This window comes from Papaver somniferum, unplaced genomic scaffold (assembly GCF_003573695.1).
Source record: "Papaver somniferum cultivar HN1 unplaced genomic scaffold, ASM357369v1 unplaced-scaffold_80, whole genome shotgun sequence".
NCBI lineage: Eukaryota > Viridiplantae > Streptophyta > Magnoliopsida > Ranunculales > Papaveraceae > Papaver > Papaver somniferum.
Window position 1 is genome coordinate 3,258,087 of NW_020650971.1, and position 72,089 is coordinate 3,330,175.

At 36.4% G+C, this 72,089-nt stretch overlaps 3 protein-coding genes and 1 pseudogene across 4 annotated transcripts in view; 2 read left to right on the forward strand and 2 right to left on the reverse strand.

Moving 5' to 3' along the window:
- Positions 1–6,133: 6,133 nt before the first annotated feature.
- Positions 6,134–6,772, reverse strand: LOC113345005. The gene has a single exon (XM_026588865.1). It carries the CDS (start codon positions 6,770–6,772, stop codon positions 6,134–6,136), a length of 639 nt encoding a protein of 212 aa, XP_026444650.1.
- A 2,436-nt stretch (positions 6,773–9,208) lies between these two features.
- On the reverse strand, positions 9,209–11,682 carry LOC113345006. The gene is made up of 3 exons (XM_026588866.1): positions 11,259–11,682; positions 10,444–10,986; positions 9,209–10,068 (listed from the first exon to the last, which is right to left on the reverse strand). The coding sequence occupies exons 1-3, from the start codon at positions 11,680–11,682 to the stop codon at positions 9,209–9,211; spliced, it is 1,827 nt and encodes a 608-aa protein (XP_026444651.1).
- Positions 11,683–18,918: 7,236 nt separating this feature from the next.
- LOC113345007 lies at positions 18,919–39,966 on the forward strand (annotated as a pseudogene).
- A 30,247-nt stretch (positions 39,967–70,213) lies between these two features.
- LOC113344958 overlaps positions 70,214–72,089 on the forward strand; it is a 4,446-nt gene continuing 2,570 nt past the window's right edge. Inside the window, exons 1-3 of one of the 2 annotated variants that reach the window (XM_026588829.1) lie at positions 70,214–70,344; positions 70,921–70,991; positions 71,103–72,089. The exon at positions 71,103–72,089 is cut by the window's right edge and continues 2,570 nt beyond it. In XM_026588829.1, coding sequence (XP_026444614.1) covers positions 71,212–72,089 — 878 coding nt within the window. In that variant the 5' untranslated portion in view covers positions 70,214–70,344; positions 70,921–70,991; positions 71,103–71,211. The remainder of the gene's footprint in view (positions 70,345–70,920; positions 70,992–71,102) is intronic. The other variant, XM_026588830.1, reaches the window with a different exon arrangement.

Below are 72,089 nucleotides of genomic sequence, written 5' to 3' on the forward strand. Positions count from 1 at the left end.
TTGAAATAAGAGTGTATATGAGATTCCAATGAAACATCACTCTATCTTTCATTACATTATCTTTGCTAATTATCCGATAATCTGTACAAGAGTTGTCTTAGATTTTGATACGTAGATCAAAACTAAGATGGATATCATTAATTAGCAAAAAATATTAGAATTAATCAATGATAAAACAAAGAAATCATAAGCAAATAAACTACATACAAAAATCAATTGAAAGCAATGTTTAACGTGGTTCGGTACTAATCCCTACGTCCACGGAGAGAATCCCCGAAGGATGAACTAGATTATTGATCTCCAGAGAGTTGATCATTCTGGAATGATTTTACATTAACATAGTGATTCATATTTATTGGAATGAAAAGATAAACAAGAAACAGTAAACCTTAGAACAAACTAAATGCGTGTGACTAGAAGAAGCTTCTAGAATATCTTCTAAATTTTATACTGACTTGGTCTTCTCATATCTTGTATGCACGAACTTGGATTGCACGTGCCATATATTCCAACAGCACCTCAAGTTGGACACTGGAAAAAATTATAGTGTGCAACTTGAACAACTATTTTGAGAAGATTCTTCTAAACTTTGTAGCTTGATCTTTGATTACCGAGCTGACTTGATACTCTAACTTCGGATCTTCGCACCTACTTCTTTCATATTTCATAAATAAGAAAAAGCAAGCAATTTTTTATTTTTTTTTAACTATCTTCTTCCGGAGTGGGTTATGAACACACTTGGCTTCAGTACTGGAACCAGAAATGCTACGAGAGATTGAAAATTTCAAATCCGTGAAAGAAAAGAAAAATCCACTGTATTAAGCATCCCTAAATGCAGGGAGAAAGAGCAGATGACTTGATAAAACGTTCAACGAATCGTCAAATTGAACTAAAACACTGTTAAATCAAATGAGATCAATTTGATTGATTAAGTGAAAGTGCCGAATGAACATGGCACAAAGATAACAAAGGAAGTGAAAGTGCCGAATGAACATGGCACAAAGATAACAAAAACAGTTTGCTGTATTTTTCCATGCTTTGAGTTTATACATGTATGGACTCTGTTTATGATGGGTTCACGATGATCGAATACAATCAAACAGTCAAGAGCTTAGATGAGCTAATTAAATGACTTGATAGGCTTGGGTTTATAATTGGCTACTGATATAGTAGTATTTAAAAAACCGATATACAGTAGTAAGAAAAACAAGCCAAAGAAAATAACGAGATTAATAAAAGCATCCAAAAAGATTCCGGGGACACGGAATAGTGGAAATGATTTTGTGAACAGATACCGGGTTACATCGTCGGTAGATGAAATAGAGGAAGATTTTCTTAGGATACGAAAATCACCGAAATAAGAACATTGATCATTAATTAGTGATTAAACAAATATACTGATAGCAAGATCATGTCAAATTGATAAATAATGACTTCATTTAGATGGAAAAATAAATAAATCTGATGTAGGTTTTGATCTTGTTTTGATTGATGAAGAACAAAACCATCATTATGATTGTTGATGTGAAATAGAACAATTATGCCCATGTTCGATACCCATAGTTCATAAGCTATGAGAAGAAACTCATGGTGTTTGACAGTTAGAACACCAAATTAGTTTTAGAAACAACACAGTGAGTTGTTGCTGTATGATTAAGTTCTATTACCATTAAGAATATACCTGGACAGGCATGCTTATACCACTTGCAAAGAATACATTTTCAATGCAAATACAGATTTATAGGAACTATTTGCCATGGACAACGGAAAATATAACATGATAGAATATCATGTTACTGTATTGACAAAGTTGCCAGAAACCAGTTAAGTGGTGAAGCAAACTATATGTATGTTTACATGAAGAACGATTTTAGATTTGGATGATCGACTAAAATCGAAAATAAACATATTGATCTCTGATGGGAAATGAAAAAAAAAGAATTTTTTTTTTCTTTGTAGTGTTTGGAAATCCACACAAAGTGACAAAAATAAAAAAAAAATGAAAAAGACTCCATCAAACAATACGGAAGCAGGAAGCGATTGGATCGAGAGCATTTGTGCTCTGATACCATCTTAGATTTTGACACGTAGATCAAAACTAATATGGATATTATTGATTAGCAAACAATATTAGGATTAATCAATGATAAAACAAAGAAATCATAAGCAAATAAACTACGTACCAAAATCAACTGAAAGCAATGTTTAACGTGGTTCGGTATTAACGCCTACGTCCACGGAGAGAAACCCCGAAAGGTGAATTAGATTATTGATCTCCAGAGAGTTGATTATTATGGGATGATTTTACATTAACATGGTGATTCCTCTTTATAATTTTACATTAATATAGTGATTCATATTCATAGGAATGAAAAGATAAACAAGAAACAGTAAACCTTAGAGCATCTCCAACAGAAGGTGCAAAAAATCCTATGTGGATTTTTAATTTAGTCCTTTTGTTTATGGGGTCTACACATAGAGTAAATATAGGACCTCATATCTAAAAAACCATCTCCAACAGTGAGAATTTTAACCCTTAAAATTAAAAAAAAAATAGTTAAAAACATGACGTGAAGGTGCAGCCGGAGGTGTAGATAACACTTTCTTGAACACCTTCATATTTAGTAATAGGTTCCTCCTAATTTGTAGGACCCTACTGTTGGAGATGGATTTATACTAAATGGAGGTAAATCCTACGTGTCACTAAAAAGAAATAAATTCACCATATGTTGGAGATGCTCTTAGAACAAACTAAATGCGTGTGACCAGGAGAAGCTTGTAGAATATCTTCTAGATTTTATACTGACTCGGTCTTCTCATATCTTGTATGCACGAACTTGGATTGCACGTGCCATATATTCCAACAAGTTGCAACTTTCAAGAAATCCAATACAGGCAAAGAAAATACTAATTTGCAATTTCAAGCCATATGAAGCAAGAAGAACAACTTTATCATTAACAGGACCACAGAAAACACCATCATTAGATTCCGTTGTTGCAAAACTTAGAATACTAATACGAGTGACACCCTTCGAATCTGCTTTGATTTTCCATCCAGAATCTAACCCCGTACCTGCTCCTTTCCTCTGTCTTGTAAAATTTTGAATTGACGATCCTGCTTGAAAACAGACAAGGTATACTCGGAACCTTTTTTCAGTCTAACTGATGTTTGTATCCCACTTGATTTTCCTGCAACAAGCACGAGTGAAGCCTTTCCTTCTGGAGCTTGATAGTGGTGGTTGGTAGTTATGTATTTCACTCTACCTAAAAGTTTCCATTTTTTTTAATGGTGATTGAGTTGGATCTGATTGTGCATCAATCAGAATGGCACCGATGGAATTGTTGGGAAAAGCTGGCCCGTATTCAATCCGCCATTTGGCAACATGTTGTTTTCTTCTGGGCTGTGTTGATTACATCAAAATATTAACCAAAGATACATAAAAGCAAAAACATATTGCAAACAAGGAGGTTTTTCGGGTACATACCAGAGCTATTGATAGGACTCGGAATGTTATTGAGAATGAACCAATCTTCCAAACGCACACCACAGTCCGTAAAAGCGGTGACGGTGTTACTGTTTTCAACTTCAAGACTTAGATTAAACATCTCTCGATTTCCGTGAATGCCTGCAGAATTTGTCATGTGGAAAATGGCTGCAGAGTCGGATAGCAAATGGACGTTGTGACTGTTAGATGGGACTTGAAGTGAGTTGTTAGCCAGGGTTTAGGTTCATTGGGTTTTGAATACCTGAATGAACAGTTGTAGGCAGAATGGACAGTTTTCTTACATATTTGACAAAGACAATTGGTGTAATCATGTTTGACATAAGATGCAGATGAACCCAGTTTGTATAGTCAGGTTTCACATAGGATGCAGATGAACCATATTTGGTATCGTTGAAGGTTTTCTTTGTGGAAATGCGGAAGAAGTGATATTATCAAAAGCCATAGAAGTTTCAGTGAATCATTGTTAATCAACTGTGCATGGTTGATAAGGTGAGATTTTGACTCATTAAAAGATAGATCTAGCAACAAATAAACTGATTCGAAAAGGTTTTAACAAGATATTTTCATACCTCAAGAGAAGTAGTTTGACCCAAAATATATTTCGAAACAGAGGCGGTAAAGGTTGCATTTATTTAAGCAATTAATGACAAGTCTATCCAATTTCCTCCAGCGCGCAAGATCTGGATTTGGTACAAGAATGCTTCCATCCATGAAACCATGCAGATCTAAAATGATAAGAATGGTTCCATCTGGAACTTCCGTACAAGATAATTTGTATCATCAAGTTAGAAATGTTTGGCAAGGTATTAATGAAGAAGGAAAGTTGTATAAGAAAACATACACCGAAAGTCAGTCCACTGGCTCGGAAAACATTGAACACGGTTAGTGAGGGGACTCGAACAACTATTCTGATATTCAGTCCACTGGGCACGTTAGATTCCTGGTAGGAACACAAATGGATTCCTAGGAGGAACCTGAAAAAGTCCAGACAATTAACTATTTATGTGTTAGTTAGGGTTTCTTAGAGCTCTCGATCAGAAAAACAAATTCTTAATTGGAGCTAATCATCATGTTATCACCACCTCCATCAACATCCTCATCAATTATCGCAAACAACGATGATATCTTAACACACCTTCTAGTTTGTCTTCCTAAAAAATCACTGCATAGATTCAGATGTGTATCGAAACAATGGTGCTCACTCATCTCAGGTAATTGTTTCATCCAAAAACGTCGTAGTCGTAAATACCGTCACCGTTCTATCAACGGACTCTTCTTGCACACACGGATTGATTTATTCAGCAGGGATAATACCTGGAAATTTAACTTTATCTCCATTGATTCCAACGTTAGGGAGAAAATTAAGTCCTCTACAACCTTAAGTTTTACTTATGATATTGGAGGTATACAAATCGAACAATCTTGTAATGGCCTTTTGTTATGCAGTACCTTCCGCTCATTATTCAACTCGAGCGCTCGAAACTACTACATATATAATCCAACCACTGAACAGAACACTATCCTACCTCAATTTGTCGATCGCAAATACAGTTATAGATCATATTTCAGTGTTAGTTTAGCTTTTAATCCGAGTAAATCACCATATTACAAAGTTGTTTGCATGTTGAAGAATGGGATAGACAATTATGAAATACGAATCTACTCTTCAGAAACATGTTCATGGAAGGTCATTAAACATTCCCATTCTTTGCCTAATATATGCGGTTCTGGTGTCTTTTGGAATGGATTTTTGAGGTGGCACAATGTAGGCAACTCTTTGGTTTATTTCAATGTCGAGAAAGAAATATTTTACGAAGAACCGATGCCAGGTTGTTCTCTTCCCAAATCAAGTAAGACTAGATTGTTCTTCGGTGAGTGCAAGGGTCATTTGTATTATTTTGAGCTTTCTGAACATCCGGTTTATTTAGATCCGGCCATCGTTATCTACGAGCGGCATTGAAGTACTGGATGGCATACAGTATACAGTTTCGATATCCGAAGATTAAGAATTTTATGTTTGAAGAAGATTGGGTATAATTTCTTAAAGAAAGATGTCAAAGTGTTACTTATCGATGGCGAAGAAGCAGAAGAAGAATATGACTCGCCGAAGTTGGTGTTACAGATACAGGATAAAGTTCTTTCTTTTGATCTTGGAGATTTGGAGAGCATTAATGAAATTTATGATACAGAACCGAAACTACTCGTTGTTCAAGGGTTTTCGCATCGTAAAGTCATTCATGCTTTCCAGTATATCCAGTCATTTGCTTCGGTCTGATGATCAAATTTAATGCTTTTGGTTGAAACTAGCTCATGTCAGTTGTATCAACTTGAGGCAGTACGTAAATTCTTTTCTTGTTTTTGATCTTTCTGGCTAGATGATTGTAAATTGATTGATATAAGAATGTACACGAGCAACTATAACAATAATCAAGCTTTGAAGGCTTATGAAGAACTAAACCATTATTTATCAACAGTGGCAACAAATTATGTCCAACACCACAGAAGTTAAGATTACAAAATGGAATTCAGCTCACAGATCATACTCGTAAATAATCAAACACCAACAACAACCACACTTAAATGTTATATAGTAAACAAACGAGTTGCTCTCACATAATAATACTCATTTACCCAATAAGTTGCATAAAACTTACGAGAATCGACGCAGGACAAACAAAAAGAACACTAGTTTGCAATTTCAAGCCATAGGAATAAGGAAGAAGAACAATTCTATCAGTAGCAGGGCCACAAAGAACACCATCTTTCGTTTTTGTTGTTGCTTCACTTTGAATACTAATAGAAGTAACACTTGAATCTACTGTGATGGTGTATACTTCGTTAATCCTCTGGTAATTTTCTGCCTTTCCTATTGGCCTATAAAATTCGTCTGATCCTGCTTTAATACGCACTGCGAGTTCTCCAATACACAATTCATTATAATGACCAACGAAAGTTTCCATGTCATACTTGGAACCTTTTTTGAGTGTAACCGTTGTCTGTATCCCACTTGATTTCCCCGAAACAAGCTCGATTGCAGCATCTCCTTGTGGAACTGTATAGTTATTGTTTATAACGTATTTCACTGTTCCTAGTATTTCCCATTGATATATTGGCGATTGGGTTAAATTTGATTCTGCATTAACTAGAATGCCACCAGTGGAATTGCTGGGAAATGCTGGCCCGTATTCGAATCCACCATTCAGCAACAGGTTATTTTTTGTGTTGCTTAAAAAAGGCTTAAATCCCAATCCACTATTCAGCGACATGTCATCCACTATGTTGATTAAATAAGAATGTTAACCAACGTTACATAGAAAAATAAACGCATTACAGAAAATATTAGACTCGTGGTGGTTTGGGTAGTTTACTACGATAAACAAGGTCTATGATCAGCTACAACCTACTACTTGGTCGAGCTTTTCAGGTTATGTCCTCTTATCAAAGTTGAAAATTCACGGTGGTAACCAGATGAGAAGAAAACAAAAAACAAAACAGGGTTTTAAGCAGCTCTATATTATGACCAAATACCAGACATGCAATGCAATGCCTCAGTGACATGAGACAACATAATGACGGACCATGTTTCGTCACTAAATATCAGACATGTTTAGGATCAATATTCTTACTTGTCACTAAACTCATTTGTTTCCGCAGTTATATGAAAAGATTAATTGAATCAAGAACGTTATTATTGGGTACATACCAGAACCGTCGATAGGATTGGAAATGTTCTTCAGAATTAATGTGTCTAAAAGCACATCACATTTAGTCATCACAGTGGTATTACTAGTTTGACGGTTTTCATGATTTTCAAGAGTCAGATTAATCAACTATCCATTTCCATGAATCCCCAAATAAACACCATGAGTTTGCCAACTACTTTGATTCCCTGCAAATTTCTTTTTAAAAGAGACAACAACTGATCTATCTGGAATAGATACGGTAACACCAGTAGAATTAGTACAATTAAAATGAGCTGGTTGAAGGTTAAATGTAAGTAAATAATGATTTGGTTCCTCATTTGCTTCAAATATTTGATTAATCTTTCCATTTTCTCCTAATATATTGCGTTTCCTCCCTGACTTCGACTTGATGAAATGACATATTTTACAGTGCCTTGGTATGACCATCCTGGTATGGAATTTATTGTTGAATTCAGTGCTAGAAAAGGGTTTGTTGAGTTGTTTGGTATGTTTGTTGGTGGTATTTCAAAGTCCGGGTTTTGGAGATCGGTAGAACAAAACAACAGATTGTTGGTTAAACTTGTAAGTCTAGTGAGAAGAATGAATTAGAGAAACACATAAATGATATTTTTTCCATTACCTGGAAATGCACTTGCTATTAGAAGTTGGAGGAGAAGCATTCCTGCAGCTCCTGCTTGCCATATCCCCATTTCTCTTGTCTGACAGAGAAAGAGAGAGATTGTCAAGTTCCGTACTTGTGCTGTACTTTGGTCCGTGTATTTAAAATGAGGCAAAATGGTCTGACTTTTAATGAGATATATACTAGTATGTCGACATTGTCTATTGTTGGAATTCCTCAATCAAGGAAGATTTTTTTTTGAACAGTTAGGAATTTTATTAAGAGGAGAAAGAGGAGTTACAACAATTCCACCAGGAGTGGAAGTTTAAACAAAAACTACACAAAGATGGAAAGCCAATTGTTGTGGATTGTGTTCGCAAAGTTTAAATGGGCACGTCTGCCTGCTGCTGCTGCCCAAGATAAAACCAAAGAACGCACTTCCAAACTCAAGTCATCATCTGTTTTAAACGTATGTTTCTGCTGAAAAATTCGATTGTTGCGCTCAGCCCATAAAGTTTGCACCACTGCCGCAGGGATTAGTTCCCAGATGAAGTTTCCTATAGCACTGAAGTGACCATGGCACCATTCTTGTGCCAGGGGATTGAAATTTCTTGGAATCACCCAAGACCAGCAGTCAGTTGGCATCACCATCGACCAGACAATGTGCGCAACTTTACAGTGCAGGAAAATATGCTCTTGCGATTCCATATCATCTCCACAGAGAGCACAAGAATTGTAAATATCAACCCCTTTCAACTACAGCATGTCTATGGTGTTCAACTTGTCATGCAACAGACACCAAAGGAGGAAATTGATCTTGGGCGGAATATATTTCTTCCAAATGAATTGACGAGGGAAATTATCAATACCTGAATTTTCAATAAGCTTAGCATATAGGGTTTTAACTGTGAATATTCCATCATTATGCAAAGACCAACGCCTAGTATCAGGAAGGTTGTCTAGAACTGGTGGAGTGCTTCCAATAACAGACAGCAGATCAGCAAACCTATCTGTTTCATAATTTGTAAGATTACGTTTGAAATTAAAACTCCAGTTTCCATCTACTGTGACCATATCTGCAACCTTCACGTTCTTATTATTGGTTAACTTGTACAGAGAATGGAATAAGGAGGCAAGAGAGGCATCTCCATTCCATATGTCATGCCAAAACGAAATTGCTCTTCCTGAATGAATAGTCAAGTAGGAATGAGTGTTGACCAACTGAGCTGTATTAGCTATTGTTTTCGAGCATGATACACCATGAGAATGCTTCACCTTACTTGGGATCCAATAGGAGAAGTTATACCCATGTTTATCTACCACAATTTTGTACCACAGTCTTGTTTTTTCTTGGCCGAATCTCCAACACCATTTCGCCAACAAACTCTGGTTCATCCTCTTCAGGTTACAAACTCCCAGACCCCCCCTTCCTTACCGGCACAGACGAGATCCCAATTAACCAAATGAGATATTCTAGAAGAACCACTATATTCCCATAGGAAGTTTCGCATCTTTCTTTCCAGGATTTTAATGACTGAGGCAGGCGCTTGAAATAACGAGAAGTAGTAGACTGGTAGAGCATTTAAAATGCATTTCAGTAGAGTTAGTTTCCCTCCTTTTGAAAGAGAAATTTGCCGCCAGTTTGAAAGTCTCTCTTCAAACTTTTCAATTATTGGATCCCATATGCTCTTAGATGTAGGATTTGCTCCTAATGGCATGCCCAAGTAAATGAAAGGAAAGACATCAGTGACACAACCAAGTTCCTTTGCCCAAACTGAGATATCTGGAACCTCCCCAATTGCTATCAGTCTTGTTTTTAGATTGTTTACCTTTAAACCAGCTATATACTCGAAGCACTTCATGGCAGAGAACAGATTATGTAATTCCTCCCTACTGTTATCAATGAAAAAGATAGTGTCGTCAGCATAGTGTAGGTGATTAACATTGATACTGTTAGGAGTCACAGAAAAACCACTGAACAGGTTCAGTGTTGAGGCTTTATCCATATATCTTGAAAATCCCTCAATGGCTATATTGAAAAGAAGTGGTGAAACTGGACATCCCTGCCTCACGCCTCGAGAACTAGAGAAGTGACCAAAAGATGAACCATTAATCAACACAGAAAAAGTAGAAGTTGAGTAACAGAATCTTAGCCACTTACAAATCTTTCTACCAAACCCCATTTTGTTTAGAACAAACTCCAAGTACTTCCAATTAATCATGTCGAAGGCCTTTTCTAAATCAATCTTGCAGATGATTCCTGCTTTGCCAGATCTCAGTCTAGAGTCAACTAACTCGTTAGAAATTAATGTACCATCTATAATTTGCCTACCCTCAATATATGCGCACTAAACTGGGGATATTATCTTGTCCATCACTAGCTTGAGTCTCGTTGCCAGCACTTTTGCGATGATTTTATAAACACTAGTGAGTAGACAGATTGGTCTGCAGTCCTTGATCGACTCCACATAATTTTTTTTTGGAACCAGAGTGATGAAGGTGGAGTTATGTTTAATGTCTATTTGTCCCGTGGAACAAAATTCATTGAATGTGCCCATTATGTATTGCTTTAGGAAACCCCAACAATTCTTGAAAAAAACAACTGGGAAGCCGTCTGGACCAGGTGTTTTATCACCTCCTAGCTCTTGGATGGCTTTCCAAACTTCATCTTCAGTAAATGTTGATTCTAAGATTACGTTTTCTTGGTCGTTTATCCTATCAAAGTCTATGCCTTCCAGCTCCGGCCTGATAACCTCCTCTTCAGTGAATAAGGTGCGATAAAAGTTAATGATATGTTGTTGTAACAAAGATCTATCGTCTACAAGTGCTCCATTTATGTATAATTGTTTGATCCTGTTACTTCTTCTTCTTGCCGTAGCTTTACTCATAAAAAACGCAGTATTCCTGTCACGCTCTTGTAGCCATTTAGTATTTGATTTAATCTTCCAAGATATTTCCTCCATTTGCGCCGTTTTCTCAAATTCAGACTTTAGGTAGATGATATTATGTTTGTCTTCTTCAGAAAGAACGCTATCCTCTGACATATTGTCTAATTCCTGGATTTCAGTCAAAATGTCATTGAGCCTAGTGTGTGTATGTTTGAAAACCTCCTTGTTCCAGACACGCAGTTTTTCTTTTAGGGCCTTTAGCTTTAGCCATAACACCGTACTTGGAGAACCTGTAAAGGAAAAAGACAACCACCAATTAATCTTTCAAAAGGGTTAGAAAATCACTCTCTAATAACCACATTGCCTCGAACCTAAAAAGGACTAGGTCCCAAACTGGGATCTGAAATGTCTAGAAGGATTGGGATATGGTCTGAAGTAGGTCGAGCTCTGGCTAGTTGGGAGATGAAGGGGAAATGGGTTTCAAAGCATGGGGTTATAAGAAATCTGTCAAGCCTACACATCAATGGATTGGCTTGTCCATTTGACCATGTAAAGCGCGCACCTTTCAAAGGAAGATCCACCAGATTATGCTGCTCAATGAAGTCATTGAATTGTGTCATGCTTCTGGAGATCTTGGTGCAGTTCTTCTTTTCATCACACTTTTTAACTGTGTTAAAATCTCCACCTATGCACCATGGTAAATTCCATAGTCTACATGCAGTATCCAATTCTTCCCAGAAGCTAATTCTCTCCACAGTATTGTTGGGTCCATACACACTGGTAAGCATCCAATTGAAATTGTCTGACTTAGTTGTGCACGAGAATGATAAAGTATATTCCCCAGTAAGTGCATCATTGACCTCCATAATGTTTTTGTCCCACAGGATAATCATACCTCCTGAACTACCAACAGACTGTTGAAAAGTCCATCCAACATTGTTGTATCCACAAATTTGACTGATATCTAGCTGAGTGCATTGCATCATTTTAGTTTCTTGAAGAATGATGATAGGTTCTTTATTCAACTGTATGATTTTTCGAACTACGGACCTTCTATTGGGGGATTTTAACCCTCTCACATTCCAACCGAGGATTGAAAGACTCATTGAGATAGGTGTTGTCCCCTTTTTTTAGCTGCTCGTTTGGGTGATGGGTAAATAGAATCCAATTCTGTGACGCCTAAACGCTTCCATTCTGACTTGAGTCTCTTTGGGACTACTTGGGAAGAATCTGAAATTATCATGACCTCTTGATCCCTCGATGATGCATCGTCTGATGTTTCATCTGATGTATCATGTGTTTCAAAACCAGGAGGCAAAGATGGAGTATTGCCAGAAGAAGTGTCTAGACCATTTTCATCATCAACGCTCTGCATGAAAGTGGCATCGTCAACAATCATCATGAAAGTGTCATCAAGACAGAGAAGAGGAATAGACTTTTGTTTTGGTTCATATATTGAGACTTCCTCCATATCTTCAACCCGGACCTTTAAGTGGACTCCATAGTCCTCTCTAGGAATGTTTTTGATAGGCAAAATTGGTATAGGTTTAATGATTGGTCCTTCTGAGTAAACTTTCGAACAAAGAAATCGTCTTGCGTGATTGGGCATTGAATTATAACTAATTCCCAGATGGACACCCAAACAAAATAACCTATTGACCTCAGTGAGAAGCCACTTGGGGATGATTGAACAGGGTATTTGATTCATATTGAATGTTCTAGGAGAGATTGTTATAACTGTCGTGGGTAAAGTGTTGAAGTTGCTTATCCTTGGGCTGGTAAATTTCTCTATGGATTGGGAGTTGAGGGTAATGTGCATTTGGAGGGATGTGGGTTCTGATACTTGTCGGGGTGAATCTGATACTTGTGAGGATGCCAGAGTTGAGGGTATTGTGCATTGAGAGGGATGTAGGTTGTGTGTCAAGGTTGTGGGTGGGGAAAATGGGGTGGTGCAGGCTGGATTATTAGGTTTAGAATGATTTTCAGATGGTTGATTGAATTCTGTCGACTCAATTGTCAACTTGAATGCTGGTGCATCGTGGCTAGATTCCACGTCTATTTCCATGTCAACTGACACATCAGATGGTTTTTCTTTTGGAGCAAGTTTCCTCCAAATTTGTTTTCTTTCTCTTCCATATCTTTTCTTGCGCCATTCTCTATTTATGTTGGAACCATGGTGACCATGTCTTCGATGACTGGTTCTAGAGTGATTGTTATTGATCTTACCCGTTATAAGATTTGAAGTGGCCTCCGAAGACATAACAGTGAATGATGCATGTTGACCCGTACTTTCATTATCACTAGTTGATTGTGTGAGATGAGGAAGAAATTTTCGTTTCTTCATTCTACTGGTTTCCAGAAGTTCTGCTGAATGTGCCGGACGTTTCTCTGATGACATTGACTGCGACAGCTTACTCGGTGACGGAATAATAACGACACTTTGAGGATTGCCTGATCTTGCCTGTGTTACTGCAACCTGTGCTGTGAACATATCCTTCCCAACAAATATCTTTATGACTCTAGGAATGGCATTGATCCCCTTGTTATTTCTGATTTTCATGCGGATTGCTCTTAAATCTTGTAGCTTTAATGTTGCAGGGTCAACAAGTAAGATTTCTCCACAAGTATTTCCCATAGCATGAATAATCTCTAGAGTCCAAAATTGAAAAGGGACACAGTGAAGCTCAATGTGGAAGTCATACTGATGAGTGAAGTGTGAGCTCCAAATGTCTGTCCTCCATCTAAATACCGAACAGATCATATTATTTGACGTGAACTTGAATTCCAGATTTGCCTTAGCAAGTAAAGAGTCCGCATAAAAAATTTCTTAAGTTGAATTGATAGGGTACAATGTGAATTGTGATCTAATCTGTAGAATGGAACAGAAATCAGCACCTATGTGTTCCCATGAATGTACCAATGATGGAGCGGAGATAATGAACGCATTTTCCCAGTTCCCTAGTTGTTGTTTTGATTCACGGACTTTTAGGTAAGCACCAAATTTGGAAGACTTCACAGAGAAATTGACATGAGCAGCAAGATCATCAAGGATGAATGGTGATTTACCCTGTAAATGTTTACCCACTATTCTTTTTGACCGGAGCTAACAAATTATTGGAAACAGTTTGATCATAAGTTTTTATGGGACTACTGATGGGATTAGGCTTGGTTTGGATTGGAGACAGCTGATGAACTGCAGAGACTTTTTGTGAGGCTGAGTAAGTAGTGATTGATTCTAAGGTTGTTGATATAGCGAACCAGCCCTCAAAATTGACACCAACAGGTATGAATATGGAAATAGGATCAGATTTAGGATTAGGGACAGCCAAAAGGATATGAATGTAATGACCTTTTTCATTAGATAATTTTGAAGCACAGAACCATTTTTTGTTATCCTCAAACTTCCATACATGTCGTCCACCATCTCCATTTTTTGCTGCTTCGAACATCATGTGTTGGAGATTCGAAGCTAATGAAAAGGTAAAGGTTGCACTGGTAGAACCATGACTATGGAATTCTGTAAGGGTGATCGGAGCAGAGGTAATGGATTTACTACAGGAGAACCTAAAGTATTTCCTATCTATTTGAACATATTGATTGTTCATGACTTTGAAAATCTTGGTTATAGGGTTTGTGGATTCTAAGGATTCTCCAATCAAGGAAGATCGTGGGTTAATTGACAAAATCAATGCAAAACAGGCATGGGTCATCTAAAACCAGTTGTCTCAATTGTACATAATTTTCCCTTTAAAGCATATTTGATTTTATATACTCAATAGTGAGAGACCGGAAAATGCAGAGTACAAACAAGTGGGGTGATTTGTGTAGGAGTGAAATATCGCACATCTAATAGTTATGCGAACTGATAAAGACATACTGTGTGCGATGATAATCGCACACATCCAAACCAAGATGACGTACCAAATGATATCAGCATAGTCATGACTAAAGCGTGAAGACCTGTGCGAAGCAAGTAGAGTTTGCGAATGTAACTAGTGCACGTGTGCGATTGTAACACACAGTTTTTCCGAAAATAGAGGACCACTTAGCTGTCATCCACCATGTAAGACCCTATATAAAGGGCAGTGTACCCATGTAATAGAGGGAGATTTTTTTTAGAATCCTTGGTCAAGAAATTAGGAGAGAGAAGTGTGCGTGTAAAGTAAGCTTAGGTTTTCATATTATCTTGTAGTTGATTTGTAATTGATCTTGAGATCTTGATAAATAAAGAGATAAATTCCACCATGATTACTTAGACTATTAGTAAATTTAGATACTTGTGTGGTTGTAGGATTTTCTGCAACTACATTTGGCGCTAGAAACAACTCGGAGTGATATACCTTGTTGGTGAGTTCATAGAAATTGTAGATCTGAGAATTTTGGTTCCAGAAGCGTAGTGTTCCAATATTCGAATCTTCAAATTGTGAAGATGGAAAAGATAAAAGAATAAGAATCTAAGGAGAAAATAACAATTAAGAAGATACAAGGAAAAGGAAGAAATATACAATGTAATTCCATAACAAAAACGACAATTTCTGATGAAGACTTTCAATCAAAAATAATGGGAAGATTACACAAACGAGATTACGAAGGTAAGAAAGTGGAAATAACAAATAAAGAATCTCCATTAAAGGAATGGGAAAAAAGAGAAATAACGTTTACAGCAGATGAAATTCCGGAAGAAAATTTAAGGCGAACAGATCCATTAGTAATCACATTAACAGCTGAACGAAGGAAAAATGATGTAAAAATGAAGAAATCAGAAGTTAGGGCAGTCAACTTTAAGTGACTACCTTCCTTTTGCGAGAGGAAGGATTGAGAAAAGACAAGGGTATTGTTCTTCATATTATTCAAAACCATATCAAAATCATCATCACTTAAACCTTTAAGACGGGATAGGATCTTCTTTTCATCAACAAAAAGCGAATGATACTTTTTCTTAAGAAGATCATGAGATTCTTTCAATTGGTTATAGTGTTCTTGAAGTTGATTCATCTTTGCAGTTAGGCTTATCTTGCTTTGAATAATATTTTGGTTCCGGGAACTTATTTCTTTAAGAGATGCTTCATTTTGAGCAGTTGACATGCGAAAAACTTGTTCTTGGTCATCGCAAGTTTTCCGAAGAATCGAATATTGGTGCGAAAACATTGCTTCCTTCGTCAAAAAAGAACGCTTCTCCTCAGAAATAAGGAGATTTTCTTCTGATAAAGTTTTCTGTATTAAATTAACATTAAACAACAAATTAGATAGGTGGGAGTTCTGCGAAATTAACGCTTCATTCTCTCGAGTTAGATGAACATTATCCTGAGTTAAGTTATCAATATGGTCAAGAGAATATGAATGCTGGCTATTTAACTGATTTATCTGAATCTGCAATTCTTCCTTTTTCGCACTGGTGTCTTCAGCAAGAAATTGAAAATGGAATCTCTCCGAAATTCGCTTCTGGTTTAAATCTTAGTAAAGGAATGAAGAAATTCTTAAGGTATGGATAATTAAAGAAGTACACTATTAAAGCGAGTCATAAAGAATAAAGAGAATAATACCTTTTAATTTTTTGATCTGATTATTAAGTTCCTCAGAATCAAAAGTAGCAACTTGAAGCTCTCCCCTAGTTTATGAATTTCCTTCTCTAAGGAAGCATTTTGATGCGAGAGTTCTAACTTAGAACAACTAGATTCAAAACGCCCTTCTGCGAGGATTAATCGACGGTGGGATTCCTAAAGAATAAAAAGGTCAAATATAAGTATGTGAGATATTGATATTAAGAAAGAATATGCGAAATATATTTACCAACACATCTAAAGCAATATGAATGTTTGGATCCATTTGGGAGTTAATCTCCTCTCTTGCAACTTTTTCAGACGGAAATTCGCACAGTAATCTGCCCAAAACGGAAAAAAATCTGAAGCTTCTAGGGATCATTGGTAGAAGAATGAGCACTGCTGAGAATTTCAGACAAATCTTGAGAAGCCAAGTTTACATTTTCCAACACTTTCTCATTAAGAGAGAGAGGTTTCAATAAGAAAGAAAACCAAAGAAGAAGAAGGAGCATTTGCAGAAGAATCAACATTATTTTTAGTAATGTCAACAGTCGCGAGCAAAGAAGTATTTGCGAGAGTTGAAAGGACAAGATTTGTGTCCGAAAATGTCGCAGAGGCAGGAGGAGAAAAATCACTTACATCCAGAGTACTAACAATATTATCTTTAGGATGATAAATTTCTTTGACAGGGATATGAGTATTAATGGGGGTTGTGACAGCGGAAGATGAGACAATAAGACTGATATTAGGTTGAATTGGTGATTCAGAAGAAACTGGAGGAATGGTTTTTGTATCCCCGAACTTAGGCAAGTTAATACTGGAGACAAGAGCTGTGGGCTTGCAAACTCTTCTTGTTTCATGATCGGAATCCTGCGAATAACAACGAAGATAAGAAATAGAGGCAACAATATTGTTTGATAAAAACAAGATATTTCTTACTTCTTTGTTCTGCGAAGTCTTCTTCTTGCGCGAATATTTATTTTTTGGGTCTGAAGAAGATCTGGGATTAATGACGGTTATCTTCAATGCACCAGTAGAAGAATTTGTTCTACAAACAGTATGGGAATTATGTTAGTAACAGTATAAAACATCATTAGAAAGAAAGAGGATGATTTTAGAAGAGTATACGTACTTTGGGTTGGAATCCATTAGAAGAATTGATTAGTTAAAACAGCAGCAGCAGCAACAGCAATGGCGGTAGCAGATGAAGATGATGATCAATTTAACGAGTAACAACAACAGTAGAGGCAATGGATAATGGTAAGATTAAAGATTTAGAAGAAGATAAAAGAAGACTGAGAAGGAAGAGTAATTTCGGAGAAGAAGAATAGAGTAAAAGAGATTATCTCTCCTCAAAGATTGATCAATAAATAGGTAGGGGAAGATGACCGGTTGAAAACATGATGAAACGGTAAAAGTAAAGCTGATATGTGTAAAAATAAACTAAAATTACGAAAAGATGTCGACAAGTTACAATTCGAAAAAAATGAACATTTGCAATAGTATTAGTTGGAAATTTCTCATTTCGCTCATTAAGAAGATAGAACGAAATGAGAAGAGGCAAATGTAGGAGTGAAATATCGCACATCTAATTGTTATGCGAACTGCTATCATCGCACACAGCCAAACCAAGATGACGTACCAGATGATATCAACATAGTCATGAGTAAAGCGTGAAGATCTGTGCGAAACAAGTAGAGTTTGCGAATGTAACTAGTGCACGTGTGCGATTGTAATGCACAGTAATTCCGAAAATAGGGATCACTTAGCTGTCATCCACTATGTAAGACCCTATATAAAGAACAGTGTACCCTTGTAATAGAGGGAGATCTTTTTTAGAATCTTTGGTCAAGAAATTAGGAGAGAGAAAGTGTGCGTGTAAAGTAAGCTTAGGTTTTCATATTATCTTGTAGTTGATTTGTAATTGATCTAGAGATCTTGATAAATAAAGAGATAATTTCCACCATGATTACTTAGACTGTTAGATTTAGATACTTGTGTGGTTGGAGGATTTCCTGCAACTACAATTTGGGTGAAGTAAACTCCAACCTACTGACCCTTTTCTCCAGTTTGGATCACCAATGTCGAAAGAGCGAAACTTGGTTGTACTCTCACATGATATTATTAATTGAGATGTATGACCGACTCTATGATTCAGACATGCAGGGAATGTCAACTAGAGCAGTGTTTTATATTTTTGTTCAAGCATTGAATGGGTACTCAATCCGATGACATTATAGCATTCGAGAAAGAGTGTTATGCACAATACTTGATTCATTGATTGTGTCCCTGATGAATCAGTCTTTAAATGTCCTTTCGTATGCTTGGCCATTTGTGCAACGGTTTCCGCAACATGCTAAAGTCATTCTTAAGTCATAAAAAATGTCAGTTTATGATTTAGGGTTTGAAACATAACTGCTTTGGCCTATATGTACGGAAATGGACCACCACTAGCAGGGATAGGTCAGTTGGGATGAAATAACAGTATTTTTAGAAATGTTCGTATAGGGAAGAGTTCAGTATTCCACATGGAGTGTTATGCACAACAATGTACCTTCTAGTTGAATAAAATGTTAAACATATGGACAATCATTGAAAAAACGCTAATTCTTCGTCTTCCTCCAGAACTAATCCAAAGTTCACCACCCACACAGACAGACAGAGAAGAAAAACTCCTGATCAATGGCAAGTGGGGTAGTAATGGAAAGGGAAACAATTTGGAAAGCTCATTCGACATTAGCAGTAGTCCAGATATTATATGGAGGTTATCATATCATATCAAGTGTTGCTCTCAGAGCTGGAATCAATCAAATTGTATTCTGTGTTTATCGTGATCTTGTTGCTCTCTCATTACTTGCACCCATTGCTTACTTTGGTGACAAAAGGATTCTTCTTCCTCCTATCAATTTTAGTTTCCTCATTTCTTTCTTCTTCCTTGGATTAACTGGGTATGTAATCAGTCCAATCATCAAATTTATGTTAAATTTCATTCATTTTTCATGACTTCATCAATTTTGTCAACAGGGTATTCGGGAATCAGCTGTTGTTTTTAATGGGGCTTGGCTACACAAATCCAACACATGCTGCTGCTGTTCAACCTGCAACCCCTGTGTTTACTTTTGTTTTTGCTGCTTTTATGGGTAAACTCAAATATTTACCCTAGCTCCTTTTTGTCCACTTCAGTTTTTTTTTTTTTTTAAATCGGCAAAGGTAAAAAATTATCATTAAAAGGGCTTACTTTAAGCAAGCCAAAAAAGAAACAAGAAAAAAAAAACAAATGCTTACAACAAGCCAAGCACTACCGGAGCCAAAACTCCCCCAAGACAAACTTTAAAAGGCACATCCCTAAGAATCGCGATATCTTTAAAGCACACCAAGGATTCTCCTAAAAAACGAAAGAACGAAAGAAAAATTAAACAGAAAAGAATGAGTCCCAGTTTACTTTAATTTGATCTAAATGCAACTGTCGCAAAGGATCTGTGTTCTTGCCCCAAAAGAAAACCTGATTTTTTATTTGATCAATTATGTGCTCAAAATCTTCCCTTCCATCATTAAATACTATGTCGTTTCTACAATTCCAAACATATTGCTGCCGGCAAATTAAAGATTCCATAAAGCTTGACCAGTTGAAGAGAAGTTTTTCATACGCCATCCTTCGATGATTAAGTCGATACAATTTGGCATGACCCAATCTCTTTTTGTGAAGGATAAGAAGTACTGCCATATTCTGGAAGCAAAAGGGCAGTGGAAGAGGAGACGTGAAGTCGACTCTCCATGTTTCCACTTCAGCCTTTAGCTTCTGCATTCTTCTATTTTCCTTGCATTTGGGTGATTGGGGACGTTGAATTTTTTGCAGTACAGAAAAAGTGAATTTGCTCAAAACTGAAGGTCAACTCAAGGTGGGTGGCACGTTGGTATGTGTTTCTGGAGCCATACTAATGGTTTTGTTTAAAGGGCCAGCTATATCCGGAAACAATGTTAGCGAGTTTGTTGGAAATTGGCCTTACCAAGTTTCACATTGGGGTGTTCTGCTTGATTGGGAATTGCTTTTGCGTGGCTGCTTATCTATCCTTACAGGTATTTTTGTATTTAGATGTTTCATAAATTAAAAAGATAGACAATGGTAATGCCTGATTTTTGAAATGTGAATAATTGTAATCGTAGATGTTGTTTACTAATTCCAGGCTCCGCTGCTACTTAAGTATCCGGCAAGCTTATCAGTGACTGCATACTCCTACTTCTTTGATACAATGTTAATGATTATTGCCGGAATATTTGGGACCGGTGGAAATACTGTTTGGACTTTGACGCAATCTGAGCTACTTGCAGTTCTATACGCTGTAAGTACTTTTTTAGAACCGTGCGATTTAGAGCATCTAATCAAAGTTAGTTCTAGCGGGGACTTCCTGGATTACCTAAAACTACTTTCTTTTTGTTCCTGCTAGGGAATTGTTGCATCTGCTTTTAATTATGGAGCCACGACATGGTCCAATAAGATTTTGGGACCGGCACTAGGTAGCTCTTTATATGCCACTTCAACCATTTGCATCTGCATTTTTGTCAAAGATTTTCCTCGGAAACGCCATTTATCTTGGAAGGTTCTGCTCAACTTTTTATATATGTCTATATTCTGATCAAATTATCCTAGTTAAAGCCACAAGTTCATTGTCCATTTACGTTTATATTTCTAAGGGTTGGTATTGAATTTTTTTTGTGCAGCCTGTTGGTTAGAGCAAGTACTTTGGGTGGGTAACCACTTCTTTCGGTTTTGCAAACAAATCTATGCATGTGCATGTGCAGCATTATAGGTGGATGCTTAATTATTGCTGGACTGTATATGGTTACTTGGGCATCTTACAGAGAGAGACAAGAGGTAATAGGGATAATCAGTCACGTGAATCGGGTCGTGGAACCTCTACTCCACAAAGATTTACCCCTGAACGAATAGGAGTCTGGATTTATTATTTCGCTAAACTGCAACAATGCTATAAACATTTTATCATAATAACTTACTGAATGCCCAAGTAACTGCCACTTCATCCCATCATGCCTTTCTCTGTCGTCATCCATAACTTCGGGATTTTGGGAATGTCGAACAGTGGGTCTAGTAGTTTTGTTGTGATGCGTGTTTGTATTTACAGTGTTACCAAAGTAGTAATCCTAAAACGCTATGATTTGGGACGGACTATATTTTATAGATTGGGGCAGTTATAAAAATAGTAATTTTTTTGGTTTGTATCCCAAAGCATTCCACCACGTTTTTTGTACATCCATCGTTGCTGGCTATTGCAAATCACGTTCACAACGTTCTTGTATCTAGAATACTAAGAAATCAGCGGTTTTACTATTATTTATGATCTGAATTTTTAGCCGCTAATCATTGATCTTATAATAGTAAATACACTGATAGTTTACATTGTAGATTTGTTGTATCCCAGGGTTAAGCAATCACCATCCACTCTTGCTAGCTCTTGCAAAAAGCACGTGTTGGGATCTTGCAACAATTAACAACACGTTAGATGTATCAAAATAATATGTAAAACTGAATTAAAACAACTTTATCGAAATGACTCGATGAAGGCAGAATCACAGGTTCAACAAGTTGTCCTTAACACATTAGTTCACGGGTATACTCGAGATGAGTAAAGCTAAACCCCTCACAGCGAAGATGTGTCCAGGATAAGACTGTCCGATATAGCTCGTGTTAGCACAACGCAAGCTACCCGAACTTGAACTTAGCAACAGGGATGGAAGTAAAAACGTATGGAGAAACCCTAGAGTGAAAGAAGAATTTTCGATGTGTTTAGAAAACAGGTTTTCGAGTTGTATTTAAAGGAGAAGATACTTGCAAATCAAGTTAGGTATTTGTTTTTTTCAAAAACAAGTTAAACACGTAAAAAGAATTTTTCCATAATTAAGAAAATATTTTTAGAATTAATTCCTTAAGAAAAACTTGCAAAAATAAATTCTATTAAGCACGCGACTTGGTGCATGGTTAACGCGCACATCGATGGGTCAAAAATTGAATATCTCGGCCCACCCGCTCCACCTACATTGTTTTACAACATATCCATGTGCACATGGTTATATGGTGGAGCTCCTTCTCTATAATACCCAACGTGGGACTAAAGAGAGATTTCACTCAAAGAAATGAGTGAGTATCCATAGAACCCTTAGGTCCTAAGATCAAACCACACCAAGCTCAAAACATTTTAAGTTAAAAACTCATTTTTCTCCGACAATCTCCCACATGAATGAAATCTCGGTAAAAAACGAAAAATCAGAGTACGGAAAAATACCATTTAGGCAAAGGTGTCCATGAGGTCTTGAACCCTTGCTTAGTGAGAAGTTACCGGAACTACTAGCTAGACAGTGAACTATGTCTTGAACTGCTAGCATTTGGTGTAATTTTAATAACATCCACGCATGATATCCTCTAAGTGTTGCTAAGTTCGTGTCGTTTTTTCCAATTTGGCCCCGGACATATCCTGTTTCTTAGAATGCTCTAGAGAATCGGCTCAATTCTCATAGGTAGCGGCCCCACTTCTACCTTCAGATAGGTGAGTTCCATAAAGAGTGTTTACTGCTACACCCCACTTCAATCTTAAATTGAAACTATATAACTCATTAAGACTTATTTAAAAGTCATCCTCCACATGCAGTCACACTATCACATCAACACCATAGGGAAGGGACAGAGAATGAAATTCTATGATAGTGTTTACTTTTACCCACCATAAAATAGTTGTCTCATTCGAAACCTAGCAAGGTCGAGTATCCTTCATGGCAAGTTTAATTATTGAGCCTAAGCCCCATCCCTCTCGATGCTTTACCAACTGTCTCCTTGGACAAACCTTTCATCAAAGGGTCCGCGGTATTCTCCTTGGACCTTGTCCAATCTATGGAAATAACGCCTGTTGGGATTAGTAATTTCAAAAAATCGTGTCTTCTACGCATATGTATATAGACTTTCCATTGTAGCAGCTATTCTTAGCTCTACCTATTGCAGATTTGCTGTCACAATGTATAGATATATCTGGCACAGGCCTATGCCAGAGAGGAATATCTTTTAAAAAGTTCCTTAGCCATTCGGGCTCCTCTCCAGCTTTATCTAACGCAATAAAATCCGACTCCATAGTTGAGCGAGCTATACATGTCTGTTTGTAACTCTTCCAAGATACAGACACACCTGCTGGAGTGAATACATATCCACTCGTAGACTTAGACTCCTCTGGGTCTGCTATCCAGTTTGCATCGCAAAATCCCTCAAGGACGGCCGGATACCCTTCGTAATTCAAACAAAAGGTCATTGTGTACTTCAAGTACTTTAGCACTCTAATAAGTGCATCCCAATGTTTCTTCCCTGGATTACAATTATACCTGCTTAACTTACTTACAGCATAAGCAATGTCTGGTCTAGTACAATTCATCAAATACATCAGATTTCCTATGACTCTCAAGTATTCAAGTTGGTTAATACCTACACCCTTATTCTTCATGAGTTTGCATTTAGAATCATATGGAGTGCAAACAGGTTTACAATCAAACTGATTATATTTCTTAAGTATGGATTCAACAAAATGGGACTGACTCAGACTATAGCCATTAGAAGTTTTTCTAATCTTCATCCCTAATATGACATCAGCGGGGCCTAAGTCTTTCATGACAAAGTTCTCATTCAACAGTTTCTTAGTGGTCTTAATAACATCCATGTTTGTACCTAGTTTAATCATATCATCAACATACAAGCATACAATCACACAGGCATCCTTGACAAGTTTAGTATAAACACACTTATCAGATTCATTAATTCTAAAACCACTAGAAATCATCACATGATCAAATTTCGCATGCCACTGTTTAGGTATGACCAGGAGGGATCTTTTACAGAGAAGACCATGTATGAACTAGGAGTTATAGATCCCTAAGAAAATGAGGGATCTTTTACAGAGGATACCAGGTATGACCAGGAGTTACAGATCCTCAGAAAAATGAGGGATCGGTTGAGAAGACCAGGTATATAACCTGGAAGATACATATCTTATAAAAAAGTGAAAATTGGTTGGATTGGGACCAGGTGAACCTGGAAAGCATTTGTTCCAGATACATAGACAAAATGTATTTAGACGAAAACTGGACTGGGTACAACCCCTCCACAACCTATAAATAGAGGTGGAATTTCAGCAATAAAGGTACACATTTCCTTCTTTCTCCATAAAAATATGCTTTGATCTCTTACTCATTTAGGCATGGGGTTTCTTTGCAGGTACCCCCTTCTTTCACCTACCAACAATTATTGAGGAGCACAAGCTAATCAAAAGATGATTCATCGAATAGATGAAATTTCCTCATCAATCAATAGTATCACAAGAAGAATTACTGATCTATATAACGGCTACAGTTTCATCTTCATCTTCAAATCTCGAGTATTGTATTAGAAACATTTTTTTACAACAAATTTTGGCGCGCATCGTGGGGCAGAGAAGGATTTTTAAACAAAAATCAAGATCCATGGTTTACACACAAGCAAGTCAGAATAATATATGGAAATCCAGGCGCAAGAATAAGAGGAACTCGGAGTGATGTCTATATAAACGAGAACTATAGCAACTGGGAAACCTAATCCCCACACCTCATGTGTGATACTAGTTTCAACTAGAGTCGATTATCCTTTAACCTTATCTTTCTCACGAGACCATGTAGGTTAACGACTTAAAGACTTCATTGGGATTGTGAATCCAGACACAACTATTTTCTCTGTAATTGCGTGTTCTGATCTTGTTGTTTTCTATCGTGATTGAGTACTATCTTCTTTAAGATTTGTTCGAGATTTATATCCAGTAGGAAAGATTGAAAAGTAGTCACAAACATATTCATTTCATCGTTTGTGATTCCACAATATCTTGTTTCGTTAATCGATTAAGATTATTGTGAGGTGATTGATAATACTAGACTGTTCTTCGGGAATATCAGTCTGGTTTATCAATTAGTTCATTTTCACCTTGATTTATGAAAATACAAAACAAAACTTGTTTGTTTATCTGTGGGAGACAGATTTATCTATTCAATAGGCTTTTCAGTGTGATACAGATTTGTTTATCAAGTCTTCGACTTTGGGTCGTAGCAACTCTTAGTTGTGGGTGAGATCATCTAAGGGAATCTAGTGCGCAGAATCATGTGTGATTCAAGAGGAGTATGAAACGCGACTGTACCTTGATCAGTGTAAGATGTATTAGGTCTCAACTACATTCCAGTCTGAAGTTAGATTGTAGTAGGCTAGTCTTTGTAGCGGCTTAATACATTGTGGTGTTAAAAACTAGATTAGGTCCCGTGGTTTTATGCATTTGTTGTTACCTTGTTAACAAAATTTCTGGTGTCTGTGTTATTTCTTTTGCGCATTACATTTGGTTATATATAAAAATATCACATGTCATGCGTTAAGATCAATCAGTTCTTATATCTAGCCTTTGGATTGTTGAGTGAATTTATTGATGAATTAACATTGGTATTGGGTACCGCTCAAGTTATTTCTATATATTCAATCGGGCTCGCAAATTCGTATTTATTTGATTACAGATTGAATTCATAAATGTAGATATAAACTCTTTGATATAATTTTCTGAATATTGAGTCTAACTATCTCGTTGATTCTTTTGAAACTATATTGGAGTTTGTCCATACAGATTGCTAAGCCGAAATATTGGGTGAGGTTGTTAAACCCCCTCTTTTTCAATTGGTTTCAGAGCAGGAAAACACGTTGAAGACCTTACAAGTCTATGTTTGTAGTGGTCTGATTCTATGGACAAAAGTTATATCTCTATAAATGTACCACCAGTCTTCGATGACTCGAACTACTCATGGTGGAAAATTGTTATGCGTGGTTTTCATCAAGCTCGTGATTTCCAAACGTGGGTACGTTTTGTTAATGGCTATGATCCTCCTGTTAATACAGAAGACGATGTATCTATACCAAAGGGTATTAGTATATATATTCCAGAAGAAATCCTTTTTGCAAAGCCAAATTCTGACAGCTTAAATGCTATCATACATGCCATTTCCCAATATCTGCAGCACTATGTAACTACATGCACTAAGCCTAAAGAAGCCTGGGATATCTTAGAAAATGTATTCGAATTGGATACCTCTGAAAAAGAAGCTATACTTCAAAACTATGTTCTGATTGGGAAAACCTTCGTATGGCTGATGAAGATTCATTTGATAAGTTTAATCACAAAGTGTCTGAAATTGTTAATACATCTTTTTCATTGGGTAACACTATTCCTGAAAACGACATTGTGATGAAAATTCTCAGATCATTTCCATCCAGACATGATTCTAAGAAACATGTCATCGTTAAAGGAAATAACCTCAGTACGCTTTGCATAAATAATCTCGATGGGAAGTTAAATATCTTTGATCATGAGCATACATCCAAGTCTGGAAAGGATATTTCTTTCAAAGCACAAAAGAACACTTAACTACTTGATAAAAGTAAAAGTATGGGAATTTTTGAAGATTATCCTTCTGAGAGTGATTCATCAGATGAAGATCTTGACAAGTCAGTCTAGTTGATCATAAGACAGTTTGGGATCTTCTTTTGAAGAGAATTAAACGGTTCACTAGAGATAAACCTAAGTCGAAGGTTAAAGCTCACAGTCGTGTTCCTCCTAAAAATAGGGATGCTGACGATACTGATGACGAGGATATGCCACAGTGCTTCAAGTGTAAAGGATTTTGTCATTTTTCCAATGAGTGTCCAAATCGTAGAAAATACACTGGGAACAAAGGTCTAGCTGCAACTTTTGATGAAATGTCTGATCATTATGATTCAACTAAAGCTGAAATCAAGTGTTGCGCTCTTTGCTGAAAATATTAATTTTGATAATTATTATAATACTCATATCAATCTTGATATTTTTTCCTGGAGAAACTTCTTCAACTACTTTGGATAATAAACTATATTTCTCTCTATCTCCCGGAGACCAAGTATGCGTTCTCGTACGTGTACTGGCGGAAGTTCACATTCCATGTATATCTGCTAGAGTTTGGAAGTGTACCAAGTATGCGTACCCGTTCGCATACTGACGAAACCAAGTATGCCAGCCACTTAAGTACGCGTATCCGTTTGCATACTTGAGTAGGTTATGCTCTAAAATCGATTTGTTCATGAACAATACATTTAATAAATTAAGGAATGAAATCTTTGCAAACCATGGATATTTCATGAAACGATACAAGTGAATCAAAATCGATTTTTCTACTCTCTAACTAGTTTCATTTAATAAATTAAGGAATGAAATCTTTGCAAACCATGGGTCTTGTACACTTCTATGAGAATATAAACAATTGAACAACTCTCTAACTAGTTTCATTTGATCCATTGAACTAGTTATGAAAAAGATGAATCAGGTTGATATGAAAGTGCTCATATGGATAACCTTGGTTAACCACCGTTGACTTGAATCAACTAAAGGTAAACATTTAGGCACAGTTACCTTTGTCTAAATGATGGTATATTTCATTTGTGTATAATAAGCTAAGTTCGATCAAACGGTTGAAAGATATAAGCTTGAATCTAATCAGGTTTTCATCTAACGGTGAATATCTAATGCTTTGTTACTAAGATAACACTGATTGCAAATTCTGATTTGAAATTTATATAAAGGAGAACTCTAGCAACCAGGAAACCTAATCCCCACACCTACTGTGTGATACTAGTTGCGTCTAGAGTCGATTCCCCTTTAACCTTATCTTTCTCACGAAACCATGTAGGTTAACGACTTAAAGACTTCATTGGGATTGTGAATCCAGACAAAACTATTTTCTCTGTAGTTGCGTGTTCTGATCTTGCTGTTTTCTATCGTGATTGAGTACTATCTTCTTTAAGATTTGTTCGAGATTTATCTCCGGTAGGCAAGATTGAAAATTAGTCACAAACATATTCGTCTCATCGTTTGTGATTCCACAATATCTTGTTTCATTAATCGATTAAGATTATTGTGAGGTGATTGACAATACTAGGTTGTTTGTCGGGAATAAAAGTTTGGTTTATCAATTGGTTCTTGTTCAACCTTTATTTATCAAAAGACGGAACAAAACTCATAGGTTCATCTGTGGTAGACAGATTTTGTTAGAGCACTGCTCGGTCAAAATCGCATGCGTTGATATATCAAGCATGTTTGTCAATGTTAGTGATCAAAACTATAATTATTGATTTCTAATATATTATAGGTAAATCTTGGACTAGGATAGTAAGTGTAGTTGAGCTCAAGGACTTCATGGAGATTCATCATACAAGTGGAAGAACTACTCAAGGAACCGGTGGAACTTCTCGACAAAAAGGTATGTGAAGACTTGAACTTATCTGTCACTCAAAAGTCTATCTATTCTATCTCCTACTTCTTGAGACAAAATTCGTATGCTATATATATATATAATTAGATTATACACATTTGGTATTTCGAGCCGAGTATACCTCGCCTATCTATATCTCGAAATATGTGTTGGTAAGCGTTTTGGCTTCGACCATGTTTTTATTTACCTAGTGACGCAAGTCATGTATGTTTCAATCATCTTGAAAATTGCTTTGACGATAAATAAAGTAACAACTATATAATGTCCTCTAATAATTTTTCAATGATTAGAATGAGAGTTTGGATTACATAAACATAGTGGACATAAGTATGTTGTGGAAAAACATATGTGCATAAGTCCTATGATGGAAATCGGATAGTAGCCAAGTCCGCGAACTCAGTCCGCGAACTGCCGAATTTCTCCAACCCGAGAATTTCTGCTGAGTTATCAAACTGTCTTGCGTGAGACAAGTCCGCGAAACCAGTCCGCGAACCAGCGAAGCTCTCAAACCCGATAATTTCTGCTGGAGTTTGAAAACTCTTTCCAGTACTTCAAGTCTGCGAACCTAGTCTGCGAACTTGTATAGGTTATATATCTAAAGATGATTTCTGAACTTAACTCATAAAGACTAAGGAATGATTTTGCAAACCGTGGCTATAAAGTTCATGAACCGATTCATGTGAATCAAATCATCTTTGCTTCAATTGTATCTTGAATAGTACATAATATTTCCTTGCAATTGAACAACTCGCTAACTAGTTCATATGAGTTATTTGAACTAGTTATGGTGAAGAAGAAAGTGGTTGGTATGAAATGCTCAAATGGCTAACCTTTTGGTTGACTATTATTGAACCAACTATGCACAAGTTTGGGTACGGTTATCAAACCTAGAAGCGTGCATTTCATTTATGTATAACGAGCTAATATTTCGATCAAAACGGTTGAGATATATTAGCTTGAATCTAAATCAGGTTTTCATATAACGGTGGATAGCATTTGCTTTGTGAGCAAGGCGAAACCCTGATTTGAAAGACAATATAAGGGGACATCTAGCAACTCTACAAACTAATACCCACACATCCGTGTGATACTAGTTTGTAATCTAGAGTCGATTCTCCTTTAACCTTTGGTTTTCTTCAATTCTAAAACTAGGTTAACGACTTAAAGACTTCATTGGGATTGTGAAGCCAGACCGATACTACTTTTATCGTAGTTGTGTGATCTGATCTTGCATCTTCTATTGTACGAGTACAATCATATTGATGGGCTTGAGATCGTGAGAGTTCTCCGATAGGAAAGATATAAAAGTAATAACAAACATCTTCGTCTCATCATTTGTGATTCCACGACGTCTTGTTTCGCTACCATATGATTAAGATTGTTGTGAGGTGATTGATTAATCTAGGATGTTCTTCGGGAATATAAGAACGGATTATCAATTGGTTTCTGTTCACCTTGATTTATCATCAAAAGACGAAACAAAACTTTTAGGGTTTTTCTGTGGGAGACAGATTGATCCTTTGATAGACTTGTCTGTGTGAGACAAATTTGTTTATTTTTAAGGCCTGAGATTTTGGGTCGTAGCAACTCTTAGTTCTAGATGAGATCAACTAAGGGAATCAAGTGCGTAGTATCCTGCTGGGATCAGAGGCGTAGGGGTGCAACTGTACCTTGGATCAGTGGAGAACATATTGGGGTTCAACTACAGTCCAGTCCGAAGTTAGCTTGGAGTAGGCTAGCGCATGTAGCGGCTTAATACAGTGTGTATTCAATCTGGACCATGTCCGAGGGTTTTCTGCATTTGCGGTTTCCTCGTTAACAAAACTTCTGGTGTCTGTGTTATTTCTTTTCCTCATTATATTTTTTTATATAATAAAAATAATACAGGTTGTGCGTTAGATCAATCAACTTGATAGTCCAACCTAACTGTTGTTGATTTATATTAATTGATCCTTGGATATTGGTTTTTGTTACCATCCAAGTTTATCTCTATTTAATCGAGACTCGCAGTTTGCTTGGGTAAGATTAAATCGAGAGATTGAGATATAAACGCTTTGATATATCTTTTATTGATTGAGTCTAACTATCTAGTTGATTCTCATAAAAATTATATTGGATTTTTTCCATACATATTGCTAAGCGAAATATTGGGTGGCGTTGTTAGACCCCCGCTTTTTCAATTGGTATCCGAGAAGGAAAACACGTTAAAGACCTTATAAGTCTGTGTTTGCATTGATCTGATTATGGACGAGTCTATCTCTAATAACGTACCAGTTCAGAAATTACCAGGTGATTCTAAAAGCTTGGATTCACCTGAGAGAATTATCACATCTAAGTCAATATCTAAACATTCTCTTGATGGAAAAACTGTTGTTTGGGAAACTCTCCTAGAAGAACAGTTGGAAGAACTTTCTGATGAAGGTGATTCAGATATTGATAGAGATGTTGATGAGGAAGTCTCATAGTATGTTAAGTTTTTGGATTCGTGGAAGATGAAGAATATTATAACTTCTCATGTCTCACCTCTTCTGACTCTGTCGAGAAAACAAGAAATTGAGAAGATGTTACGCAGGTGTTTATTTTTCGAATCGTTCTAACGAATCGATCCTCAAAGATTCTGAGGAAAACCTACGTATGAAGTCATTTGAATGTGATAATATTTATCAAAAGTACTTTTTGTTGGAAGAGATACTTGCAGAATCTGAAGCAAGGTTTAACTCTCAACAAATTAGTTTTGATGACAGAGAAAGTGCTTGTCTCGCTGGAGAAAAACGCCTTGAGGATGATTTAGCTGCTTCTCTTGGTAAAATCAAGATGTTGGAAGATGACTTGAAAAAGTTCAATACTAGTTCAAGCAAATTAACAACTATGCTAGGAGCAAGTAAAAATCATCGTGATATAAGAGGATTGGACTATAAGGGAATAGATGCTCCAAGTATTACCAAAGAGGTAAAATTTGTCAAGGCTAGTGATTCTTCTCAAAAAAAGGTTTCCACTGATGGAAAAAGTGAAATACCTTCACCCTCAATTAAGGTTCGAAAGAGCAAAGAATATAACCCTCCAAAGTCAGCACATACGGATCGAGGTAAGAATATTCCTTATGTTTGCCACTATTGCGGAAATAAAGGTCACCTGGAAAGGATATGTCGTTTTCGTATAAGGAATAAGAAACTTCGTGATGTTCTTTTTTGGGCATCACAAGAAGTTGCGAAACCAAGATCATATGCTAAGGCTAATCCCCATAACATTACAGGTTGTAACTTTCCAACCTTTAGGCAAAGAAATCGTTGTTGTGATAAACCTAGATTTGCCTATAAACGTTATACGAAGACTTTTCACAATCGTAATGGTTATTAAAAGGATTCGTAAAGACGGAGACAAGATCCGATACTCCCAATTGGAGAAAGAATAACTTGCAAAAGAATAGTCAATCCAATTATCTTCCGAGAAATCTTGAAGAGAATAATGGAAAGAAGGTTCCGGTTGTTCCTAAACGCACTCAGAAATGGGTACCAAAGAAAGATAATGATCCTTTGAGTGTGAAAAGGAATGATCTTCCAGAAAATTCCATGACTATGGAGAAGGAAGTATCCATGATTTTTGAAACTTAACAAGTTTTTTGGAAAAATGGAATTGGATGTGAAAGGCATTAAAAGTGATCCCTTGCATGGTAATCTAAAGGTCAATTGTGGTGAACAAGACATTTTTCATCCCAACACAACTTGATTGTGTTGTAAGTGCATCCTCACCAAGGAATGCCATGTTATGTATACGGTGAGGGAAGCACGAAAATAGGGGCGCATATTATGTTTGGTAAGGCTGTAGAATTCAATTGAATTCACCTAAAATGTATGTCTATAAAATTGATCAAGATTTGTGCTTTTATTTGTTTAGAGAACTTATAATGATTCACGTACCTTTCTTATCGTTCTTTTCTACCTAACTTGATCTGTGTTTAAGGTTCTTAAACGTTTAGGTTTGAAAATAGTAGTTCGGGATGTTTGGACTTCATGGTACACCTACCAGGTATGCATAACATCTTTTAAATCAAAATCCAGGGATTTAAGTTCGCGGACTTGAAAATTCGTTTGCAAACCCGTATGCATACTTGACGTCGATATTCGGTAAACTTGTTTTGGCCGTAACTTCTTCGTCCGAACTCGGAATGACCTCGTTCTTTTTGCATTATCTTCCTATTTGAATTATATTCAAAATGGATATGAGAATTATTGAATTTGGATGATTTAAGATTGGTATTTGTTCTGTCTCTTTTTTTTTTTGAGTGTTTTGCTCCGTTTCGTTGCACTTGTTCCACTTCTCTTGGACTTGGGCAGTTGTATTCTTGGAGTACTACTCTTATAAGCTCATGTATATTTTACAAGAATGTTGTTGGTGAATCACAAAGAAGGAAGTTAAAGAATGGGAAGCAGTACGCATCACTATGGGATTCTTGAATGTTCACAATCATTTTATGTGAACTATGGTGCATGGTCCTTAATGACTTTGTATGTTCTTATTTGTTAAGAAAATCTTTTTATACGCCTTTGGTAGCTATTCTTGGTGTAAATCCGGGCGAAAAAGATTGATTCTACCCTCTAAGGATAAATCATCTAATATCTGCATTACGAATTTGTCTTGATTCCTAGGAAACTTCTTATTAGAATTTATTCTTGTTTTTGAGAAGGATTACTAGAGTTTGGAATAACAATTATTGTGATTACACGTAGCTATTGCCAAACGTATTCATCTTCTTGTATTATTTTTTAGGTTTATTGGTTTTAAATTCTAAAAATATTTGGGAGATGATGGTTTGCAATATTTAATGTTATGGTTTGTTATATTTAAATATACTATGGGATATTGGTGTTTACGTCCGTGAACTTTGTTGTCCCATATTTTGTCAAAAGTAAAGTCTTTCATGATCGGTATGTATGTATTGATTTAAGGATGAATAGACTTTTGACAAACATAAAAGTTAAGCCTATATTGTCAATTGCTGATGGAAGATAGGTTAAAATCTTTTGTGAACAAGGATAAAGTCTATTATTATTATGCAAATAATGATTGAAAATAGAATAGATCCTTGCGTATTCCACAGTATTGATCTTCATTGATTCATATCTTATAAAATACTGTGAGACTCCGTAATATGTCTTATCTTGAGCACGATACTACTAAGTTGATTATTTTTGATTAGCTTGGTTGGTTGTTCCATAAGGTATGTTATGTTGAGAATTTGTGAACTAAATTAATCATCTCGTTTGGTTATTTAGTTATTTTCTCCGTAAGTTCTCTTATGTCGAGCAAAACAAATGACAATTAAATTGATTATTTTTGTAGTTAGTTTGATTGTTTGTATTCTAATTAGATTAATTATGGGTTCTCTTATAATTAGTCTAGTTGAGCATTCATATATTCCATAAGATTCCTCTTGTGTTGAGTATATTAACGGCTATCCTAATCATTTTATAATGGTTATGTTAGTCATATGTTCCATAAGTTTACTTATGTTGAGCATAATCAATTAAGTTGATCACCTTTTGTGTTTAATTTGATTGCGCATTCCAATTAAATTAATCATAGGTTTACTTGTGATTAATTTGATTCAGTTTTTGGATATAGAAAATCATTTTTCATGGTTTTTGGTGTCCAATAAAATCCTTCTTTTCTCTCAAAATAAGTTCGCTCTTGTTGTTCCCTTGGGAATGACATCAAATGGGGGAGTGTTCTTTTGAACTTGTGTTTAATGGTCATATCTTGAGGGGTGTGCGGCTGTGGAATTTTAGAGGGTTTATGATGTATCTTTAAATTCCTTGATGAATGCTATTAGCTTCGGCTATATGATTGCATCTAAATTAAGATGATGTGCGTATTTTGTTTTAATCATGAAATGTCTCCTATGGAAATTTCATTATGATCTCGTTCTTGTACCTTTGCCAATTTTATTGATAAAAAGGGGGAGAATTAATATGTAGTTCACATTACAAATACATATGGTTTTCGGATCATTGTGTAAGGAGGAGTGGTTTCCATGATCGAGATGGAGTATTGACTAAGGGGGAGTGATACATATCACCATAGTATTATTGTTGAAGTTGTGATACAATTGGACTTTGACACTGTGTAATAATACTATGATACTGTATAACAATGATCGCCGAAATGGAGAGTATGTCTATCCGTGCTGTCGCGGAATCAACTATTCAAAAGTGGGAGAACATGGTGTCTACCTGTGAATCTCTGAAGTTCAACGTTAGTTGGTTGCGACATCGTCTTGATATTGTTAAAGTCGACAGAGCCGGTATTCTTGTTGGCGTAGTCCCTGTTACGAAAGTTATTCTGGAAGAGGGGAAAGCTCTGGCCATGGAGTCACAGAAGGTGGAAGAGTCAATCCGGAACTTGAAGAGTCGGATTGAAAGGTATCAAAGCCGGTTAAAGATGATGCTTTCGAGGGATTACAATCTGTTGGATGGGCTTTTCTGAGTTATGTGGTTGTGAGATATTTGGTTTCTTTCTGGGTTTTAAGCATGTTTTTGCTCTCTCTTTTTTCTTTTTTTTTTTTGTATTTTTTTTTGAAGGAATAAGATAATTTTATTAATTTACTTCAATCAAACAAAGGAAAAGAAACTTGATATTTGAGATGTGGAAGAAAAGTGGAAAGATGCCTGACTATACGTGTTTGTGATACGGCAGGGCGCGAGGTGGTGGTCAGGCGTAGTATGCCTTAAGCCACTTTCCGTTGATGACTGCTTCCAGTTTTCCTCCATCTTCTTTAATGACCTTGTAGTACCAATTGTTGTACGCTTTCGTGACTATATAAGGCCCTTCCCACTTTGCGTAGAATTTTGGTGCGGACGCGTCTTGCTGAATGTGTTTGGCAGTCTTCAGTACCCGAGGCTTCACGGTTGAAAAACCCGAGGCTTCACGATTTTGTTATATGCTCTGGAAACCCTATTTATGTATGCTTGTGCGTGTTCTTCCGCCTTGGACCTTCTGGAATCTACAGTATCCAATTCTGCGACTCTGGCGCTTAATGCTTCAGCTTCATTCCATCGAACTCCGCTTGCTTCGGCAATCCTAGCCGATGGGATTTTAACTTCTCCCAGGAGGATGGCGTCTGCGCCGTAAACAAGGGAGAAGGGAGAGGCCCCGGTGGAACTTCTTGGTGATGTCGGTACGCCCAGAGTGCCATTGGCAATTGTTCATGCCATGTCCGAGGATTATCATGCACTGTTCGACTAAGGATTCGGATCAGAGTTTTGTTGGTGCTTTCAGCCTGCCCGTTCCCTTAGGGGTAGTACACGGTGGACAAGACTTGCTTAATTCTGTATTCTTCGAGTAACTCCCGTACTTGCTTGTTTGCGAAAGGAGTGCCGTTGTCGATGGTGATATGTTTAGGCACGCCAAATCGGCAGATAATGTACTCCTTAATGAATGTCGCGATTGTGGTTCCATTCGTCCCTTATAAAGGTATGGCTTCGACCCATTTGGGGAAATATTCGGTTGCTGTTATCATGTACTCGTGATGCTTTGAGGACGGCGGATTGATCTTTCCAATGATATCGAGTCCCCAACTGTGAAAGGGCCATGATGAGGTCACTTCTTCGCACAGATTATACGGACGCGATATTCAACCCCTACAGACACAATCGATTAAGCACTGTGCATAACACTCCTTGTCGAATTCTCAACTCTTCATGTTACTATAAAGAATTAATGATATTACTTATTGATTAGAACACATGAAAAATTAACATTTAATGTCAAAGCCAGGATGGCTACTGGAGGAAGATCATATAGTCCCGTGATTACTTGGTGTGCATCCTTTCGTGTTACTTGCGGAGCTGGAGGCCGTGTTTAGCACAGCAAATGCATCCAGGGAAAGCATGCGTTGTACTACACACGCCTTGCTCATACAATACCTGCTCAATGGCAGGAAGTTGCAGTGACAAACTACTGATTCATTCAGTACTGCCTCATATGCATGTTGACATAGATGCATATGAGTGATGCTGAACAGGGATCGTACTTCAGCCAAAGGGTAAAATGGAATGTCTCGTAGCCAAAGCGAGAAATCGAAACAAACTAATTCATTCATTCCATTGCAGAGTTGCACTAACAAAGCGTAAGGAAATGGATCAATCCATTTTATTTAATTCATTGTTACAGAGGATGATAACATATCGACATTTCTAATTTATTTATTGCACTCTTTCCCACAACGAACATTGATACAATCATCCAGTTGCTGACTTGTGGCGGCTTTGTCGGCGCAGTTCAGGATCCCACAACCAAGTTTGCAGTTATCGGTAGCAGATGTAATAACCTTATTATCTGAAAACTCCGGCGAATACGCCTTACAATCTATCAAGCATATTATAGCGCATGGAATCCATCCAACTGTATCTTGACAGTTCCTCATACATGTTGTCCAACACGCTGAACTCTGCCCTGCCAACATTCCCAACATTAAGATCACCAGAAAAAAAGACACCTTCAAGTTCTTGCCTTTAATTTTTTGTTGTTATCGACTAAACTCTAATTTTAACTTTCTCTTTTCTCCCAATCGATTTTTCTCTAGAAAGTTGATTGAAGGAGTTCTATTCTGCGTGGAGGTCTAATTTATAGGATTCAAGCTAATCGACATTTAGTGTGTGGATCTGAAATAGGAAATGTATAATTCTCATCCTTCTTCTGCATTGAAAAATGTAGTCATAATTCGTAGGATATGTTAACATAGCGCCGAACATGCTTATTTTCTTCCAAATTGTTTCCCTTTTAGCTTGTCGGAATGTGCATGATACTATGTTTCATACCTTGTATAAGTATAACCCTCTCATATATTATCATTAATCGAAATGGATATTCCCTGTAAAGGGAGTGCTGTCACTCTTTCTATATTTGATTTGTAAGTGGAACAAGTCAAACGTTTTAGAATCACCCATGTGCTGCTGTGAGGATAACATTTTCTGTCATAATCTTTCTTTGAGACCCCAAATTACCACATGTCGACTCCACAGCAATTCTAAATTTTGGTAAAGCCACCTAAGCACTTACTATCCCTGTCACCGCTATTTTATTGGCTACTCCAATAGGCAACCCCAACAGCCACTTAACGTTTATAGAACACAGTAAACTACTCCAAGTCTCCAAAGGCAACTTAAAAAAATACATCTTCCTACAACCAAACCTTACAAAGGTTCAATAGATGCAATCAAGTTCCTCTTCATATCATCTGCAAAGTTAGAGTGCCATGTGGCAAATTAAATTGAGATAAAGCAAGCAAATAAATAAAAAGGGCAGAAGATGAAAAGACGTCATCTTGAGCCGATCAAATAAGTGTGTTGGTTAGCATTCTAAATTAACAGACATGATCAGAAACTTAATACATGCGTCTGATGGCCAAAAGATGTCAACTCATTCTCATCGAACGTATGAAAAGTCATGTCTTCTCATGTACAAGTTTTACAATCACGTTTGCATCATTTCAAGCAAATTAGTAGATCCTTAAACGCCTCTAGGTTTAATGGACGCGACTCTTCAATTACATAAATAATTATGCCGAAAATTACAAAGCACTTCAATAGATTTGATACTATGCAACCCTTCACCTTCATCATTTTCCATTCAATCAGAAAAATAAGAAAATCTAACAAGATTTGAGAAAACCTTCCAACACGATGAGTAATATTTGCGAGAGCTTATATCTGGATTACTCATAAAATCAAATATGGAAGTTTACTTTGAAATAGGCAAAGCTATACTGCTTAAGGAATTGTCAATTAAGTTAGAAATTAAAACTTGAATTGCAATGAAATGATGTTGTTAGAACCTCATTCATGAGTAATTTTCGATGTTCAGCGGTTTTGTTACAATCCAAGAAGTAAAGCATAATTTTACTTCAAATTTTGTAGCGAGCATCACACGAAAAACCAAAACCATTTCAAGTTATATGTGTGCCAATGGGTCGCATTGCATTTCTTTGTGGAAGGAAATGTTTAGTATCTTATTGTTTGATTTTTAATCCAACTTATGTGAATCCTTACAACGCTGAACATGTTATTGTTGCAGGTCATATCACCAAATCATCTGAGGATACTTTTTGAAAGATTTATTTTCATGTAAGTACCATTTGGATTTAAATGTGAGAGTAAAATGTTAGAGAGATGTATATTGGAACTTATTGTTTGGGTTAACAGGTTTGTTCAAGTTTATTCCCCTTCGTATTCAGAGAAGATGCATTTTTTTTATTTTTTATTTTAAGCAGAGATACAGGTTGGTCTATTGCTATGTACTTTTAGTTATTTTCCAGTCTTCCAAAGAAACCCCTTTATACTAAAGTTAATTTTTCTAGAATCTAATGTAAAACAACATTGCCTTTACAAATCAAATTAATCGAAAAAAACACGCATGATCACGATACAAGTATGTAAATCCAAAACCCCATCATCAAATCCATTTCTTTGTTTGGGATATTTAAATTATGCAAATATACATAGCTAATATTATGGATTTACAAGTAAACTTTTGACTACAATTTGAGTTCGTATCTATAAAGTCCACGAGGATATAAGAAGCAACTATGTACTATCTTGGTTGCACATAAAATGTCCGGTGAGATTCCTGAACGATGAATCCATTATTTAATATATATATATATATATATACTAACGCTTTTTAATTCATTTTCTATTTGAATGTTGATCCCCTCTTTCAAATCTATAGTTTGCTTAAGTTTTCAATATTAGTTTAATTCGGTGAAACATATTATTTCAAGGATAGAATAAAGATTGGATGAGTTTTTTGTTGTAGAGTCTTTTTTTTATATATATATTTTGTATGCATTATTTGGTTGCCATACAATAATTCTCCTACAAGAAAATTAGACAAATATTTTCCGAATCGTTTTTCTGAAAACTTAGAGAAAAATTAATCGTCTTTATCTTTAATTGGTTTGTGGATGTTATTGTAGATGCCGTATTAGATTCAAAGCTCAGCTTCCTACAACTCTTTTAAGAGATATGGAACAATATGTTTTAAAGGGTCACACATCTGCCCCTCTATTGGGAACTGTTGGAGAAACGTTGGCACGAATACGGAAAATGATAAAAGAAAAAAGTAGTTGTTGGTAAGGAAGTTTTTTTCTTTTTTTTTATTCAAGAAAGTTTTTAGCGAGTAATTAAGAGGTTACATTGTTATCATGATCTACCCATTCCTGGAATTTTAAAGGTAAATCAGATTGAAACTCAAAATTAACTTTTAAAGTTCTGGCTTTTTTTTTTTGCTAGTTTATCAGCTACTCCATTAGCACTACTTATTGAACCAAAAAGAAGGAAAAAAGGGCATGCAAGCCCTTTGGAGTCCGGCATACCTTGAGATGAATCGAAAGTTCCATATTCTAAATTTACAGCATCCACCGAAAAATTAATTTCACGGAACACATGTTTAAAAGAGATACTAGCATAACATAGTCCTCAATCTTGTTAATCTTCCCATAACGCGCCACGGTAGCTTACAACTCAGAAAAGCACTCACTCTTAGAGTCAGACGCTACCACAATGCTATCTAACAACCATAAAGCAGCCCATCCTAATCCCGTGACTATCGCTTCAATTTCAGCATTTTAGTTTGTCGCAGTGCCCAGACCCACTGCCAAAGCTCCCAAACAAGCACCTTGTGCATCTCTAAGGATACAACCAGCACCAGCAGGGCCGGGGTTAACATACAATAGAATCATAACTACTGGTGCTCTAACTAGTATAGTACATCTAACAAGCATCTGAAAGAGCTTGCTCTATAGGCAGTGGTGGAACTAGGATTTCAAGTTGGAGTACGGCCTGACAAATTTAATTTATTCTCTTTTTAAGGATCCTCAATAGTCATAATGAAAAGGGAAACACAAAAAATGTAATGAAATTTAGGCTGGGATAAAAATCATTGATTCACATTCATAAAATAAATTCCAAGATAAGTCGAACAAAGAATCAGAACGAAGAATCACATTCATACTCTCTTATTTGATTACGAAATTCCTAAATACATCGAATTAATTAATATGTAGAAGATAAGTGTTTAATTTGTGCATTTTTTAGCGCAGTAAGAGATAACACAATGTTCAACTTGATCTCCGCGAGGATTCTGAGGAGTGCTTTTATTGATGCAGTTTGCGGTAGCACAACCAAGCTTGCAGTAATGACCACCGAGAGACTCGATCTTGTTAGAAGGAGCATTAACGGATAAACATTTCTTCAAACAAGTAAATGGGCATTCAAGCATATGCAAGTCAGGATGAGTAACAACACATGTCGTCAAACATCCTACAAAGCAGTCCTTGTTGAATGCAGAACTCTTCCCTACAAACATTCCCAACATAATTATCACCATCAAACAAATCATCTTCATATTTTCCCTTTCCGTTGCTGCTACGAAATTCTAGTTTAAATTGGCTCTTATCTTTTTCTTCTCTCACTTTGGTTAATTTCCCTGAAAATATTGATGGAAGGAGTTTTCGTTTGAGAAGCAATTTATAGGGTATGATCTGCCTAATCCATGACACATTATGGTACATCATGGCTTCATAGTATCTCTATACAGCTCGAATCATAATTACTAAAGGAATTTCACAAAGAGTGATACCCCTTTTGAGAGCCATAAAAATTGAAATGAATCTTTGCAATAAAAAATGTCGTCATAATTGATACGGATGGCGTTGCATTACCAGTAAACCTGCTTCTTCTGTTCGGTTCTTTGCATTTAGCCCAAATGATAGGCTTCATCAGGAAACAGTGTTGGAAAACGATTAATAAAATATGATTTTTAAAGTTTTAATAAAATTATAATTTGTTGTTTTCTTTTGTGAATGGAGAAACTTATTAGTCCCACGCCGTGGATTTTTCACTTTTTAGTTGTTTTAAGAGGCTATATAAGCTTTTTAATCCAACATCGGGGAGTTCATCTTTTTAGGTTGTATTATTCTATTATAAAAACAAATTTACTACTTTTGTAAAATAAATGAAACGGGGATTCCCCAATTTTAGAGAGAGACCCTTAAGGAAAAATATTTTATAATGATTTCTTTAACGTTCACGATTTTCCTTAAGTGTTTTTCGGAGTTGCCAAGCTCAAGTTGAACATCTACTACATATGCTAGTAGTAGGTGTAGTAGAGTGTTTTATCCTGGAGATATCCGTCCTGTGAGGGCTATATCATCACTCTTGAGTGTATCCGGTCGCTAATGTCTTAAGGGAAACGTGTTGAACACGTGACTCACTTGTTTATCCAAAATTTTGCCTTGTTGCTGTTGCGGAGATCTGGAGAGCTCGTTCCTTTCATCAAGTCGATCACTTCCATTACAAAGGAGCTAAGTATCAATAACTTTTGCTTATTTGATTTTCCTTGTTTTTGATTGCTGCACCCAAAAAACAGTTCCTAGATCTTATTTTTAATTTGCGCGTATATACGAGCAGTGAAATAACAATGTTCTATACATGTATCGAGTTTTTCCTCCTCATCAAAGAATTCGCAGTTTGAATTAGTAATTTTACTTTGTCACCTGTAACCCTTAGGTACATATATATACTCAGCCAGATTGCTGCATGTCGGATAAGAGGCAGAAAAATCATGTTATTCTAGTTACACCTAAAACAAGAAGTAGTTTGTTATGATGTTAATTAGCTAGTTCATGTTGTCCGTTAGTATCAAAGACATACCGGTGTAACGTATCTGTACTGGAGACCGATATGATACTGATTTCCGGAGACGGAACTAAAGGGTGGCTGACTGGGTACTCCGGCCACCCCTTAATTCCTACAACCTATCCAGTTTTTCTTTTTTCAAATACAAATTATAATAAAATTAGCGTGAACCACAGACACTAAGGATCAGGGATAGATGTGAATGTGATGATCCTATCATTTGGCGAATTCGTAGCAATGAGATCGTCTTTGTACTCAAAACCTAAGAGCATTACTCACTGCAGAGGAAAAAAAACACCCTTATTCGTCCAATTACCACTTGAACTTACTGATGTAATTTGCTTACTTATACCAAACAGAGAGTAAAATGTTTAATTCGAAACATGGGGAAAAAAGAAAACAGAGCTAAAACTGCCTCTCACATCGACGCTAATCCCCGTAAGGCGCAACCTACCATCACAGAAGGAGGCAAGTTCGATTGTGTTTTCAGTGGTTCTTGTCAGCAAAGCTAATCAGTTACTCATAGAAGATTCTCAACAGTTTCCACAAATACAGGAAGTCGTTCAATGAACCAAAACTGAGTCTAGTCTTCAACAAATACTTCCAAATAATATCTAGGATCTACCGTGTATTTCTGTTTACAGTTTTGACCAATGTAATCGCTTTATGATAAGAGAAGTAAATCTCCACGGTTCTTGTGGAAGATATTCTACCCAAACATACCTCTTCTCTTGGTATCAGCCTTTTTGATCCAAGCTCGTTTCCGCAAATATCCAAAAACAAACAAAACCAGAAGCACAAAACACCAACAAAACAATCTGATGCCTTAACTGTTTTTATTTTGTTCCACAAACAAGTTGAAATTTTGACAGGCCATAGGATAAAGGTCTTCCAGTCTGATAATACTCTTGAGTATAAGAAATTCACCTCATATCTTAACAATTCAGGTATTCAACATAGATTTTCTTGTCCACATACCTCAACTCAAGATGGTCTTGCAAAACAGCGCATTAGGCACGTAACTGAAAGTGGTCTTGTTCTTTTGTTTCATGCACATCTTCCAAAAGAATTTTGGTCTGAAGAATTTACTACTGCTTGTTATCTTATTAATAGGATTCTGAAATCTTCTACTGAAACAAAGACTCCCCTAGAGTTACTCTATAATAAACAGCTTGATTACAATTTCTTACGTGTTTTTGGGTGTCTAGCTTATCCCCGTCTTCGTCCATACAATGCAAATAAGCTTGAACCAAGGTCTTTGCCTTGTATCTTTCTAGGGTATAGTCCTGTACACAAAGGATATGTCTGTCTTCATCAACCAACGAAACGCCAATATATTTCACGACATGTGAGATTCGAAGAAAGCACATTCCCGTTCTCTCCTCCTCAATTGCAGTCTCCTGAGCTTTGTCAAGATACTCATTATACAAGCACGGATTTTCTTGGTTCGTTTATATTCAGGCCAGCACAACAACCACCTTTGCTACAATATCAACCTGCTGAACTAGTCTAGCCGCATCACAACTGATGAGTGCCAAATAATGTATATATTTATCCCTTTTTGTTGGCATTTAACTCATCTTTTGTGCATTAATTCTACATTTTATCCCATATTCTGTATTTTCATTGTTTTCAAGAATAAATATTTTTCTTAATTAATTTTGCATTTTTAGGTACCAAATAAAGTCTGGATGATTTGCGGAGCAGAAAAGTAGTGAAAAGCCGGAAGAAATTACGCAAGGAAGACGCAAAGAATGGAGCGCACGTCCAAAAAGCTAGGAATGGGCTCAAGAAGGAAGAATTGTTCTTAAAGAAGATATGGGCTTGGCATACCCAAGGCCCAAAACCCTTACCCAAACCCATTTTCTATATCCATACCCGCCTCCATTCTCACCCGTTAGATCGGATCCATCTCATCATCCAATGGTCGCTTCTTCATCGTTCATCAAAATCTGAAGTCCCTGCAAAACACCATAGTACCTAAATTCCAAGCCTTCAGATTAGATCACATTTAGATCCTACGGTCGCTTCTTTGCCTGCTCATCAAATCTCGATACTTCCGCTTAACACTACAGCACCTAACCTCGATCTTCGCCGTTAACTTTGTTGTATTTCACAATCCAACGGTCGAAGTGATTCATCTCTCATACCACCGTTAGATCTACCAACCATCTTCACATCCAACACGTCTCCTCGCTAGACATCAAAGTTTGATGAACCCGCTCAACACCTTAGCCATCGAACCCATCGACCTCAAGCCAAACACCCTCTTCTTCCCAAATCATTTTCTTTCCCCAAAACTTCTTCTCCACCACCATACCGCCTGCAACTCCACTGCCACCACCATCTCTTCCATCACCACCTCGAGCTTCACCATCTCCATTCTCTCGACCAAATCAGAGCCATCACCATCATCCAGCTCCCTAGTATTTCCCTTTCTTGTTCTTAGCATCAACCCTAGGTGCTACAGATAAGAAAGAGAAAAGCTAGGGCATCAGTAGACGCAATTGGGAGCAGTTCGAGCTGAGGAGGAGCAGAGGGAACATCAACAGGGCATGGGTCGAGCAGAATTCACACATGGGTGAGAGAATTTGATTTTCCCCAAATCAATTTAGGGTTTTCAAATTTTAGGGTTTCTCAAAATTAGGGATTTTGTTGTAAACTATAAGTAGGAACTGATGTAGGATGTTAAAGGGTGTTCTTGGTTAGCCGAGATACCCCTAATTGGGTAATTTAATTCTCAAGGTTAATTTAATTTCACTGTTAATTTTTAGGGTTCTTCTCTTGCAAATTTCATTCACTGTAGTAGTTTTAAAGGTTGTTTTGTATCAGTTAATCCTCATTGTTTGTCATTGTTAGTGTTAATATAATCCCTGTTTTGTCACTGTTTTTGAAATCTCTTGTTTTGTCAATGTTAGCTTCTCAAATGTTAGGATTAGTTTACTGTTGTGTGTCAATGCTAGGTTAGAGCCTTAGAGCATTGAGTTGATTGAGCAGTGGGGAGAAACTAGTGCTCACTAGTGACTGTGAGCAAGCTGGTTCTCTTCCCACTCTATATGAATGCCTAAAGCCATTGCCTTGTCTTTGCTTTTTTTTTTTCCTTTTTTTTTCTTCACTGTCTTCTTCACACCCCTGCCCTTGGCTTAGGCCTTGGTTTACTTCCATTGTTCTGTTTTAGTTTCATTGCTGTCACTTTTCCTCATTCCTTCACTGCCACTGTTTTACTTTCACTTTTCCTTCATTTTGTTTGCTATTTCCCTGCTACTTAAACTTCTCCCTTGCTGCTGCCTCCTACATCTGAGTTTCTGCAGCTGTTGCTGCCACTCCACTTCTCTTGCCATGTGCTACAGCCACTGCTGCTGCGCAACTGAGCTTGGCTCACAGCACAAGCCCAGTCCAGTCATTACAAAAGCCCATTGTTCTTCTGTTCAAGCCTAAGGCCCAGCCAACTAAATCCAGTTCACTCTTAAGATTCAAAAGCCAAAGGCCCAGTTCATTCCAAAGAACTCAGGCCCAAAGCAATTCATCAAAGCCAACTGAATCCAAGACCATTCCAAAACCAAAGCCAAGCCCACTGTGCCTAGAAGTTACCAAAGCCCAATAGCAAATTAAAGCCCAAAATAGCTAAACACTACAAAACAACCCAGTCTTTGTGGATCGACCCGTACTTGCACGAGCTAAACCGACGGACCGTGCACTTGCGGTATTACTGTAGGCCCGTTTCATTTCACTCAATTTTATACGCTGTCCCGGGGCCCACCAAGTTTTTTTTTTTCTCAAAAAAAAAAAAAAAAAAAATAAAAAAAAAAAAAAAAAAAAAAAAAAAAAAAAAAAAAAAAAACAAAAAAATTTTCTTTTTCAAATATCCCATCAAAACCAAAATTTTCCCATAAAAACCAAATTTTAAAACCCATTAAAACCAAACTTGCACCCAAAATTTTAAAAAAAACCAAAAAAATGTCTCCCACCAAAACCAAATTTTTCCCAAAAATCCAAACCCTTTAAAAACCAAATTTTGGGCTTTGTAACATAGTTACTTAGCTTTTGAGCCAATCATGTCTAGATTTTGGCCTGCTTCGGGGAGTGGAAACAAATCCCTTAGAGAACTTGCTTACGGGCCAAATTCACATTGTGATCCTCCCCCATTCCATGATGTCAATAGTTATAGGAATTATTATGGACATTTTCAAAGTCCCGAGCCTCAATACATGAACCCTAATAACTATTCACACATGCATCATTCATCACAACGTGAAAATGAACATTTTGCTAGTGCCTCACTCACACAATCGTCACTTATGGATCAAATAGAAGCTCGAATCACAGCTTTAGAAATGCAATCACATGAGGAATCTGTCACATCTAATTTTCTTAGGCAACCTGAAATCTATGCATGTCCCGCATGTGGTAGTTTAGACCACCCTGTTGAGAATTGTCATATTTTGCATAATTTTAGGCAATCTAGAGAAAATCCAAGGTATGAAATGCCCATAAATTGTGAGAATGGTAGTCATTGGGACCATAATCAATCCTTTGAGGGTTGCGATCAATATTTTGTAAACCCTAATGACCATGCACACATGTACCATTCACCACAATTTGAACATGAAGAATTTTGTACTCCCATGAATTTAGACTCCACCACAGAAGCTTTAAGACTCTGCAAGCAAGACTATGATAGATCTACATCACGAATTCATGCATATTTAGATCAGATTTTGCTTCACCTACAAAAAGGAGGAAATTCATGAGGAAATGTATGTTGTCCCTAATGAAGTGTCTAGTCCCATTCATGTAAATAATGTTGAATATGAACCTAATTTAGAGGAACATGAATCGACTAATGACACCACCACTGTTAATGAGGACCAATATGCATGCTACCATGATGATGATTATGATGATTATGATGATATGTTAGAAGAACATGAAAATATTGTGGAACCTGTTGGTTCAAAAACATATGGCTTCTCTCCCTCGACCTTCATGCATGTTGTTCTTTCTAATACTCATTGTAATTCATATGATTTTGATATTGACATGGGATTCGTACAATTATTCTGTGAAGATGAGCATGACATAGGAATAGTTGAATCTTCTGTAGACACTAATATGCATGAAAATATATTTGATGTGTCTGATTCTCTACCTAGGTCACATTGTGATATTTCTCCTGATTTGCCGATGCATGAGAATGAATCTGTTGATGATGTTGATGACTCTGATTGTGATCTTGCCGATTTGTTTAATGATTGTGAGCATGTTATGACACTTGTAGAAGACTTAGTAGATGTTGATGTGATTAATAATGATGTGCCTATCTTCCTACATAAGTCACAATCCGATGGCCTTCCACCCAATCTAGATTTGGTTTGTACCGATATTGTAAAACCAATTTTTCTGATAATGCCTAATCTAGGTTTGGAACTGTGTGCTTCCCAAGTCCTCTTGGACTATTTTGCTTCTAAATATAATACATTTGAGGAACCACAGTTGGAAATAGCATGTTTGCCCGTCCCTAGCACAGTCCATTTCGAGTTAGACCTCGTACATGATGAACCCCCGAAACTGCGCGATTTTGTTTTCAAAATTGTATCTTCTGTAAAATCCAGGTTTGGGGGTAGCTCATTTTGTTTCACAGCTTCACTTGCATGCCTATCATATTATTATTGTGTGAAGCTGTTGAAACCTCTACACTTTGTCTTTTGGGTTGATCCTCAACTCTTTAGATTGTTAGTGTATGGTGAATTTTTTGTATATAATCCAGTAGATAAAAATTTTAAAAATCCTTTTGTTCCTTTTGTATATATTTTGCTAATCCAATATGATCTCGGCTGACATATGTTGGATTCTTGCCTTGAATAACGGAGTTCTAATATTGCTTTCGCCGAAATCGGGTATTCTCTTTCCTTTTTCTCTACTCAACATGATCCTCTTCATATGTTGTATTATAATTTTGTTCATATTTTGAAACATTGAGGACAATGTTTAGTTTAGGTTTGGGGGTGAAAATTAGATACTTTGATAATATGCCATAATTGAAAACAAGAACTCCTTCTTTTTGAAAAAATTGAAAAATTCCAAAAAAATTGAAAAATCAAAAAAAAAATTAAAAAAAAATCATAAAAATGGAGCTCATTTACCTTGAAATGTTGACTCTTGTGCAAATATGTAATTATTAGGAGTCTTAGTCTAGATATTTAGGCACCCTGATTCTAGCACAATTCACATAGTGATAAGAAATTTGCACGCGCACGATCTACCAATACATGTTTGGCCTCGATCTTCAAGGTGTTTGATAGGAAGTTACGATTGCCAATCACTTTAGAATACTGAACGAAACTTGACTAGCTTGTTCTTTGGTTGGTTGGGATAGAAGGTGGAGGTTACATTAAGAAAGACAACCATCGAATTTAACTGGGTGCATCAAAAAGGGCTACCTCTTGCAAAGTGTCATGTAATCTTTTGTTTCCTTTTGTATATGTATCAAAAGTGTTTCCTATTCAAAAAAAAAAAATCAAAAAAATCAAAAAAAAAAAAAAAAAAAAAAAAAAAAAAACGATGTATATTCAGAAAAAAAAAATCAGAAAAATACAAAAAAATAAGTATTTATCAATTCCATCATCTCTTGTTCCAAAAATAAAAGAGAATAGTCAATGTAAATAAGAGTCATGTAAATAGTCATTTTGTTGTTTTATTGTAATAAGCAAGGAGGGTGTATGCCATTGATGTACAACGCGAGTAATTGTGAAATACCTCCAACTCATTCACAATTCTCGTAAAGTCCGGACAGCTAGCTAGATTTCGACTTCAGTTCTTAGCCTGAGAAACTATCTCTTGGTGATTAGTAGTCATAACTTCAGATCTTTCTTTACACATGTGTAGATACACTTTACACTCTTATCACATGTCTTTTTTTGTTATCAGTGCTAGGATTGTGCCTTCGATAGCTAGATTGACATCTCCATTTTGCTGTGAGCTAAACTGACTTGCACATGTCACATTTGATGGAATCTGAGCTTATATTTTGACCTAGAACTTTGTAGGTACGTTCTAAGCAAACCTTCACGAGACTTCAACTCGTCCACTAGGGACACTTAGTGGTTTAAAAGGCTTAGTGCATACGCTAAATGCATTCGAGAGACCAGCGACAGTGGTATAGTTAGGATTTCCTTAGTTTTGTTTTACTTGAGGACAAGTAAAATTCAGGTTTGGGGGTATTTGATGAGTGCTAAAAAGTGCATATTTCTATATATTTTTCTTGGCATTTAACTCATCTTTTGTGCAGTAATTCTACATTTTATCCCATATTCTGTATTTTCATTGTTTTCAAGAATAAATATTTTTCTTACTTAATTTTGCATTTTTAGGTAATAAATAAAGTCTGGATGACTTGCGGAGCAGAAAAGAGCTGAAGAGTAGTGAAAGGCCGGAAGAAATTACGCAAGGAAGCCGCAAAGAATGGAGCGCACGTCCAAAAAGCTAGGAATGGGCTCAAGAAGGAAGAATTGTTCTTAAAGAAGATATGGGCTTGGCATACCCAAGGGCCAAAACCCTTACCCAAACCCATTTTCTATATCCATACCCGCCTCCATTCTCAGCCGTTAGATCGGATCCATCTCATCATCCAATGGTCGCTTCTTCATCGTTCATCAAAATCTGAAGTCCCTGCAAAACACCATAGTACCTAAATTCCAAGCCTTCAGATTAGATCACATTTAGATCCTACGGTCGCTTCTTTGCCTGCTCATCAAATCTCGATACTTCCGCTTAACACTACAGCACCTAACCTCGATCTTCGCCGTTAACTTTGTTGTATTTCACAATCCAACGGTCGAAGTGATTCATCTCTCATACCACCGTTAGATCTACCAACCATCTTCACATCCAACGCGTCTCCTCGCTAGACATCAAAGTTTGATGCACCCGCTCAACACCTTAGCCATCGAACCCATCGACCTCAAGCCAAACACCCTCTTCTTCCCAAATCATTTTCTTTCCCCAAAACTTCTTCTCCACCACCATACCGCCTGCAACTCCACTGCCACCACCATCTCTTCCATCACCACCTCGAGCTTCACCATCTCCATTCTCTCGACTAAATCAGAGCCATCACCATCATCCAGCTCCCTAGTATTTCCCTTTCTTGTTCTTAGCATCAACCCTAGGTGCTACAGATAAGAAAGAGAAAAGCTAGGGCATCAGTAGACGCAATTGGGAGCAGTTCGAGCTGAGGAGGAGCAGAGGGAACATCAACAGGGCATGGGTCGAGCAGAATTCACACATGGGTGAGAGAATTTGAGTTTCCCCAAATCAATTTAGGGTTTTCAAATTTTAGGGTTTCTCAAAATTAGGGATTTTGTTGTAAACTATAAGTAGGAACTGATGTAGGATGTTAAAGGGTGTTCTTGGTTAGCCGAGATACCCCCTAATTGGGTTAATTTAATTCTCAAGGTTAATTTAATTTCACTGTTAATTTTTAGGGTTCTTCTCTTGCAAATTTCATTCACTGTTTAGTAGTTTAAAGGTTGTTTTGTATCTGTTAATCCTCATTGTTTTGTCATTGTTAGTGTTAATATAATCCCCTGTTTTGTCACTGTTTTGAATCTCTTGTTTTGTCAACTGTTAGCTTCTCAAATGTTTGGATTAGTTTACTGTTGTGTGTCAATGCTAGGTTAGAGCCTTAGAGCATTGAGTTGATTGAGCAGTGGGGAGAAACTAGTGCTCACTAGTGACTGTGAGCAAGCTGGTTCTCTTCCCACTCTAGATGAATGCCTAAAGCCATTGCCTTGGCTTTGCTTTTTTTTTCCTTCCTTTTTTTTTACTTCACTGTCTTCTTCACACCCCTGCCCTTGGCTTAGGCCTTGGTTTACTTCCATTGTTCTTGTTTAGTTTCATTGCATTGTCACTTTTCCTCATTCCTTCACTGCCACTGTTTTACTTTCACTTGTCCTTCATTTTGTTTGCTATTTTCTCCTGCTACTTCAACTTCTCCCTTGCTGCTGCCTCCTGCATCTGAGTTTCTGCAGCTGTTGCTGCCACTCCACTTCTCTTGCCATGTGCTACAGCCACTGCTGCTGCTGCAACTGAGCTTGGATCACAGCACAAGCCCAGTCCAGTCATTACAAAAGCCCACTGTTCTTCTTTTCAAGCCTAAGGCCCAGCCAACTAAACCCAGTTCACTCTTAAGATTCAAAATCCAAAGGCCCAGTTCATTCCCAAAGAACTCAGGCCCAAAGCAATTCATCAAAGCCAACTGAATCCAAGACCATTCCAAAACCAAAGCCAAGCCCACTGTGCCTAGAAGTTACCAAAGCCCAATAGCAGATTAAAGCCCAAAATAGCTAAACACTACAAAACACACCCAGTCTCTGTGGATCGACCCGTACTTGCACGAGCTACAACCGACGACCGTGCACTTGCGGTATTACTGTAGGCCCGTTTCATTTCACTCAATTTTATACGCTTTCCCGGGCCCACCAACAACTCACTAGCATCCACTCCAGATATGTCACCGGTGCAATCATCCAATGCAGCAGCAGGGGTATCTTCATCTAAGCCCTCGTCTACATCAGATCTTGCTGAGGTTCAGCAGAATCTTCGAGCTACTGCACCAGGACATTCCATGGTAATGCAAGGAAAAGATGGGATTACAAAGCCCATTCAAAAACTGACCCTCACAGCAACCAAACACCCATTGTCAGATAACGAGTTTATGGAACCAACATGTTACTCTCAGGTATGTAAAATTCCAGAGTGGAGAGATGCTATGGATGTTCAAATAAATGCTTTGATACGTAATGGCACATACTCGGTGGTTAAGTATGAAGATGGGATGAATGTTGTTGGTTCAAAATGGGTCTTTCGTGTTAAACACAAACCTGATGGAACTATTGATTGTCGCAAGGCTCGTCTAGTAGCAAAGGGATTTAACCAACAAGAAGGCATTCACTTTGTGGAAATCTTCTCTTCGGTCATCAAACCATGTACAATCAGGTTGGTTCTTTCAATTGCAGTTATGAACCAATGGACATTGCGTCAGTTGGATGTTGAGAACGCATTCCTACATGGTATTTTAGAGGAAGATGTGTACATGAAGAAACCTCCCGGCTATGTTGATCAAAATTACCCGAATCACGTATGCAAGTTACATAAGTATTTGTACGGACTTAAGAAATCTCCGAGAGCGTGGTTTTCTAAACTCAACAGTCATCTTCAACAACTTGGGTTCACGGCCTCTGTCGCTGATTCATCTCTATTCGTGCAGAAAACTAGCAGCGCTACCACTTATGTCTTAATTTATGTTGATGACATAATAGTAACAGGTTCGGATTCTGAGCTTATTAATAAACTTGTCACTGATTTGGGTGCTTCTTTTGCAGTCAAATACATGGGTACACGGTCTTACTTTCTGGGAGTAGAAGTACTTAAACAAGGTCCAAATCTGGTGCTTTCACAAAGAAAATACATCGCTGATTTGATGCGTAAAAGAAAACTTGATGGCATTAAACCAGTTTCAGTACCTTTGGCATCTAACAAAAAACTTCGCAAGAAAGGCAGTGAAAGGTTTATGGATGAAAATCTGTACAGAAGTGTGGTAGGAGCGTTGAAGTATTTGCATATAACACGTCCTGATATATCTGTGTCTGTTAATAAGGCGTGTCAGTATATGCACGAGCCGTATGTCGAGCACTGGGAGTTGGTGAAGCGTATCTTGAGATATCTGAAGTACACAATTGATTATGGGTTGTTCTTCAAACCTCATAGAGATTATTCCCTACACGCTTACTCGGATGATGATTGCGCTGGCAATTTGGATGACCATCGATCTATGAGTGGCTACTGCATCTATTTTGGAGGCAATCTAATTTCTTGGAGTGCCAGGAAACAGAAAACTGCATCAAAATCAAGTACAGAGGAAGAATATCGTGGTGTTGCTATAGCCACTTCAGAACTGATATGGGTCCAATCTTTGCTCGATGAATTGGGCATTCAACTTTCCTCATCTCCGTCCTTGTGGTGTGACAACTTAGGAGCAACATATTTAACAGCTAATCCAGTATTTCATGCACGCACGAAGCACATAGATATCGATTATCACTTTGTCCGTGAAAGAGTGGCGCGTCGACAACTGGTTGTGAAGTTCATCATTTCCAAGGATCAGTTAGCTGATGTATTCACTAAACGTTTATCATCACCCATATTCCAGCATATTAGAGAAAAGTTGAACATTTGTCAACTCCGGTTCAACTTGAGGGAAGGTGTCAGCAAAGCTAATCAGTTACTCATACAAGATTCTCAACAGTCTCCACAAATACAGGAAGTCGGTCAATGAACCAAAACTGAGTCTAGTCTTCAACAAATACTTCTGAATAATATCGAGAATCTACCGTGTATTTCTGTTTATAGTTTTGACCAATATAATTGTTTTATGATATAAATAAGAGAAGTAAATCTCCACGATTCCTGTGGAAGATATTCTACCCAAAAATACCTCTTATCTGTTCTAAATGAATAGAATATGAAAAACCACGTTAAAACGGTATACTCACATAAACATGGGCCCGCGCTTTTTAGGATTGGCAGAGGCGCCTCTTTTGAACCCCACCAAGCGGAGAAACATGAGTACTGTAAAAACTCCATATGTAATAATTAATTTTTGTTAGAGGGAGAGCAAAAACGGATCAGAGGAGTGCGAAAATCGTAGTTAACCTGATAACTAGGACAGTCAATATAACTTTGTGACACTGACTAAAGCATCCCAACACTAACCCTAGTTACGCTATTCCCCTAGTCCCAAGTCGCAAATTCCACCATTTCCATCAACTCCACCACCGAACATGAGGATTGAGGATGAACTCTATAAACTCATCACTGGTTAAGAAATCAAACATGACCCAAAATACAATTAATAATTTTTTACTAAAACAGCAAAAGTCATCGACAACTATACACGCATACAAGATTAACAGGTAAGTAGGTTAATTAAATCGTGATCCCTAGATGTAACCAAAACAGAATCATTAGCTCCTTTTTTTTTCTTCTTGAAAGTAGAGACAAAATTGAAGTATAAATCAAATGAAAAAATCTCCTGTTGTTAATCAACTACAATATACATGACGTTCACAGTACGGAGTATTTAATTTCATACTTAAGAAATCAAGTGGCAAACGCATCTCACCGTGAAGAATATTTTTGAAAAATCTTGATAATCACCTCAACTTTTTGTTGAGACAAGGGATTGCTACTGTCATAATATTTCCCATTTATTAAATGAAGTCTCTTTGGTTTCTCACTGTTTGATCATGATCTCATTAATTGTTTTACCATCAAGAAAATCTTGATTTTTAGCACCTTGATTACCAGAAGTTTTAACGGCGACTGCTTAAGCAGTTAAGCTGATGACCCGTAGGGGTTGGCCATGGAATCGTTAGTCGAAGTGGTGGGTTGGAGATTCGTGGGTGTGGCTTATGTACTAATGGGGTGTATTTAGTGGGATATTTTGGTCCGAGTTAGAAAAATGTATCAAAAAGGTTCAAATTAGCGAGTCAACTACGATTCTGGTTTTCCTTGGATACGTTTTTGCTCTCCTCTAACAAAAACTCTATATATTAATTAAAAAATTTAGTTCCAATACGGGCCAGTTAAAAATAGTAATAACCTCCACATTTTAATATGAATAGATTTTTTAGTCCCATCATAAGGAATTTAGAGTCCAATTTTGTTTGGTTCTCCTAAACAAACTGTTATCTAATGTTATTAAATTAATTTTTATTTTATTATACAGAACTAGTAGTAAAACACTTAGAGTACAAAAACTCCGTTCAAATGTTGTGATCCACCAAAACTCAATATTAGACAAAATTGATACAAAAATCCCAACTTTTTAAAAATTGATACAACAACTCCAAATTTCAAAATTGGTTCATTAAATTTTACGATGAAACCAATTTTGGATTCATCAAATTCTTTGGGGTTTTTGTGTTACTTTTATTTTGTTGGGTTTTTTTGTGGATGGATAGTAACACCTTCGAGATTATAACTCGCCGCTCGTTATTGTTAACAACTATAGACTGTTCGTCCTCTGATTCAAACGATTGTGTGGTTACTTTAGCGAAACAACGAAGCAATGATGCAGAATCCTTCATTGTCGCATCAAATGTTTAGGTATTTTTTCTTGAAAGGATCAAATGTTTAGATATTGCGACATAGCTACTGATATTGTTAAACCAAATGATATTGCATTTGATGACGGTGATAGATATGTACTTGTCTACACATTACATGGATTATGTCCTCCTGATGGATAATGCTCATTCATGACTTATAGATGTTTGATATTTTGTTTAGTTAAATTTATAACTCATACGCACTAAGGAAATAATTTTATATACATTTTGATCCAAACGCACTTGTTTGATTAGGTAAAATAAGAACTTGGAACTCGTACATTTTCCTCCTTAAATATACCTCTCGATCGAAAAATCCAAAAAGAAAAAAAAAATGGAGGAACCCTCGAAGGAGGATGAACAAGACCGGTCTATGGTTAAAATTAATCACCTTTTTCTTTCAATATGAAAACACTGCAAATAAGGATAGAATAAGATTTGAAATTATGAATATATGATTTTCTATTTTAGGTTAATATTGAATTAAAATTAAATTAAAACTATACTGTAAAGAGAAAGTAGACACGAAGCGGAGAGACGGAAGGGATAAATTCTTATTCACGTGTGTGTATATAGACAAACAATAGAGCCTCTATTTGTAGGGCTAGACATAAAGGAATCCCAGTCAAAATGAGATTTATCCTAGATATTCTTAACATAATTACATGTTTATAACACTCCCCTGATGACATTGTGTCTTAGCTAATTACAAACATGCCAGGAAAACTCAAAAGAGAAAAACCTGAAATTGCATAAGAACGTAAAGACTTGAAACAATGTTGGACACATAAATGTTGCCTCGTTAAAACCTTCACAAGGAAAACCCAGTGGGACAAAACCTTAACGGAGGAAAAGAGTACAACGCGATAAGTCCAGTAAATGCACCTTTTATGATGGCGCCCCCTGATGATTACTTCATTCAAATCTTTGAATCGAGACTTTCCAATTCTGAAGAATGCATTTCTTAATGCAGAAGATTATTTTGCTTTCATGAAGATGTCTGAGAGTTCATGAAGTCTTCTTTTTGTGTTGTACATGCAATATTGTCTTCGATTAATACTTTTGAGGAATCTGCGTTCTTCTTCAACACACTGAGAACTTGTGTTATGGATTGCTAGATTATCGAGATGATTTGTAGAAGTTGTTGATGTAGTTTCTTCAACATAGAGCCAAGATGTAGATAAATTACCATAATAAACAAAACTGAATTTGTGGTCATACCTTATAAGGATCAGAATGACATCCAAATTACTAAGGGCTTGTTATGTTGATTTGGTCCTACAAAATGACCTACTTAATGGTGGGAATCCACCAAATAACCGAAATTATACAACTCCCCCTTGGATGAACACCATGTTGAATAAGTTGCCTCACTAAAACCTTTCCAGTAAAACCCAATGGGAAAAAAATATGGACGAAGGAAAAAGAGCAAAAAAATTTAAACGTTAGAGATGTTGCCTCGTCAAAACCTTGTCAGGAAAACCACATGGAATAAAAACTGAAACGAAGGGAAAGGAGTACAACTTTTGATGTATTTATCGATGCTAACCCAACTATATGAGTTTTTCAAAAAATAAGCATCAACATAATAACTCTAGTCTATCTTAAAGACGAGTTTATGCTAACATAATTCTAACTACATATTTAAGGAATGAAAAAAAATAGAATTTATGCTGATAAAGCGTGGATTTTTGTGTTTATAAAGATTTCTCAAGAGACCTATAAAGCTGATATCATCAAATAATTAATCCGGATTTTTGGTTTTGTACTAAATTGTTAAACACATAAAAGATTATTAAACCTTATGTAAGCAAATAAGGTGGATTCCTAAGTATAATATGTTCTCCGACCACATATGTGTGCGAATGCAATACGAGTCCTTCAAAGACTACCACGACTTAGTATATTGTCTCATTAGTTACATCAATTGTAACTTAAGCATTTTGATATATTTGTACAAGTTAGTCTTACTTTAAGAAATAATGAAGTGCACTTAATTTTAAACTAGTAAACCTTGCGTCGCTCTGTCGGATGCGTCAGATCCTGACTCCTAAAATTCAAAGATGTAGGCATCACTATTTCGTCAATTTTTTTTTTGCGTCACCTAAATTAGTATGTAATTGTTGTTTAAATGGTTCAACGGAAAATTGAAACTAAGATTAGGAACCGAATACCTAGATATGTTGTCAATAAAATTCTGAGCTGAAGAAACTCATGCTTATTAGTGAGTGCTACAAAGTGATTCAAGGGAAATATGGTGTAGCACAGATAAGATAGAAAGCAAACTAGTTGCTGAAAGTAACAAGATAGGTTTAAGTTTCGTCAGAAACTTAATAAAGTTTGATTCAAGGATCAAGAATTTAGGGTTTGATAATAAACTTGATAATTGATTAATAATATTGATAATAAGATGTCTCTAAACAAGAAGGCTTGGATTTTATATAGGGTAGCATGATCGACTAAAACTAAAATAAAAGGAATTCTACCAAAACTAGGAAAGTAAAGAACTTGGAAAACAAATAAGTAAAAACAGACGCAAAGGATCAACAGCTATTGTCGATACAAACGAAAGGGATAAACAACTATAGTTGACACATGAGTAAAGGATAAACAGTCAGTGTTGATATTGACAAAGATGTACCACATCAGTCCCCCTTTCTTGAAAGAAACTCGCCCTCGAGTTAATGAGTAGAAAGAACTTCGTTCTCTCCATGAAACTAACAAATTTCTTGCAGATTGAAGATGTTAGACATGTTCTAATTTGATGGTAGATCAATAACATAAGCATTCTCACTGATTTTCTTCAAAATCTTGAATGTTCCATATTTCTTCATCTTGGTCTTGTTGTAAGTACCTGTAGGAAACCTTTCTTTTCTGAGATGAATCATAACCAGTTCTCCTTCATCAAAACTCTTAAATCTTCTATGCTGATTTGCATCCTTTTTGTATTTGTTATTGGATTCCTCAAGCTTGGACTTAACTTATTGATGCATAAGTGAAGCTTTCTCAGCAAAGTTATCTGCCTTAATATTTGATTTACGCAGCTTGGGAAGAACCACCAAATCTAAAATATGATTAGGGACTTTATAATAAACAATATGAAAAGGTTTCTTACCTATTGATCAATTTACTGAAGTATTATAAGCAAATTCCATGTTTGAAAGGAGATTGTCCCACTGCTTCTCTTTTCCTTCAATAACATAAGCTCTAACCAGATTTCCTAAAGATCGATTGACCACTTCAGTTTGTCCATCTATTTGAGGGTGAGCAGTGGTACTATACTGAAGTTTAGTTCCCAAACGCATCCATAAAGACTTCCAAAAGTAGCTCAAAAATTTAGTGTCTCGATCAGAAGTAATTGTTTTGGGAATTCCATGCAAACGTACAACTTCTTTGAAAAATAAATAAGCAACATTGGATGCATCTGTTATTTTCTTGCATGCTATAAATTGAGCAATCTTTGAGTAACGATCAACCACAACCATAATAGAATCATTCCCCTTCACAGTTCGTGGTAAACCAAGCACGAAATCCATGTTAATATCCACCCAATGAGCTTCAGGAATTGGAAGAGGAGTATACAAGCCAGTGTTTTGAATATTACCTTTAAACTGTTGACAAACCATGCATTTTTTTTACGTACTTTTGAACATCTCTTTTAATAGAAGGCCAAAAATAACGTTCCTCAACCAAAGCTATAGTTTTATCACGTCCAAAATGTCCCCAAGGCCACTGCCATGTAATTATTGGATGAGATGAAGACGTAGAGAACATTGTGGTATGCATAAACGATTTCCTTTAAAAAGAAATCCTTCTTGAATGAGAAAATCATCAACACTTCATGTTGAAGAACCACACTTGTCCCAGAGTTTCTTAAATTCTTTCTCTTCACTATATAAATCCTTTAAGAAATCAAAAGCTAAACTCTCATTTTTAAGAGTAACCAAAAGATGAGCTCTCCTACTCAAAGCATCAGCAACTTGATTAAGTTTTCCACTTTGATGTTTAATGGAAAAAGTATATTGGTTGATAGTAGATAACCACCTATCATGCATCCTATTGATCTTTGCTGAAGTTTTCAAAAACTTGAGAGCTTGATTATCAGTGTTGACAACAAACTCACTGTGAATAAGATAAGGATGCCAATTCTTAAGAGCTTGAACAAGAGAAATTAATTCCAACTCATAAGTAGACCACTTCTTCCTTGTATCTGAATTCTTTTCACTATAATATGCAATTGGATGTTCTTCTTGAGATAACATAGCACCAATGCCAACAACAGAAGCATCACAATGAATCTCAAAAGGCAAATCAAAGTTGGGCATGGAAAGAACTGGTGCACTGCACAATTTTTCCTTAAGAATATTAAAGCTCTTATCTGCTTCTTCAGTCCATTCAAAAGTATCACACTTCAAACAATCTGTCAAACTAGATGCAATTGTACTAAAGTTTCTCACAAATCTTCTATATAATGAAGCTAACCCATGCAAACTTCTTACTTCACGTATAGATGTTGGAGTAGGCCATTCCAGAATTTCTTTAACCTTAGAATCATCAACAGAAATCCCAGTATCTGACACGACATATCCTAAGAAGGTGACTTTATTTGTAAAGAAAGTGCACTTCTTGAGATTCACATACAAAACATTGTCCTGCAGTGCCTTAAAAACTTGAGATATATGTGAAATATGTTCTTCTTTATTGTTGAAAAAAATTAGTATGTCATCAAAATATACTATGACAAACTTTCCAAGAAAAGGTTGTAAAACTTGATTCATGAGACGCATAAAAGTATTAGGAGAATTAGATAAACCAAAAGGCATTACCAACCATTCATATAAGCCTTCTTTTGTCTTGAATGTTTTCTTCCACTCATCACCTTCACGGATTCGTATTTGATGATACCCACTACGCAAATCAAGCTTTGTAAACACTTTAGCACCAAAAAGCATATCAATCATGTCATCAATTCTTGGTACGAGAAACCTATATGGTATAGTAACTATGTTTACAGCTCTACTATCTATACACATACGATATCCACCATCCTTCTTGTCTACTAAAAAGGATGGACTAGCACAAGGACTTTTGCTCAGTCTTATCAAACCTTTTTGTAACAAATCATCAACCTGACCTTGTAATATATCATGCTCTTTAGGACTTAACCTATAATGAGATTGATTAGGAATAGAAGTTCCAGGTATAAAGTCTATCTGATGTTGTAGATCTCTTAATGGAGGAAAAACATTTGGTAACTCAGCAGGAAATAAGTCACTAAAAGAAGACAGTAAAGGTTGTACCTTGTATGGAATCTCCACCATAGGTTTAGTAACTTCATGAGAACTCAAAGAATGAGTATTCAAAGAATGAACAATTGTAGCCACCAATGCAGTCATCTTCTTGTCTGCTGGTTCCTTGATTGAAGAAGAAGATTGTAAAGGCCACAAAACTTTGGTGAAACCTTCATGAACAAAAGTAAAAGTATTCTCATAGCAGTTATGAACAACACGAATATCATACTGCCATGGTCTTCCCAATAATAAACTTGCTGCAGCCATGTTAATAACATCACATAAAGCATAGTCTGAATATCCAGGGAAAGAAAACTTTACTAAGCATTGATGAGTAATTTGCTGAGTAGAAGAACTATTTATCCAGCCAACAGAATACGGTTTTGGGTGAAGAGTAACATGTAAACCAAGCTTTTCAACCAGTTTAGCAGAAACATAGTTTTTTGTACTTCCACTATCAATGATCATGCTGCAAATCTTCTCTTTAATGAAACAATGAGATCTGAAAATACTATGTCTTTGAGTAGGACATGGTTCAGTGATTAAAACTGGTCGAATCATTCCAAGAAAATCTGCATCGTAAGTCTCATGTTCTTGAAGATAAAATAACTCATCATCTCATATAGCTTCTTCTTCCAAAGTGTCTTCTGGAGTTTCATTAATGTAAGAATGAAACTTGCGACAATCACTAGAAGTATGGCCAGTTTGGTTGCACTTATTACATCTATCACCTCGAAATTTTGAATAAGGATTAGATGTTTTAAGTAAAGGAGGAAATTTTTGTTGATATTAATTACCTCTAGTATTGCGAGGAACATCTCGTTTTGGAGTAGCTTGAGGTGCCTTAGCAGATGGTATATGCATCATAGGATCAGTTTCTGAAGGAATAGATGTTTGTTGTTGCTGATAAGGTTGGCTTATGCTTCTGTCATGTGGATCAACAAGGGAAGTTGATCCTTTTGAATATGGATCAACAACGACTGTTGAAACCTTTGAATATGGATCAAAAACTACTGTTGATCCCCTTTCACCCTGGTAACCATAAGAAGAGTTATATGGTCTGGCAGCTTTATAATAATGTTGGTAACGAGCTTGACGTGGATTTGCTTGTCTAGATGTACTGAGGACACGCCTTTCAATTTTAATAGCTTGTTGGATAGCTTCAACCATAGTAAACAAAGAAACTGTCATCTCCTATTGAATTAAATTGTTCAAACCATCTATAAAACGTGCAACTAATTGCTCCTCTGTTTCATTCAATTGGTTACGAGCAACTAAAGCATAAAACTCAACTACATATTCTTCAACAAGTCTTGCTCCTTGTCGACAGTTTTGAAGTTTAAGAAATAGTTGTTGTTTATAATCTTTTGGTAAAAACTTTTCTCTTAATAAACCTCTCATTCGATCCCAGGTGCATATAGCAGGTTTGTGATACTTAACTCGATCTTCACAGAGTGTTTCCCACCAAGCTGCAGCTCCACCTTTTAGTTTATATGCTACCAACTTAACTTTAGAAGAATCTGGGACATCCATAAATTTGAAAAAGGACTCCACTTCATAAAACCAGTCTAGCAATTCTTCGATGTATAATCCTCCGTGAAAACTAGGAATATCAGCTTTAAGTTTATATTCCGGTATGCTTCTATAAGGACTCATACTAGACTTTAACCTTGTATCGTCTATCCAATTTTGTTTTTCAATCTCTTCAGCTTTATCATCTTCATCATAGTTGAGAGGTACAGCAACAGATTTCTTGTCAAGAAAACCTTCCAAAGGCTCCTTGTGAGAAAAATGATGTGAGATGTTGTCAGGAATAAAAGTATTCTGGAAAAAGGTTTTTGGTTTTTCTTTTTTTGTTTCATCATCTTCACCAGTTTTCTTTTCTCCTTCCTTTTTATCATCCTCTGTATTGACATCCTGATCGTCGACTAAATTCGGCATCACCAAGTCACCAAAACCAGCATGTTTCCATAATTTGTCTAAACAATCTCCATGCATATCAAATCTAGAGTTCAGAGAATTTTTAGCTGACTTTAGCTTGGTATCAAGCTTGGTTTCCAAAGAACTGAAGGAGGTTTCAAATTTTTTCCCGAGCTTGGTTTCAAGTGTTGTGCTGAGCTTGGTTTCAAGTGTTGTAAAAATGGCATCAATTTCAGTTTATGTTAACTTATCTCCCATTGAAACGAAAGGTAGGGTTTTGAATTTGCGAAAGCTGTGAAAAGGATGTGTTTCTAGATAAAAATCTAAAAACTCTGCATCTGATACCAACTGGTGTAGCATAGATAAGATAGAAAGCAAACTAGTTGCTGAAAGTAACAAGATAGGTTTAAGTTTCGTCAGAAACTTAATAAATTTTGATTCAAGGATCAAGACTTAATAAACTTGATAATTGATTAATAATATTGATAATAAGATGTCTCTAAACAAGAAGGATTGGGCTTTATATAGGCTAGCATGACCGACTAAAAATAAAATAACAGGAATTCTACCTAAACTAGGAAAGTAAAGAACTTGGAAAACAAGTAAGTAAAAACCGACGAAAGGGAATCAACAACTATTGTTGATACAAACGAAAGGGATAAACAACTATAGTTGACACAGAAGTAAAGGATGAACAGTCAGTATTGATACTGACGAAGATGTAGCACATCAAAATATGATATGCTAAAAAGTGACCTAGTGAAGGAGAAGTACCACTGCAATTGGCAAAAGTGATTATGATATTTATATATATGTACAAAAGATGCAGACAGAGGCAGAACCTGAGAAGCCGCAAACTTGTACAGAACGTCTGCTGCACTTATGTATTCAGGTCCACAATACCAGCCAACTATGCTTGTTGCATTAATATAATTAAAATATAGAGATAATATGAACGGCTCACGACATGTAGGTACTATAAAATCTAGTTGAGACGTAAAATTGTTCAGTATTTAAATTATCTTTGCTATAACGAACACGATTTTCCTTATCCCTGCCAAATGCAAATAAAGCGGCAGCAATTTTTAGGAGTTTTTTTTGGAGCATTTTCTGCATAAAACAAATAATTCATGTCCTCCGGTCTTTACCAACAATTATGATCATATGGAGATGTCGAGTCATTCTTACCGACGCCTATCTTTGGTACATTAGCAAGACTAAAAGACTTATTGAGAACCAATATGCAATGCAACCAAATAATTATAACAGATATATAGTGCACCATGTCGTTTAGATAGTGAAACATCTTGTGTAAACCTATATATTTATCTTTTTTGGTTATTGTATCCTTAGGAATTCTCCAAGACATGAGCACTAAGAATACAAACATCATCTGGTAGTATTCCAAGCTCCTAGTTATTGGGAAGGCTCTGGGTGTTGAGAACCCATAAATACAACACCATTATTCCGCACAAAACCGTCAATCTTAGAAAAGTTTTAATTCCCAATCACAATAACAAAATCCAACCCAAACAAGAATCGATAAAGAAAAACCTAGAAAACATAAGTTTATGTAAAACCTAACTAAATAACATAAACCAAAAATAGTATCGTGCCTATTTAGGTATTACTTTTGTGGATGATACTAAACAGTGTACAAGAAAAATCCTTACCTAATACCTGAAGATACCAACTCTCCCTATCTTTTCTTTCCCTGTGTTTCCTGGTGGATTGAACGGCTATGTTTGGTGGACTAAACCGTTTTTTTTTTACAAGGGTGAAATACGAACTTGGTCAGGTTTTGAAAGAAAAAAAAGGAGACTACAACCAAGTTTAGTCAATCCGTGGATCCGCCCTTGATAACTTTGAACATATGATCGGAAACAAAAACTCTTTTTTTTTTATATATATTTCGACCAATTGGAACGTTCATCACCCTAATTTCTCGTCAGACTCTTACATTAGCTACTTTAAATATTATTTACCAAGTCAACTTCAATATCTAATAAATTGGAAACAAAGGTGTTTTTCACCGTCAGCCAAAAGCAAGCCCATTCAACTTTAGTCTACTTCCAATCAAGATCACTAACAACCTAATATAAATAAAGTTGTTTTTGAACATTATAGCACCAAACCACAGGTTCTGTGGTGTTGTAATTGGTTATCACATCAGTCTAATCTAATTAGGGGTGAGCATTTTATCCGTAATCCGCAGATTTAACCGGGACCAACCGTACTTTTGCGGATGAATGCCCGGACCGTTCGCTAATGGGTTGGATGAGGATAAGATTTTTGAAATCCAACGGATATGGATTGGGCTCGGATACAACCTTGAATATCCGTTGGACATCCATATCCGTTAGATTAAGGGCATTTATTAGTTTCTAGAAAATATATATAATTTTGGAATTTTTAAGGTGTTTGCTTGGAGTGTTGTCCATGGCACTTCTATATTTCTTTACATATATAAAATGTGTAGGTTCTATAAGAAGTCATCTATATTGGTTTTATTTTTCATTATAAGTCTTAACTAACACACATCCATTGGATTATGCGTACCCAATCCGTTCATTCGTGCATCCATTGGATGAAAATCCGTTGGATGTTGGATTGGATGCGGATGCCAAATATGAAATCCGTAGTGAAGATGATTGGATGTGGATGATGTAAAACACGATCCATACCGGCCCATGCTCACCCCTAAATCTAACACACCGAAGGTCTCCATCTCTAGTTCAAAGCCTTAGATTTGAGTTCTTTTTGAAGGCTGGTTTTAGGCATACTGAATAAAGATAAAAAAAGGATGTCAAATAACAAAATCAGAAACCCCCTTAACCAAAAAAATTTATAATGGGAAATCTTCCCTTTATGTATTAATGTTAGTAATTTGGATTAGTGATTAAAACTTTTGTTTAGTGATTAAGATAATTTTTCAGAATTATAAAGTTTTGGGTAGATGAAAAAAATTGGGGAAAAAATCAAGTTTTTATTGAGAATGAGAGAAGGAAAAGGAGAAAGTGAGAAAAAAATTCTTGATTCAATGGAGGATGAGGAGGGTCATTCTTCATCTAAAAAACCTAGGAAAATACATATCAACTACAACAATGATCCAGAATTGGCTGATTTCTTAGATTATGAGAATGGTTTTACACAAACTCAAACTCAAGATGATGATTTTTATGAGCCAAATCCAGATGATGAATACATAGATGAGGAACCCAATGCTTCTAACACACAGGTACACTTCTATCTTATGTTTAATCTCACTTTTGTAGCTTGAGATCATCAAAAAATTGTATTTTTCATCATGGTTCGGTGAACCAGGACTATGTTCGGCTTAAAAATATAAGTCGAACCCACTAAATTGATGAATAGTTAGGCTAGCTGAATTTGGTAACGTAATATCTTATGAGCCGAACCTGTTTGAAATATTTGGTTCGGCTTGTTACCTAAGTAGTATACATGCCAAGCATACCATTAATAATTTTTTGATTCATAATTTGTTTAATGATTCGGCCCATATTGTGATCATCGTAGTAGCCGAACCTTATAAATGCACTAGGTTCGGCACATATTATGATTATCGTACAAGCCGAACCTAATCATTAATTTTTCTTTGTAGTATCTAATCTTGTGATATTTTTTGTAAATTGTGCTTGATGGGCCTGTATCGGTGTTTTCGAAATATTCCGAAGTTTTTCTTAGTAATTATTTGTGTTTGAATGATTGAATTTAATAAATAAGATATCAAAATATACATTTGTGGCTTAAGATTTTCCACGGAAACATTTGGATTTACGGAATCAATAAGTAGTATCTTTATTTTTGAAACTAGATGTGTAGTTTCTGGTGAAGTTAGAGAGACACAAAGAGAGATCCTCTATTCAAAATAGGACGTGTGTAGTTTCAGCAATTAAGCATTATGGTGTAGGGAAAAAAGCCACTCATGATATGCAAGTCCAAGTGCTCATGTTGACTCTATTAAGACGTTTTGGTGTTCCATCTTCCACGTACAAACATCATAACCATCTCAAATTAATTAATTGAATCAAGGTGCAACATATAAAAATAGTTCGGCTGTCCCGAAATACACATGTCAATAGTACACAAACCAAATATAAAAATGTTCGGTTGTCCCGAAATACAAAACATGTGCCGAACTAAGGTAACTTTCATTGTGTTGATGAAACAGAGAGTAGTTCGGATGATAGGTGAAAAATTAATATAAGCCTAACTTCGTAACTTCAAATACACAAGTAATGTTCGGCTGAAATTTCATACAATCGAATAAGCCGAACTGTTCATAAACACTTTCAGGGTGAAAAATAATGAACAGTTCGGCTGATAATGGAGACAAATTATCAGCCGAACATTTGATGCACGGCATACTACAATTCCAGAAGATTCCGCTTAGAGGTTTGGCTTCCATGGTTTCCTAGTTTCAGTCTTTCTTATTTTTAGGATTCTTTTAGATTTCCTTTTAGTTTTCTGTTTCCTAGTTTAGTTATTCTTCAAGCCTATATAAAGGCTAGATTAAGTCTTGTAAGAGCTATCTATTACTCAATCAAATTATTAAACACAAAACTTATCTTTCTTTTCTTGCTTGAATTCTCTTCTCTTCTTGCTTATAGCAATCTAGTATTGCTTTCTTTTACCTTGTTCCACATTAGTTGGTATCAACCGCTTAGTTTTAGGTTTTCATCCTATAACTTGATCCTTTACATCGCTTCTGCAACACCTTTCAATCCTTTTTTTTTAGTTCCTTTTCGTATACAAAAAAAAAAAAAAAAATATGACTGCTCAACCAGTTACTCTAGCAGCAGTCGAAGCTCTCATCAAATCTCATACCGAGATTTTGGCAAAAAACATTACTGAAGCTCTTGAGAAGTCCATGGAGGACAAATTAGGGTTAAGAGATACCAAGCTTGACACCATGCAGAATCAACTTTTGAAGGTTGCAAAACATATAAATCTAGATTTGGATATGCCTGAGCTTGTAGACTTAGAAGGAAAAACTAAAAAAGATATACTTCAGTTTTTACAGAATGATGAAGTACCTAAAGATGTATTGCGTACTTTAAACATTAAGAAACCGTATGAAGGGTTCATAGGTCATTCAAAGAAGAAGCTAGTTTCTCCTACACTCGACAGTGATGATGAAGATGAACGTGAGAACGATCTAGAGAAGAATTGGATTGAAGAACGACGTTTAAAAACTGGTCACAACCCTTACAGTTCTTTACCCGAATATAAGCTAAAAGCTGATATTCCCAACTTCTCTGGAAATTTTCGTGTTGAAGAACTAACTGATTGGTTCTTTGAGGTAGAAGCTTTTTTTGAATTTATGGAAGTCCCTGAAGATTCTAAGGTCAAACTTGTGACTTACAAGCTCAAAGGAGGAGCTGCAGCCTGGTGGGATAAGATCTGTGATGATCGTAGAAACGCTAACAAACCGAAAATACGTACTTGGACACGTATGAAAACTTTGATCAGGGATAAGTTCTTACCTAGAGACTTTATGCAGCAACTTTTCATCAAATTGCAGAACATTCAGCAGGGGGCACACACTGTTGAAGAATATGTGTCAGAATTTTATAATTTGGTGGCACGAAATCAACTCAAAGAATCTGAAGAACAGTTAGTTGCAAGATTCATTGAGGGGCTGAATAGATTAATACAAAATGGTATGACTCATTCAGTTTTTACTATGGTCGAAGCGGTGCAGCAAGCTATTAAGATAGAAAATCGCCTTCTTCGTTCTTTTAGGACTTATCCGTCCAGGCAAGGGCGTTATCAAAATAATTCCAGGGGTACCAATTCATCTCAAAACTTTTCTCCATTATTTCCACATTAACATCAATCTGTGATCATTAAAAACCAACTTTGTTCCGGATTAAACCTATTTAATCAATCATAAATAATAAAATAAGAGATGAATTTGTGATAAATACCTTTTAATTCCATTTTATGAGCTGTTTTTTCAATCAGTTGAATTTTTGGTTCAGTTTCAGATTCTGCACATTCAACTTGTATTTGTTCTTCGATTGATGGATTCGAAAAGGATTCAGAACGCCTACTTCCAACTTTTTGCATTATGCAAACCATTATATATTGAATTTAATCCATGATCAATTTTTACCGATCGATGATTAATTATAGCGATGGAAAAAAACATTGTCGACGGTTCACAAGGATTGAGCAAAAGGAAGAAGGAAGAAGAAGAGATGTATATGATAGGAAACTGATTTTAGTTTTAGTTTTTTTTAAGGGTAAGGATATATTTGTAATTTAAATTGTTTGAGGGTATATAAGTAATTGCACTACCATTAGTTACCTCTTATAAAGTCATCCTAGATGGGAAAATAATTTTGTATGCCCAGAAATTTTTGTGTATGCTTAAAAACAACCTTCTTCTTTTTAATTGAACGATTTTTTGGGCACTAGCCCATTTTGGTGGGGGACTACTAGTTTTTTTGGGGATGGATATTTGAAGTAAAATTGAGTCACCCCTTATCTTAGTTTTTTGTTAATACCAAACTTGCCCTTGGTAATAAAATTATTAGTGAATTAATTATTGATTAGTGAGATTAAATTAATAATTTGATTTTTTTTCAAAAGAAGAATTATTGAGAGAGAGAAGAAGAAGATAAATATGATAATGAAGATGAGGGTTTTGGAAGAAAAAAAGTTAGATCTTTTTCTTTAAGAGCCACAACAAGAGTATGATGTTCTGCGTACTCACGGATACTTCAAATTTAGTTAATGGTGCTTGAATTGGCCAAAACATTCCTAAAATGAACAATTTACAAATTGATTTCGGTTTGGTTAACAAAGTTCGGTTACGACATTTGAAGAACAGGTAGTCGAACTCATCTGCAAGTGTAGTTCGGCTAATGTTTCTAAAAACACAGGTAGCCGAACTCAGTTTTAAAGTTTTTTCTTTCAGAGAAAAGTTCTGTTAGGAGAAAAAAACTCCATTAAAGTTGAGTCCGGCTAGTTCGACAGAGTTTTTCACATAATTTCTAGCCGAACTTCTCTCTGCAACTTCCATTTTCAACTCATTTTGATGATTGCTTTTCATTTTTTCAACCAAAAACATGACAAGTAATGGGTTTGCTATAATTTTGATTTTAATTTTGTTTTGTTAATGATTTAAATTAAGCTATATATAGAGGTGGCGGTGGTGGTGGTTTGAGGTGGTAATGTGCGACGGTGGTGATGGGAGGAGATGATTATATATATATAGGTGGTGGTGGTGGTGGGAGGTGGTGGTTATATATATAGGTTAAGGATAGATTAGTCATTTCCACACTTTAAGGACACCCCTTATAACGGTAGACATTTTATCACTTAGTAGTCCCCACCAAAATGGGCTAGTGCCCACGAAATCGTTCTTTTAATTAGTATCAAATCCATTTGTTTCAAGCAGATACTTGGCCCAGTTTATAGCATCTTTTCAAAGCCTTCAAAGCCCAACACCCTAAACCTGGGCGAAGCCTTATAAATAATTTCTTTCTAATTTATTTTCTCTTTTTAAAAGGCGTATTCTACGAAGTTCTTTCATTTTCTTCTTCTTGACTTTTCAAATTCGAGGAGCTGCTGTTGTTGGTGGTGGTGGTGGAATTTTTTCTTCCTCCTCCAAAATCCTCTCACTGTTTCTTCGATCTTCCTCTACAACTTGTAAGTTCCTTCCTACTTGATTTCATCCTAGGGATTCTTTATATTCTTTATTACTTATTTCGTAGTTAATTAGGGTATTCAGTTCTTTCGCTGAATATAATCCTCATATTGTTGAAATGAAGTTTTGGGGGTTTTTCTTATTTATTTTTATTTATTTTTTCTCTTAGGGTTTTGTACTTGTTATTTATATGTTGATAGGTTATGGGGATTTTGGCGATGAAGACTCAATTTCACTGTTATACATGTTAGGGTTTATGGATTTGTATTGTTTTAAGAATGTAATCCACTTTTCCATGTTTGGATGATATACTAAACCTATTTTTGACAGTGAACTGAAAGAAATTTCAAAGTTCATAAGCTTCGAATGCGATATTAAATCTTTGTTTGAAAATGAACTTAAAAAACTTGAGAGTTTATAGATGTTGCTATAGGTGCATGTTCTGCGGCATTTACTTTCATTTGATTTTGAATTCATTTGGTCCCGCTGTATTTGTTGCATCCACTGTTTGTCTGCTTTCTCTTCTTTCCTTGTATCCCTAATCACTTTGTCATTTGTCAATATGGATTTTGTGCAAGTGTGCTGTTCAGAGGACAAGATTTGCCCAATTTTGCTCGCCAATTTTGTTAAGGCTGCTGCCGGTAAAGATGTAAGGAATTAGAGACTTATCATTCTTTTGACTTGACATGTTTTCTGCTGATGCTTTTTTATTGTGTTCAAAGTATAGTAACGCAATTACATCATCTTGGTTCATAAATAGGATTTTGTAAGGAGGACAGCAATCTATACATAATCTGTCGTATTGTGTGTTCCTGCGAGTCTGCGATTTGAAGTCTTGGCTAATTGAGAAAGCTATTTGGAGGACAGAAATGGTTGTTGATCTTTATCAATGGAACGCTGCTGTAAGAGCCAAGGAATTGGCTGAGAAGAAAATGAACAGCAAGGATTATGTGGGAGCTCGAACAATGCTCGTTGAAGCGCAAAAGCTATACCCAGATGTAGAAAATGTTACTCAAATGCTAACTGTATGCCAAGTACACTGTTCTGCTGAACGCAAAAAAGAACTTGGTTCAGACCTAGACTGGTATGCCATCCTTCAGATTGAGCAAACTGCTGACGAAGTATCCATTAAGAAGAAGTTCAGAAATCTAGCCCTCCAACTTCATCCTGATAAGAACAAGTTTCCTGGTGCAGAAGCTGCCTTTAAATTCATCAAGGATGCAGAGAGGATTCTTTGTGACAAGTCAAAACGGTCACAATTTGATATGAAGCGTGACGTTATGCAACATAGGCAGTCTCAGAATCAGCCAAGTATGAATGACCATCCGAGCCAACATTCTGTGAGTACCGATTTTTCATCACTATTCAAGAGGATGGAGACTCACCTGCAAAAACAGCAGCAGGCTAATGGTCAACAGACATTCTGGACTCAATGCCCTTCTTGTAGGATAAGGTACCAGTATTACACAGACGCTATGAACAGAGTTCTTCGCTGTCAACACTGTAGTAAAACTTTTATTGCTTTGAATAACCAAGGGATGCCTTATGGAGTTAACAGTAGGCCAGTGCCCCCAAAGGCAGATGCCCCGACTCAGGCTGATCAGAAGATACAGGGAAATCGTGGCAATGTGACACCAGTATCTCAGGCACCCACGGTGTCAGGAAGGGCGCCTAAACCCAAAGCAGAAGAAGATGTGAATGTCCATGTGGAAGTGGAAGTGAAAGAAAAAAGTGTACCCGCTGAACC

What these genes read in the sequence shown, in the direction of transcription:
- LOC113345005 (XM_026588865.1), bottom strand. Translation starts at nt 6,772, where the DNA reads ATGTCGCTGAATAGTGGATTGGGATTTAAGCCTTTTTTAAGCAACACA.
- LOC113345006 (XM_026588866.1), bottom strand. Translation starts at nt 11,682, where the DNA reads ATGATGCAATGCACTCAGCTAGATATCAGTCAAATTTGTGGATACAAC. An exon ending in GGTGGATCTTCCTTTGAAAG is followed by an intron (nt 10,987 to 11,258) that starts GTGCGCGCTTTA and finishes TTTCCTTTACAG; the next exon opens with GTTCTCCAAGTACGGTGTTA. An exon ending in AGCCATCCAAGAGCTAGGAG is followed by an intron (nt 10,069 to 10,443) that starts GTGATAAAACAC and finishes CTGGCAAAGCAG; the next exon opens with GAATCATCTGCAAGATTGAT.